Source organism: Arvicanthis niloticus, chromosome 6 (assembly GCF_011762505.2).
Source record: "Arvicanthis niloticus isolate mArvNil1 chromosome 6, mArvNil1.pat.X, whole genome shotgun sequence".
NCBI classification, from domain to species: Eukaryota; Metazoa; Chordata; class Mammalia; order Rodentia; family Muridae; genus Arvicanthis; species Arvicanthis niloticus.
The window spans coordinates 26,998,932-27,056,188 of record NC_047663.1 but is presented as its reverse complement, the minus strand read 5'-3'; the positions used below and the strand labels follow the sequence as shown (position 1 = coordinate 27,056,188).

The following is a 57,257-nucleotide window of genomic DNA, read 5'->3' as shown; positions in this document are numbered from 1 at the left end:
ATTAGATAACACAATGATGTGTAAGCTGTAAAGCACTAGATAGGTATCGGCACACCAGTCAGATACATATCATATCATTGCAGAAAAAAGTTCATGAAAAGTTTTTTTTTTTTTGCTTTTTACTTTTTTAGTCTTTTTTTTTTTTTTTTTTTTTTTTTTTTGAGACAGGGTTTCTCTGTGTAGCCCTGGCTATCCTGGAACTCACTCTGTAGACCAGGCTGGCCTCGAACTCAGAAATCTGCCTGCCTCTGTCTCCCAAGTGCTGGGATGAAAAGTTTTATAAGTATAGAGATCAAGCAAGGCTCAGCTCTGGAGTCCACCTCCAGGGTAACCCTGAGTGTGATGCTTCTTCCCAAAGACTCAGTAAAGAGGATACAGTAGCAACCTCTCAGTTTCAGTCATAATGAATAAATGAAATAGTATGCAAAGTACTTGATACATATCTGGCATGCAGAAAGGGAATCATTGAATATTAGGTGCTATTGCTGTTGATTTTCTCAGCGAGGGTGTGAGACCCAGGGGCAGAGTCAGTCTTGATAAAGGGCAAAGATCTGAAGTGTATGAGGCCGTTGTGCTCATTGAAATTGAGAACACAATCTGCTTCCCTCACCTCCCTCCATCCCCAGCCATCACATGTACCTAGAGCTCTGAGCATGCCAGGCAAGTGTCATTCCCCTAACCTCCATCCCCAACCATCAGATGTACTTTTTAAAGCTGAGCTAACCAGAGAATGGCTGACTTTTATTCATCCCTATAAGGCATTTATTTAGTAAGATTGTCCTCCTCCTGGAAAAGGAGTACTGTTTCCTTCCATCACAGAGAATCTGTATGTCAGATCTCAAAGCAAATCCTTCAAACATAAAAGTAGTGTTTTTGCAAAGATAATCTTTTCACAGAATGTCCTGTTGTCTCTGTTTGTTCTGTGCTCCTGGACTGATTTTAATATCCAACCAACTCTTGAATTCTCACTTTGAGCATTATATGCTTTCAGGATTTGATCCCACAGTACCCTTGTAGCACACGTCCAGTTTACTTCCTTTCCTCTGATTAGTAAGTGTGGCTTCAAGGGAATACCTTTTTTTTTTTTTTTTTTTTTTTTTTTTAACACTAAACTCAGCAAAGACTGAAATAGAAAGACAAATCGGTAGCAAGGTCAAAATTAGAATTCATAACTAAATATAAATCTAGAGGGAATTATCCAATTACTTGGATTGTCCCTTCGCACAGACAGACCAGCATAGATTGACTCTGTTTTTTTTTCTTCCCATATATAGAACAAAATAGCAAGGGTAATCAATTTTTTTTGGGAAGCACTAAGTTTTAATAGTATCTTAAATACTGCCCTTTCTTTTCTCTGAAAATGCCTTCATATATATATAGCATATAATTTTCACAACTTGCCAGTATTGTCTTTGGAGACCATCTGGTCTTTGACTTGTAGGTCAGAGAGCAACTGAGCTGGAAAGACAAAGATTTCCTAACGGAGTCACTATCAAACTTGATCAGATTTATCAGTCACTTTGTTTTGCTAGGTACACTTACAATGGATGGCTCTGAAGGGAAATTCCCAGCTCCCTTTTAAAGTCTCAAGTTAATTTACAGACTAACAGCTGTTTTTTATTGAGATTGGACTAGCTTCAGGAAAGGACTTGGAAACGTAGAAGACAAATGAGTGTCATGTGAGGCAAGGTAGCCATTAAATGTACGAATTTAATGCGAAGTTCATGCAAATGATAGGCAAACCTTGTATAAATTATCAAATCTCAGTTTGGAGTTTGCCAGTTGTAGTGAAATCTCATAAGAATTGAAAACTAATGTTTTTTCGGTTAAACTAAATGTAATGGCTTTTGAAGTTAGGCTTTCTCAGTCCCACTGAAACTGCTTAGAGTTTGATATTACCCTGTTTAAAGATTTCATTAGTGTTTGATTCCAATCTACATCCAGCCCCGCCCCTTGCACAGCCTGACATCACATGGCATATATTTGCATACTACCTGGGCCTGGGTGGGACGATCCTCCTCTTTGAACCTTCTCATTGGCAGTGCTGAAGAACCAGCCCTCTACTGGAAGGACCAATCGGGAGCCTTAAGAACATTAAAAAAAAAAAAAAAAAAGAAAAGGAAAAAAAAGAACAGCAGGAGGGTGGGGTTTTGTGTTGATGGCTAAGCACATAGACCAATCATCCTCGGAAAGAGAAGAGTCCCGCGGTGGATTGGTTAAGGGGGAGGTCCTGGGACTCTGAAGACCAATTGGAAGTCTGGGCCGAGGGGGCCGGTCCGCTCCCGTAGGGCAGATAAGTAGCGGCCGCGGGGGTTGGGGGCAGTGTGGGGCTCGCCGTGGGGTTGAGGCGGCAGGTAGCCTGGTGGGCCATGTCCGGGGCCGCAGCGGGCGGCCGAGGCGGAGGTTCCTGGGGGCCCGGGCGCGGAGGGGCGGGGAGTCTCCGGCGGGGCTGCTCTCCACCGGCGCCCGCTGGCTCCGCCCGGGTCGGTCTGCAGCCACTCCGGGCTACAGTTCCCTTCCAGCTGCAGCAGCCGCACCAGCGCCGGGACGCGGGTGGCCGCGCAGGTGAGCCGGGTCCGGAGCGGGTGCTGGGGCAACGGGCTGGAGAGTACTAGAAGTGTGAGGGGGAAGTGGATGGGAGGTGAGAGAAGAGAAAAGGGGGCGCTCAGAGTTCGCGAGGGCGGAGGGAGCGAAGGCGAGCAGCTGCGAACCTGAGGTGCAATTCCGAGACGGGGTGCCGGGTGTCTGGGCCGGGACCTGAGGGGAGGGACCTGGCAGATGGAAACTAGCTTTGGGGGGCGTAACCGAAAAGTGGTCCTATGTGTCCGCCTGGGCGGTGTGCGAAGTGCTAGAGCGCGTGCAAGGAGTGTTGTGGGAGCCCTGAGTCGAGGGCTTTACTGGGAGCCAGAACCGGTGGGCGCTGGACGCCTGCTCGGTGAGGGGGAGGGGCATGGAAGAGAGCCGGGTGGAGCCATGTGTTACTTCTCCAGCTTGAGTTTGGCCCCAGCGTCCCCCTCCATGGCTCTCGAGTTCCTTTCTCTACCACTTCACGTGCGCTTTCCATTATGCTTCTTCCAGGAGATGATTTGAATCCAGCCCGTTGGAATAAGTTAGTTTAACGGCTTTTACTTCGGTGCAAACGTACCTCTGTTACCGATTTTCTACATTCCTCTCGGTGTAGCCCAGAAGTTGTATGCTCCCCTATCTCTGACCTGCTTAATATGGCTGTCCCTTTCCAATCATTCTGTGCGTGTGTGCTTATGTACAGGAGTTGGGCAGTTTGCACCCTACTTTCTCACCTCCTCTGGAGGTGTTTTGTCCTGAGCATTCCCAGCCAACGTGGCAGTGGAGTGCTTACAATCAAGTATGTTGTGGCAAATACCCCACTTTCTGAACAGCGCCGAGGCAGTTTCTTAATAGCAGCTTGATGTGGTGGGTGTGGGGAAACTAGGGTGGAGCAAATTTAACCTTGCTTTCACACTCAAGACTGTGATGGGACCCACAAATGCAGGCCCTTTGGAACGGAAAGGGAACCTACTTGCATGAGGACGTTGGCTGTAAGTTAAAAGTGAAGTTTGCGTTTGATTTACACCAGATGTGAAAGGATCATTGCACACTTCCTAAGCCTGAGTTTGTACCAAATGTACAGAAGTTATGGTCCCTGCCATCCTACTGTGACATTCTCTACACTGGTCTCTTGCACTTTTTGCAGATTACTAAGCTTGGATGTTGCATATCCTGAAGGTATTCTGTTACAAGAGTCCTGCTAGATGGGATTCATCAGGTCTTGGAGGCAGAAAGTCAAGTCTATTTGGACCTCACTGTATGTGTTAGTATCACATTCGGGAATGCAGAACTTGGTGAAATCTGGTAGCAAGATGGTGACCAAGTAGTCAAAGTATGTGTAGTAGAATCTGGTGGTGTAGAAGAAGGCAATGCCCAGACAAACTCATGCCTATCATCAACTATAAAGCAAACCACAAGACTACAAACCTGTTGGTTTTGTTTGGGCTTCCTTGAAACCCAGGGAAGCTAGAGCAGCAAACACCAGAACCTTCGTCACTTTCGGTAGAAATCGACAGAAGCCTTGACCGTGCAGTAGTTAGAAATCATGTAGCAATCATTTTAAGAGCAGTTGTTCTGTGATCCCTACAGAGCTAGCATTAAAAGGGAAAGCAGTGGTGGGGGCTGTGCAAAGGGAGGAATGTAGGCTTGCATGCTTGGGTTTCATTACATGGTCTTCTTTTGCTGGACCAGGGTCTCTAAAGATACTGATGAAAACAGGAAACCAGAGGTCTGTGTAACTTGTCAGGTGACTTAGGGCAGATTGAATGGATTCCTGCATTATGTATTTGTTTGGTCCATTGTTTCTCCACCTGTTAGTATCTCAGAGGTATTAAAAAGACATTTGCTTATGGAGTGGGATTATCATTATGTTTTCAGTAGGCATAGAGAGAGAGGGACGAAATAGTAGCCTGAGCCTCTTGGTCTTCTTTGTGGCTAAGCACTAAAGAGAGATGGGAGGGGGTTGTGTGCCTGGTCTTTGACTTGGGACCTATTAGCCTTGGGCAGGTTAACCTCAGTCATATTCCTGTATCTTCTGGTTGTTTCTATTCCTTCTATGCCTTGGGAAGTGTGCAGGAGTGTTTTCCCCTAGGCCATTAGGGCATGTAACAGGGACATTTTTTGCTCTCACAGATCCTAAAAAGAATGAGATTTGTAGTCTGGGTTTTAAATACAGGCTCTTCCACTTACTAGCTGGTATATACTCTTGAGGAAATTTCTGGACTTCCTTTCTTCTGTGGATAAGAATATCTATATCATAAGAATTAAATGAGTTTGTGAAGAGCTTAGAAGAGTGCCTGGCACAGTAAAGGTGCTGTAAAAAGTGTGTCCTCTCACTGCTGTTCTCTGCACTGAGCTACTGTGTGAGCACTGTTCGGGAGAGTCCACTGCCTTTTCAAGCTTCAAAGAGCAAACCCAGACTGCTCTGAAACCAGTGCTGCAGGTTTCAGAATTTCAGGGCCTCTCAAATTTTGAGTCTGTCATCTTTTAGAGCAAGCTCTCTAAATGGGGCTCAGGAACACAACTGTTTAAAAAAGCCTGCGAGCTGGACTGGGTTTCAGGAACAATTAAGTGTCGTCATCGTTTCTGTTTCCCATCCCCAAAGATGTAATACTCTGCCTGTGCAGTTATCTTGCACCACACTCCCCGCTGTGTTCTTGACAAGATAGATTAGGCCTCGTTTAAAGGGTTATGGTGCAAAGAGCGGGTTTACCTTCTGTGACCGTTCATCCAGAAGGGATGTCTTCATAAAGCGAGGAGGAACGGCTTCTTTTTTTTATGAGCTGGAGCTGGGAAAGCTGAGAGACAAATGAGGGCCAACTCTAAGAAAACCATGAGCCACTGGTGAGTAATTGAAACCAAGGTATATTTCTTACTGCAATTGCCCCTTGAATTAAATTAACTCACTTTCTCTCTCTGTCTCTCTCTCTTTCTGTCTCTCTCTGTCTCTCTGTCTCTCTCTGTCTCTCTGTCTCTCTCTCTCTCTCTCTCTCTCTCTCTCTGTGTGTGTGTGTGTGTGTGTGTGTGTGTGTGTAGCCAGTTTGAGGCTGCTAACTTTTGTGTTCTTCCAGAACCAGAGATGATAGATAAAAGAGAAGTAGGAATTGAATTTTTCTGGGTTCCAGTCTTACCTATCTTTAGAGTTCCCTTCTCCATATCCCTAGAATGGAAGCAACAGTTTTGTTGTTCATTTTGTGGTGCTTAGGATCAAACCCAGGACTTTGTGCATGCTATACAAACACTACCACAGAGCCACATGTCCTGCCCCATGAAGATAACACTTAATTAAACTATGCTAATTATTTCTCCAAACCTGGGAAACCAGATGCTGCCTGGGAACTACCGTACTCCACCAGAACCTTCTTAAACCAGGAGCTGGTAATTATAGCCTGTAGGTTGGTTATATCTGGCCCTGAGCCTGTTTTTGTAAATAAAGTTTTATTGGAATACAGCCACACTCTTTAGATATTGTCTGTGTCTGTTTTCATGCTGTCAGTGGCAGAGTTGAGTCATTGTATAAAAGTTCATCCCTCCTTGTCCTGAAAAATACACCTGACTCTTACTTCAGTATAAAAATCAGTTTCAAGTGTATGTAATGTACACTTCCTCAGAAAACCCTAAGGTAGGGTAAGGTAACAATCCTGGGTCCCTACTCATATTTTAGGGGAAATGGAAGCATCTGTTTCTAGTCAGTTCCCAGTCTTTGTGGCAGATCAGCATGTGTGAGTACAGATCCCCCACCACCATGGTTGTCAGGTGACATGTGTTCAGTAGACATAGCTCATTTGAATTTACATAAAAGCTTAACAGTTAAGCAAATTTGTCCCCCCTCTTTTCTTATGGCCCCCTACCCTCAACCTAACAACTCAGACTACAGAGAACATATTTTAAAAATTAAATGGAAATCATGTGAGGCATAGCTCCTGTTTTGATTTTTTCTTTTAGTTTTCTCAACAAATCAGTGAGAGTTGAAAGTAGTCATGGCTGCCCTAAAATACTAGATTCCCCAGAGGGACATAGAGAGTTGCTCTCCTGAGTGGCTATTTCCTGTATTTCTGTAACCTATGATTGAGATGGCTTCTATTTGGGAAGCACTGAACTCTTGGGCTCTCCCTAGCCTGATACTGTTAACTGCTGTCTTCCATAGTTTTTCCAGGCCCAGGTGTGGTCATAAAGTGTATTTTTGAAGCATCTGAGCCTTAAATATTTTATCAATAGTGATGACTTTCTTGAATTCAGGGGCCTCCAGTTTCTAGTAGCGATGAGTGCCAACCTTTTAGGTACCCAAAGCAGTATGGGTCTGTGTATTCTTCAGGATAGCACAGTATTAGATAGTATGAGAAATCCTTATATAACTCAGAGTTAAGACCTTGGTAGAAAGGAGGTGAGAACATTGTGGGGTGTGGCGGTAAGAGGATATTGTTCTCTCTGGTTCAGATATGGATCTCTAGGAAATATGAGGCAGCGTTACAAAATTTTCATGGTGATGATGTGAATTCGAGTGTTGCCCAAGGAGTTTGGTGGGCTCAGTAGCCAAAAGAACTCTGCCTGCATTTACTGCTGAGGTCAGTGTGTTCTGAGTCATATGGGAGGCCCCAGGTCCATGCTATTCCTCAATCATAGCTGTAGTTGGGAATTAAACAGCTGCTTCTAGGTTCTTACCAATCTCACACTGAGTCTTTGTGCTAAAGGATTCAGACTTTATGATGTGACATTGTCTGACAGGTCTGGTTTTGGGGTTTTATGTACACTGTCATGTGTATCAAGCACTACTTGACACTAGCTCACGTTTCTGCCTGGTTTTACCTGGTCTTAATCTTGTTCTATGGGCAGCCTGGAGCCCTTCTAAGGCTGGGAAGGTAAACCTAGTGTTTCTGTCCTACTTCATAGAACAAGTGGATACTATATGTGTTACTTGTCTTGTTGCTGAGACAAAATACCTGACTGAAAAGGAAGGAAGAGTTTATTTTGGCTCATAGTTGAAGGGTATAGTCCTGCCCGACAGGGAAGGAGGGAGCAGGAGCTTGGTGCCTGTATTATATCTGCACTCAGGAAACAGAGAGAGAATCCTGGTGCTCAGCTCTCTTTCTAGGCGGTCCTAGGAATCCTGTCACCTACATATAGGGTAGGTCTTCCATCTTTCATTAACTTAATAGAGACATACCCAGAGGCTTGTTCCTTCCAGGATTCTAGGCTCCAACAAGGTGGCAATCACAATTAACCACCACAGATGCCCAACAGCAAGTTTGTTTTAAAGAGTGTGGACAATCTCTTGATGACTTAATAATTTTTGCCCTCCTGGTATAGAATTTCTGCCCTTCTAATACAGAAGTTGTTCTTCTCTATCTTAGAAGAGGGAGTTGAAGCCAAGGGAAGCTGAGTAGGAACTGCTCTCAGCTTTCTCCTCTGCCTGAGTTGCAGCCTCACAGAGATTCCATTATTTGGTTTGCAGAGTATGAATTAACCAAACACTAGCCAAATCTATTCACATAGTTAGGTCAGAAACAAATCCTGGTCTCAGAGAGGGAAGAGTTGAGGATGCTATTTGAAGTTCATAAATTATCTGTGCTCCAGTTCCTGCTGCTGTGCGGAGCTCCAGATGGGTTGTCGTTCCTGGGCACAGCTGGCTGTGAACATGAAGCCTTGCAGCTCACAGTGCCCACTGGACATCCTAGCTTTCTGGCATGTTGCTCTCTCCCTAGAGTCACAACAAAGCTGCATGTCTCGCTTTAGAGTCATTTAAATGGTTGTCCTCAGGCTGAGTAAGCTTCAGTTGCTTTTCCCGTGTGGGAGTACCACAGCCAATCTTAAAAGAACGCTATCAGAGTATTTCATAATGGGAAAACTGCAAGTCCAGCCCTGGGGAACCTGGAACTGAAGTCTTGGCCATGTACAGACATTTACCCTGCCCTGTTCAGGCACACAGGTCTGTGGGTTTGCTCACGAGCCCTAGATAGCTGACACTGGGGGAGGATGGAGTGCCTTAGGCTTCACCCGCCTGCACATTAGCAGTTTGTGCTTCCAGCTTCCTATTAAAAGGGGTGTGTGGAAGCCTGGGAAGATTCTTCTAAAGGATTTGATTGCTCTCATGCAGTTGGGCCATGGTTAAGAATTGGGGTGCATTCTGTTGGAGGCTGTAAGAATGTGTCATCTTAAATGGTGGACATGGTAGTGTAAATTTAGGGCCCCCCTCCCCACCATAGCTCCCTATCTGCTCATGGCAGGCAACTTTTTCCAGAGAACCACCTTGTTAGGGAACAGGTTAGTGTACCAGCAGTTCTGCTTTCTGAGTCCCCTGTCCTGGGATCTGAAATGACAACCTTCAGGAGAACATTGAAGTGTTAAGACCAAAGGTGGGATTTGACACACAGCTGTAAGACATAAGCTGTAGCATATCCACAAGTGAATGCATTCTAAATTCAAGCTGGAGAGGGTGAAGAATGAGCGGCTAGTTAGTGTGTGCTGGGTTAATTATAGAACTACAGGGTTTTGAATAGTCCTCTCTCTCTCTCTTTCTTTCTAAATTGGCCAATGTATTTTCCAATTAGGTTTCTATTGTCTTCTCTCCTTTCTCTTTTAAAAGTGACCTTGTTTTTGGACCCTGGGATGTATTATAGGGTTTAAAGCATGTGCCTAGCATGTGCAAAGCTTTGGGTTCTATTGCACACACACACACACACACACACACACACACACACAGTGCCATTGCTGTAGTCTTGTCTGGGCAGCAGTGTTCTCAAATCTCTGGAGTGCCTTCTGCCCATCCTGGAAATTGTGTGTGTGCCTTTTTTTTTTAAGTCGGTACCTAGTATTTAAAGTGCAGTAGAACAAACCCCACAGCTTGAACAGATTGGAGTGCCTTTGCTGAGGGAGGGCCTGGGCGAAGTGGGGAGTGTCATGCTCAATAAATACTTGTTGGATTGAGTTGCTGGAAAGGCAGTGGAGTGCAGAAGGAAGCCACACCTCCCCCAGGCTCACTTGTAATGGCCTTTCCCCTTCTGGTCCCCATGCACTGTTCCCCCTCTAGAATCCCTCTCCAGCTACTTGCAGAACAACCTTCCCATTCCCCAAAGAGTCAGTGTTCTCTCCTTAAATCATTGGGCTTCTTTTCAGCCTGGCTTTTGGGCTTCAAGCCCAGCTGGTGACAAAGATGTTGCATTTCCATGGAAGTCTTTGCTAGGCCTGTAGGTTCTCTTCCCAACACAGGGACAAACATGGGCAGTCACCAGGTTGATCCATGGAAAGAAACAATCTGTAGGATTTTGTTATAGTTTTGTTTAAAGTCTGAGCTACCAGGCTTTGGCCTAGAAATAGGTGTGGTTGGTGGATCGAGGAGACTGAGACGAGTGCCCAGTGTCCTTTTACACCAGATAGACCAGTGCCAATTTTTTTCATAGTGTTATACTGTACAGCAAGGAGAAGCAGGAATTGCAAAGTTAGTGGCTTTTTAGGCCAGGCAGCAGAGTTATAGTGTGCCCTGGGGTGGCTTTCCCAGGTGATCAGGTTGAAAGCCCCCTCCCCCATGCCAGGCACCATCCCAGGTGCTGCTGTTCCTTCTCTTCCCCTGCTAAAGTGCGGAAATGCAGGGGAGAGGTGTTTGTGATCGTTGTCCTAACCCTAGACATTTAGGCCGTTCTTCAGTCTCTTTCCCTAATTCTAACCCTGGGTCAAGTGACTTAGACAAGATGGTTTAATAAAGCTGCTCAGCTGGCTGTGACTTTGAGCAGAGCGAACATGTGATTAGGAGAGGAGGCAGCTTCTTTCCCTTCTTCCCTCCTCCCTCCCCTTCCTCCCTCGCTCCTCCTTTACACTCCGTCCACTATGAGTTTTCTGAGCCTGTCTGATCAACTTCATAGTTTTGAGAGAACCACTGTTGACAACATGTGCTTTCCTTGCCCCACAGCTGTAGGCTGGCAGAAACCTGTCCTACTGTCCTGGGATGGGGGAATCATCCGCTTAACTCATGCTCATCAGACATTATTCAGGATGGGGAGGGAGGTGGGGAGGTGGGGAGGTGGATGTGGGTAGTGTAGAAGATTGAGGGGATGCAGCCATACATCCCCTCTATACAGCATATAGAGTAAATACAGCATAGTCTGAATGGAGAGGGGAGAAGAGTGCTGTGGGAGCTGCATCCTTGGGGACAAGCACCACTTAACCTGAGGGAAGCACTAGATGCTTCTCCAGTGGAACCATCACATCAATCAGTCCATGTTCACAACAGAAAAGTAATAATACAGCTGTTTCTGTAGTAAGAGGCTGAGAATTCCAAATCTGAAAGGCCTGAGATTCACCTGCATTGCTCAGACAACTCCAGACAATTGGTACTCAGATGTTGTTTATCCATCTTCACCATGCCCTACTGGTAAGGATGGCATTTTTGTTGTTGTTGTTGTTTTTCTTGCAGATAGGGAAACTGAGACCCAGAAAAAAACCCTGCCCACAACCATGTGACTGACAAAGCCCTTTTGCATGGCTAAGCAAAGGTATCTTCTCACACGTGGAAGTCTTTTGTTAACTTGCTGCAGCATGGCATCCCTACCACCTGCCTCACACATCTCCAGCTCTGGTTGTCCTTTTGATGTGTATCTATATTCCAGGCTGAAAGTGCACCTGAATAAACTGATTAAAAGAGAACTAGAAATGAGCTACAGAGATAAATCTGTTCCTTCAGCATCCCAAGGCGATCACACAATGGATTTTCCACACCTTGGACTTGTCCTGTGAGCTGTAGATGGTGGATAATGGGAAGCCCTGAGTATGTGGTATGGTGGTGGCTTTTCAGTGTTTCTGGCTGTTCTGAGGTATCCAGTTGCCATCTGGAATGAATAGCTCACCAAGGACAGGCAGGGAACTGGGGGCAGACTGATGTTCCTACCTCTGGAGTCATGGTTATGGGTACTGTGTTTGGAATGGTATGGGGAAGATGTGCCTATGTAGATGGTGCTTGTAAGAGGATATTTTTCTTATGTGTGACTGAGTGAAACCATAAAAAGCACCTGGGAAGAAATGTGGAGGGTGCATTCCTACGGCAGGGGGTGGGCACAAGTGGCATCGTGCCACATAAACAACTTAGCCCTCCATGTGGGGTAACTCCTGGTACCACTACTCTCACATTCCTGATGAGAAAGAAGCCTGGGGCACATGATCTGCCAAAGCACAGCCCTCTTCTTGCTTTTGGTTAACCAGGAGTGGGGTTCTTGTGGTATTTAATAGCACCCAGTAGGGGGAACAACAGAGGCTTGGTCTCTGGGAGGAAGCTCCATCTAGGAAGCCTTGCCTGGCATCTTTCTTGGAGGTAACTGACCCCTCTACAAGATCACTTTCCTCTCTATAGATTTATGTCCGTCACGTCCTAATGTTTGTATGTTTGTGTATACGCTTTCTTTTCCAGTAACTTTCAACCTTGTAAGGCAAAATCTTATTTAACAAATATTATAAAAAATTTTCTATATAATAAAGTTCCCATGTATATAATGTTTTGTTGTTTGTTTTGTACGTTTTGTGTTTTTAAGTAAGAGACAAAAAATGAAGGAAGGGCTTGGAGAGATGGCTCAGTTGCCACAGTGCCTGCTGTGTGAGCATGAGCTGATTCAGAGTCGCAGCACCCACGTTAAAGCAGGGTGCACTTTCCCTGTTTCCCCAGCACTGTGGGGAGTGGGCATAGGGACATCTCTGAGCTCATAAGCTGGCCAGCCTAGCTGAATATGTGAACTCCAGGTTTAGTGAGAGACCATGTCTCAAAAGTGAGATGGAGCTGGTAGGATGGTTCAGTGTGTAGAAGCACTTGCTTCACAAGCTTGACCTGACTTCAGGCCCTGGATCCCATTTTTGAAGGAGAGAACTGACTCCTGAAGGTTGTCCTCTGACCTCCACATGCACTGTGGCATGCACTTCCCTGTATTCCCACACATATCATACAGAGAGAATAATTGGAAAAAAAAATAAGTTTCAGTATGATAGAACACAATTTTAATCCCAGCACTCAAGAGGCAGAGGAAGGCAAATCTTTGAGTTGCAGGCCAGCCTGGTCTACATAGTTAAGACCCTGTCCCCCCAAACCAAACAAAACAATTTAAAATTTAGTAGAAAAGCAATTGATGAAGACTTTGGTCTCCATGTGTACATACACTTGCACACAAATGCACACACAAACAAATACACATACACCAGCACACAGAAAGAGATGGAAATTGGCTTGTTGTAACTTGTCTGAGCTGTGTGGTCACTGTCCATGTAGAACAGAACGTTTGAATGCTTGTTGTGTTCAGGGAAAGGAGCGGAGCCCATAAGCCCGACAGTTAACAAGATCTCCTTTTGTTTTCTCTTCGTCCCCAACCTCCCATTTTGTCATAGTTGCTTTTTTCTTTCAAGGTGTCCCTCCATCCACCCTCACCGTGTGTGTGTGTGTGTGTGTGTGTGTGTGTGTGTTGAGTGAACATGTGGGTGTCAAGTATGAGTGTAGGAAAGTACGTGAGTGTGTATAAAATGCATGTGACAGCCAGCCATCAGTAGAGCAAATGGCATGTGTGCTCGTAGGAGAATTTGAGTAATGGTCATGTATGTGTCCTGTGTACTCATTCTTGAACAGTCAGTTTCACATCATTTCCAAATAAAAACATTTAAGCACTACTAGACCAATGTGACTATCAGGATGCTTCTACATGCTTGTAACATCTCTTATTCTCCCCACTTAACAAATGGAATAGTTGATAAGCAAGAAGTTATGGGACCTGTTTTGAGTTCACATAACATGCTGGGTGGAGCCCGGGTTTTGACTCTTACATTAGATTGCCTTTCAGGAGTTTGCAGCTTACCCTTCTCCTCCTGGACAAAATTGGTACCCAGTCAATTCCCAGTTTGTATGTTTGCCAAGTGCAGCCCTTGCTCCATCTTGACCCAGCATGCTGTCACTCTGCACATGACCCACGCTGAGCATGCTCTGTATGCCCAGTGTCTTCTGAAGGAACATGCCTCCTCTCTTGGAGATGAAACACTAGTACTGTGTTTTCCTGCTCTGCACTTAGCTCTTCAAATTCTTAGAGTACACGGAACCGGAAGGCTCATCTGTGCCGTAGCCATACAGAAACTCTACTGCGTATTTACATGGAATCGGACAAGGGCGAATCAGTGAGTTTGGCTTAGAAAGTGATGCCAGGTTATAGGCCTAGTCCAGATGGCTCTTCTGGGTCTATATACTAGGCAGTTGTACCCTCTGCCTTGTGAATATGGTAGGCCTCAGGGGAGTTTGTGTGGTTTAGTGCACAATGTTGCACCAAGTGGGGCAGGAGTTAGAACTTAAACTCAGGGAAGTGCCCTTTGGTCCATCTTTCTCTTGACCCCAGGCCCAAGGAGGCTGGGTCTGGGATTACTAAGCAAAGTCAGAGGAACAGACTGACCCGGTTGTATTCCCACCCTTCCCTCTTACACACCACCTCAGCCATCTGGCTGTGCTCCTTAAAGGCATCCAGTCATTTTTGCTTATGCTGCAGGGAATGAATGAACCCTAGTCTACTTAGTCTGGTCAGTTGAACCAGATTCTTACTATTTAGCCCAGGCTATTATAGAGTCTGCAGTCCTCCTGCCCCTGTTCTCTGCTGTGACTGCAGGTTATAGATCACCACACTGGGCCCTACTATCTAACAAAGCCCCCTCTTTGTTAAAAGTTTTCTGTGACTAGAGAGACGGCTCAGGGCTTAAGAGCACTTGCTGTTCTTACAAAGGTTCCAAGTTCAGTTACCAGTAGTTGAGTAGCTCTCAACCACTTGGGGTTCTGGTCTCAGGGGATCCAACACCTCCTTCTGGCCTTTATAGGCATCTATATACACATACATAAGCTCACACACAGACACATAAGTATACACATAATTGAAAATAAATCTTTTCTTGAAAAGGCAGTTTTCTAAACAATTTTCAGCTGTGGTGTGCATCTTTTACCCCAGGTGCTTATAGCTGCTGCCATAGACTTGATTAACCTGGCTGTAATTAAGCTGTTCTTAAGAGATTTTTTTTTTTTCATGGCCCAGCCAGCTATGTGAAGTAGAGCCCTGGGCCGTTTACTATGTAAGTGTCCCCGATTGTACTCAGATTGCTTGTCCTTAGGAAGTGACCAAGTTACATAGACTCCCTCCATGATCCTCTTTATACATCGGTGTCTTCGTGGCTGTGTCCTAACTCAAAGTAACTGATGGATGGTGGACAATCAGAGTCAGAGCAAGAAGGAGGAGAGTGAAAAGAGACTGTTCCCAATGCCTAGGGGGCTGTCTGAAGCCTAGATGTCTGTGTGGGAGCCACTGTAAGTAACAGTGCTGTCTGCTTCCAAAGGACTAAACTGAGCTTGCCTTCTGGGCCTCAGAAGATGGGATAGGACATATAGCTGAATAATATCCCATATTGTCTTCCTGGATCCAATTATTCTTTTGTATCAGTAAAATAAGCCTTTTCTTTACTTACAGAAGGTAGCATTACCATGAAGCAGCTTGGGGGAGGAGGTCTGGTCTGTCACTTACCTTCCAAATAGTATGTGTTGCCACACCCTCTGCCTCAGGAAGCTGCTTGTAGAGAGGTAACCAGGGAACAGTCTTCTGTTAGGAGGCCCTTGGCAGCTTTCTTCTCTTCCCGGCAGTTGTCAAGGCTCTAAACACAGGGGCCACCTAGCCTTGCTTCTCAGGCTGATTTACCCTGGAGGCACTGCATAACCTTTGTGCTTCTCTTAGGAAATCCGAATAACTGGCAAGACCAGGACTTCAGAGCAGGGGCTGCCCTGGAGTGTTGCCCAGCACACTTTGGGGTTTTTCCATAGCCAGGGCACAGCATAGTAATTTGCCACTGATTTCCAGTTCAGTTCTAGAAGGTCAGGACCCAGGTATATGGATTCACTGGGTGGGGTGTAGGAGTCTTTTTGAGATCTCCCTTGTGTTGCTGGGACATGAAATAGAGCATAAGTGAGCATGACCCAGGCTTTCCGCAAGTGGAACAAGAGTTCACACAGGTTTTTGGTTTTGTTTAGCAACATTGGGGATTGAACCCAGGGCCTCAGACATGCTGGGCAAATGCTCTACTATTGAGCTGCAACCCCAAAAACCCTCCTCACAAGTTTTCATGAATGACGCAGAGCAGATTGGGTGACTGATGTTCTTGGTTCTGAGGAACCTAACTGAGCCCTTGTCCCTAGCCCAGCCCAGAGCAGAATGAATTAAAAACCAAGGTTAAGTGCAGCGGATCCTGACAGAGTCCAAGCTAGCGAAGTGTAGCAAGCCAGCACCCTGTGTGCCCTCTGCTCCTGAGTAAGCTTGGTGGTTACTGCAACTCGCCCAGTCATGTGACCAGGCCTTCTGCTGTGGCCAGCCACAGGTAAATTGGGCACTATTTATATTTTCCTGCTTGGGAGGAGGTAGGCAGGGACATCTGGGAGCCTACAACACAGCTGTCTTAGCTGCTTGGAAGGCTTATTTACCTTGACTTTGTCCTGTTTTCTTTTTCTTTCCCTTGTGCCCCAGATGATAACATGAGTTCTGAGATTCCATGTGAGCTGCATTGGTGAGCAGCCTTCTCTTCTTTACCCTCTAGGAGTTGGAACCTTCTGCCCTCAAGGGTAAATACATTGAGTCAGGATCCTGTAATAGTCTTTTCCTGGTGCTGTTTTCAGGGACAGACTACCTTAAAATCTCCCTCATTCGATGGTGATAAGTAAGTGAAGTTCCTTCCATTGTCAAGATAGACTCTCCAGCATTTTAATCCCAGCAAGTGGGGGACAGAGGGAGGTGGATCCCTGAGTTGAGGCCAGCCTGGTCTACAGAGTGAGTTCCAGGGCAGCCAGGGCCACATGGAGAAACCCTCAAAAAAAGAAAAAAAAAAAAGAAAAAGAAAAAAAATTCAGAGTCTCACTGTGTATCCCTGGCTAGCCTGGAACTAGCACTAGATATATAGGCCAAGTTGTCCGAATGCTGTCCTGCGTTCACCAATATATGTGTGTCTAGACAGACCTCCATTTGTGTTCATTCACGTGCAGTCTTTTCAGTTAATTTGAAACTATCATGACACTTCCCCCCCCTTCACCTCATCAGCTTCTCCTGGCAATAACGACAGTTTGCTTCACAATATTGTCATGCCTAAGAAAATTAACTATGCCCGTGTATCATTTAATATCCTGTCTGTTTTCACACTTCCCATTTGGTGGCTTGCTTTGTCACCTTGGTGTAGGGGTTGGAGCTCAGGCTTTACACATGCGGCACCACTGCTCTTCCCATGTCCTCAGCATAAAGGATCTTACTCACTTAAATCTTTCTTAAAAAGCCGCTCAATCCAGAGTTATTCCGTACTCCAAGTGTGTATGTTTAGAGATGATTTGCATTTGGACATGTGTGTACACTTTTGGATGCTGGAGACTGATGTCATAATTGTTCTCCATTGTTGTCATCTACTCTTTCCTCCCCCTCTTCCTCCTCTTCCTCCTCCTCCTCCTTTTAACAGAGTCTATTAGTGAGCCTGGAGCTTGCTGTTTGGTCAAATCTAAGTAGCCAGCAAGCGCCTAAAGTATCTTCAGCTCTGGGTGCTGGGGTTACAGGCACAGGCTTGCTACTGTACTTAGTTTTTACATGGATGCTGGGATCTGTGGAAGAGGCTCATGCCTGCTCAGTAAACACTTTACCCACTGAGCTATCTCCCAGCCCGTCCCTTTATTTCGTTGTTGTTGTATCTCTATTCTGTGTTTGTGTGGTATGTACATGTCACATAGTGCCCCTGTGAAGGTCCGAGGACATTTTGGGGCCCACTCTCTCCTCCCACCTTTACAGCGAGTTCTAGGGATGGAATTCAAGTTGCGCTTTACCCACTGAGCTGTCTGGCCAGCTCATGTTTGTCTTACCTAACATTTCCTTGTCAAATTTAATGTTTTATTCTTTGAGAATTTTATACATATAAACAATGTATTTTTATCTCTCACAACTCTTTCCCCATAATACATTTTCAAAAGTCATTTTAGGCCAGGTGGTGGCAGTGCAGAGAAATGAAGATCCTCTGAGTTCGAGGCCAGCCTGGTCTACAGAGTGAGTTTCAGGATAGCCAGGCTACACAGAGAAACCCTGTCTAGGAAAAAAAAAAAAAAAAAAAAAAAGTCATTTTGGAGCTCTTCTAGACTCTGTTCTATTCATGTTTCCTCAGAAGACAGGGCAGGTGAGTGAGTCTGTGAGTTCAAGACTAGCCAGGGCAACATAGTGAGATGTTATCTCAAAACAAAAATAAGCTTTTCATGGGTAAAGGTGTGTCTTTATACTGGTTACTTTAGGAAGTATGTGGTACCAGGTTGTTCCTAAGTGGTAATACTGTCATTGATGATGGGACAGGGATTGAGCGTAAGGGCTTCATACACAAACACTGTCACTAACTGGGCTTCCATCCTCACCATGCTAAATGTGATCACTTTAGGTGGTCACCACCAGATCTCTCCATGTAAAAGCACATTATTCTCCTCTTAAGTGGTTTATGTGGTGACACTTTGCTGTTGTTTAAATATTCCTTTCCCCATAACCTTTGGCCCAGTAGTCTTGGCATCTGTTGGCTCTTCATGACTGAGGTATTTCATTGAGAGTTTGATAAAGACAGTTCTGAATTAATGTAACTTGACAGAAGCAGTTTCCTTTGGGCTGGGAAGGTGACAAAACAGGGCTGTCATATTTTGTCAACATTCATAAGCATTGTGTGTAACTTGGCTGGTACTGAATTGCATACCCGTTGCTTAAACATATGTTGCCTAGGAGTTTTCTGGAAGCCAGGAAGAAAGCAGACTGGATAGAGTTAAAATTACTAATGGTTTATTCATAAAGTGGAATTTATTTTGATTGAGGAAATTACTTGATTGATAGTAATCTGTAATCTTATTTCCCTTTTACCTGGTTTTACCTTCCTCACTAGAACTTGTCTTACTTTTAAATTATTTTCATCTTTTCTTGGCTGATCCAACATGTCCAGAGACTAAAAGCATTGTTCCTGAGTCCCAAGTAGGATCGTCTAGTTCCTAGCAAGGGAAGGGACTACATGGTTTCCTGAACCAAGGCAGCCAGGAAGCCATGAAGTAGTTGAGTCTTACTAAAATACAAGTGTGGGAAATGTTCCTTGAAAATCTTCTATTCAGGGAATAAAGGTTTCACTTTGCACTTTGACCTTGGAGAGATGAGTTCACCTTCACCATGAGGTGATAAAGCCTTGGAGATTCTGCCCCACAGTGCAATGTGTGAGCATGTGGGGTGCACAGAATCAGAACAGAAACCAGGGTACAGTTACACAGTTGTCCTCTTGCAAAACTCATTCTAGATGAACCTCCCTAATCTGGTTCTCCCTTTGCCCCACTTACCTTAAAAGCTAATTTAAGAGCTGACTGGATGTCATGATTTATTCTCTGTTTGATAGAAATCAGATTACTGTTAAGAAGGGAAGCAAGGAAAAAGATGTTTTTCGTCCTTTGAGTTTGCATGTCCCCAAGGAACCTATTACTTTCAAACAAGCACGAGGTGAGGACTGTGTTGTGGGAGGAGGTCAGGCTCATGTGTAGGCTCTTCTTACAAAGGCTCCATCAGATCCTGAAGGAAAACTTGCTTCCATCAGTAACTGCTGGCGATTGTTTTGTCTTGAGAATGCTCCGATCCTACAGAAACTCCTCTTCAGAGAATCAAGATAAAGGGTGAAAAGTTCACACTACTTCCTTTTCTTCTAACTGTAGTTTGGTGAGAGCTGAACAAATGTCAGAGCCCCGCAGCCTGCTGCTTTGATGCCTGCGCATACACTCTGGGGTTACCCTTTGCCTCCTGGAAGATACAGAGTTAGTAGATTCCTTATATCTTTTTCCCACAGTGACATCTCCAAAAAGGCTTCTCTTAGCCCATTCTTCCAGCTGCCTGCAGACGTGATCTACATTTTAGGAAGTCAGACATGAAGCCAGAAATGGTTTCGATGGTTTTCTTTTGAGTTGTACGTTTAAATATGGAGTCAAAGTGATTGATGGAGGGTTTGGCTGAGCAGTTCTTGGAGTGAGTGTACACAAATACCATTGCTCTTTTCTGGGTAAAGTCTCCTTAGTAGGGGAAGCATGATGGAACTTTTTCTCCCCCCTCCAGTCTAGTTCTTTTGAGTTTCTTCTCCCTGGGAAGGTTGAAGTTAGCTGTGGCTTAGTGTTGAAAGAAATGTTAGTCAGGATTGGGGTTATAGTTCAGCGATAGAGTGTTTCCTTGAGTTTCAGTGCTAGACAACAGAACAAAGAAAACCCTCTCACTCCAGATCTAACGTAGCAGCTGGGATAGATGAGGTCTCCGTGGGCTCTCCATGGGGGTCTTCTAACTCCTGATAGTCATCTTGAGGGTTTCAGTTTCGTGGCAGCTTCTCCTCCAAAACCCACATGTCCTGAGTTAAGCAGTGAAGTGGCCCCAAACCACAGGGAGCTCATGAGGCCATCTACCCTGTTCAATCCCAGCGTGTGTCCAGAAGAGAAAGACAATCCCTGTGAGGCTGTTTGGAGGAACTTCCCCTTCGTCCTGCAAATCAGTTATTGGGGAACTGTTGTATTTTGTTCTCCAGATTTCTCAAGTGCTGCACCCCAAGTGGACAAGGTAGGGCAGAAGCCCTCAGGGTCCCGCCATACTGCCCTGACTTTGCCCGACTCTCATCCCTAAGTGAAGATCATTGGTTGAAAAACAAAAGGAAACATGAGCATGCAAATGAGCATGGCGCTGCTCTCGGGGTGGGGCGCGAGTAGCTTTTGGCTTTGTGTTTTCACTCATCTTCGTGTTCTTATTTCCTATAGCGTATCTGTAGCTTTTGTCATGAGGGCTATTTTCTCTTTAAAAAGAGGGCAGGGGAGAAGGCTAGTGCTGAGAAGGCTTCAGCACCCGACTGCATGAGAAAGTGACTCATGCCTTGTCTGTTGGACCAGCTAGTTGTTGAGTTTTTGCTGGGTGTAAAATTATATCTCTGTTTTGGAGGTATAGTAGGAAGGCTAGGCACACGCTGGTGGTGGGATTAAGAGCATCTTCCCATCCTAGGTTTCTCCTTCCTACATGGCCTGAAAGACAGCAAAAATGATGGACTTGTCCCTCCAGGTGCCCAGCCAAAAGTCTTGAGTCAGAGTTGATTTCTCTCCACCCCTGGCCAGGCTGAGAAGAACCAGAAATGTCTCATGCCCTACATTATCTGTAGTCTTCATCCTGAGAACTCTTACCTCTCCTTTGAGTTCCTCTGCTGGGGTTAGGCTTGAGTTGATTTTGAGGGAGAGATCTTGAGGGAGGCAGAGATGAATTGGTGGCCCTTCTGAAAGCACCTTTGCAGGGGGGTGTGTGTGCCCCCTACCCGTGTGCCTGGTGTCAGATAGCTGGCATTGTTGGGGCAGTGGCATCAGCTCTTCCCTCCACTCACCTGCCAGTATCTTCTTGTTTTACTCCTCTCTCATCACAGAGACTATCCTCGAGTTGATGCTTAGTGGGCACTCATACTTACTAAGGTGTTATCTGCCTTGTGTGCTGTTGGCTCTGTTGACACCACCTGACTGCTGGGCCTCTCCTCTCTTAGCCCCTCTCCCTGGAGCCATACAAGTGTAGCAGTTGGGAGACAGGGCCAAGTGGCTCTGGAAGATAGCACCTAAGGCTTCTTATCTAGTATGTGCTGTTTTGTTTTGTTTTCTCCATTTGCTGTTGCCCAAGAACCAAAGCATCCGCCACTGCTCAGCTGTGTGGTGAAATGGTCTGGCCTGGTGCCAGGGTGCCTGCCAGGTGGCTGAGCTGTGGAGGTTGCTGCATGCGATGGGCCGATAATACCCCAATGGTGCTGTAAACAGGACACCCCACCCTCCTGCAGACACCCAGCCCATGCCCCAGTGCTGGCTGCTTTGTCATTGCCTGTCATGATACTGGCTTGTCTTCTCTGATACAGGAGCATGATTGTTCTGTTTCTCTCCCAGGTTCCCAAATCTGAGAGGAACGCTTTCCAGAAATAAAACCAGTTCATCTTTCAGCCACAAGCAACCGTTTTGACTTCTCAACACTTCCTATCTTTTAGCTGTAATCACACGAGTGCAGGACAGAGCCCCCTCCCCAGATCTTTCCTGTATGCCCATAAGCGCCCACTTCCCTTTCAACTGTGGGACTGCTAGGGGACGCTCGTGAGCAGTGAACCCGAGTGCTCATCCATGCTGCCACGTCCAAGTCTCTGAGAAGCTTTAGTGATTTTTGTTTGTTTGAGACAAGGGATCATCCTGTAGCCAAGGCTGGCCTGAAACCCATGTTCCTAATGCCTCTGCGATCCACATGCTGGGATGACTTATAGCTAAAAGCTGTTTGGTCTCCTTTCCACACACTTCTCTCAGACTATATCCAGGACAGCAATGGACTGTCCCTAGTAAAGAAAAGGACTTTAAGCCGGGCAGTGGTGGCTCACACCTTTAATCCCAGCACCTGGGAGGCAGAGGCAGTTGGATTTCTGAGTTCGAGTCCAGCCTGGTCTACAGAGTGAGTTCCAGGACAGCCAGGGCTACACAGAGAAACCTGTCTCAAAAACCAAAAACCAAAAACCAAAACAAACAAACAAAACAACAACAACAACAACAACAAAAAAAAAAAAAAAAAAAAAAAAAAAAAAGAAAGAAAGAAAGAAAAGAAAAGAAAAGAAAAGAAAAGGACTTTGACAGTAAATACAAGTACCTTGCCAGGCCTGGTGGGACAGGCCTGTAATCACAACCACTGAAGAGGCTAGGGCAGAAGTAAAGTCAAGGCTTTCCTAGGCTAAAGATTGAATTCAAGGATACCCTGGGCAAGTTAGTGAGACCCTGTCCCAAAATAAAAAGTAAAGAGAGGGCTGGGGCCATAGCTCATGGGTAGAGTGTTTGCCTGGTATGTGTGAGGCCCTAGGTTCAATCCCCAGGCCTATGATGTACCTTCTCAGTTAGGAGAGCACAGGCCTCAAGATACTGTGGCTAGAACCTCAGAACAGACTTCTCAGTAGTCTTTTCTTTCTCCACCTCCTTCCCCTCCATATCTTTCTAGGGAATAAAAGCATATTTGCATTTCTTTTCTCTTCAGAATCCCTAGGAGGTAAGGTGGGCCAGTGGACCCTGATGGCAGAGGGAAGGCAGGTCCCTGAAGATGGCAGTGTTGGCTGTAGTCACACTGCAGTGAGGATATAGGTGTCAGTCCCTCCTAGGTATCAGGGGACCGCACTGTGCCCGGTAGTCTGTAGTCTCTAAGGATGGCACAGGGTCATATCACTATGTAGCTTTGGCTTTGTCCTTGGGGGAAATTGATGCTTTGGGTTAGCAGCTCTTACTCAGTTTTGGTGCCTAAAACAACAGGTGCTTGCCAGACTATTTGGGGGGATGTTTACAAAATAAGCAGTAGGGGGTTTTTTGTCTTTTTTTTTTTCCCTAGTCAAAAACCTAATCTTTTAAAAGTGCCCTCTCCTTAATTTCCTGGGCATGAAAGAAACATGGCATTTTAGTTTCCTCAGAGGGGTTGGGACATGCCAAGAATTTGGGGATTTGGGAGGGGCCATGGAACCTTGCTAAGGGCTCTGAGACAGGAGGTAATTCTACCTTGTGGCTAGCTAGGAGCTGAGCCAGCACCCTGTGCTGGGATGTGGCCTCTGTGGAGATAAGGCTGGAGCCCAGCTGTGACCTCATCTGAGGGGGTGGGGAAGCAGGTGGGCCCTGCAGGTGGGCTGAGCAAGGTCTTTGAAGGTCTGACTGCCAGCAAGGGAGGCAGGGCAGCCTTCCATGTGGACACTTGCTTTTCCTCATTCCATTCTCTCCTTCCTCCCCCCCCCCCCCCTAGCCTTCTTCGTTTAAATTTCTGTTATTTACCATTTCTGTTATTTTTATGTGTATATGGAGGAACAGGTCACACAGCTTTTTGAGATTAGTTTTGATCAGAGGCAGTTGAGAAGAACGTGGTATCAAGTGGAATAATGGTTGGGTCTCAAACCGATTCCAGGATTTTGAGTATTTCCTGGACCCTGTCTGTCAGTACTGTGAGTGAAATACCATTCAGTTCCCTGTTGTTGAAATCGGACCCCGGCTAAATGGGTGACTAGGGTGGTTCCAAGGGTGGTGAGAACTGATATCAAATCAGTGTGGTGGCAGTTGTTGCTAGGTGATAGATTCCTCTGTTACAGCTTTCAAAGGCCTGACAAGAAACAAACAAAAACATATACACTTTACAGCAGACCCCAAAATTAGGCCTGCCGTAACACACACACACACACACACACACACACACACTTAGGGATATATACACATGCACATGCACACACATATACACACACTTAGGGATAGATATATCCACACACACACATCCCTAAGAGAAGCTGGCAGGGCAGTCTCCCTGCAGGTATCCAGCAGCCTCAGAACAGGTGGAAAGGGGGCTTGGTGTAGGTATAGGATGTAGCCACCTTCTTGAGATGTGGGGTGTCATTAGGTACTGCCTCTTTGTGTTTGACATTCCTTTCCAGGGCCGACAGGGGAGGAAAGGGTGACTACAGACCAACGTAATTTGTAGTAAAGGGGCATAACTGAAAGGTAATCTTCTAAGTCCGAGGTATTTCAGAATCTCCGCAGGGTCTTCCTGCTGAGCGGATGGGGCAGGTGACTCTGTCTGACCTTTCTCCCCCATCACTGTTCCTCAGCCCTGGAGGCAGTCTCTGTCCTTCAAAACTAGGAAGAAGCAGCTGCTAGGATTGTGACATCCCAGCCGACATGCCAGTCATTTTCTTACCCGCCTCTTTGATTATCTGTCATGTAATACTGCAAAGGTGCTTTCTAGAGGCTGTGCCTTCTAACTGGGTTCTCAGGGACAGCCTTAAAGGAGGCCTAGAGGACAGGATTTCAGTGTCTAAGCTGGTTTCCATAGTAGACCAGAAGCCTCCAGAAATATTTGAATTACCACCTTTCTACCTAAGCCCAACTCAGAATAATGATTGATTGAATTGTCTGTGTAGAAGGTAAACTTGAGGCTTGAGCCAGTGGGCCTGTCAGTCAACTGCAGTAACAAGGTCACAAGAAAGAGAAGGAAGAGGTGGTCCCCAGAGCCTCAGACAGGGACAGATAAGTGGCTATGGGGTCTTTATTGAAGGTGAACGACTGCTGTGGATCCCCACAGGTGCAGCGGTGTAATTACAGAAGCTTTATCTTTCCACTATAGATTTTTCAATTTTATTCAAGTGCTTGGGTTCTTGCCAACTTGGGCTCTGTGCTGTAGACACTGTAGACACTGGGGGCTACGAAGCTAAATCAGCCCGACCTCACAGGCTGTTGTTCATTATCTAGGAGTCACAAATGCCTGCAACCCTAGAGAGAGGCAGTAAGTACTAAGAGAGGACAAAGTATCCTGAGCAAACCCAGAACATTCCGAAACACTCCTTGAAGGGGATTCCCAGGATCTGCAGTCTGGGGAGGAGGTGGAGGCAGTGAGCCTGGCCTGGCGGATGGCTCAGACATCAACAACAGAGAGAGGAAAGGCAGGGTTAGTGGTGGGAAATGGCAGTGTGTCTGCAATGTAGAAGAAGGAATGAGTGCACAGGACAGGTAAGTAGGCCAGAGCATGGGGTCTGTGACACCTGGCTTTTGTGTGTGTGCACATGTATGTGTGCATGTGCTCGTGTGTGTGTGTGTGTGTGTGTGTGTGTGTGTTATACACATGTACAACCAAGGCATGAAAATGGAGGTCCGAGAACAACTGGAAAACTTTGAGGAGTTGATATTTCTTTTCATCAGTGAGTCCAGGGCATCAAACTTGGGCCTTTGGGCTTAGCATCAAGGTGTTTTTTCCTTCTGGGTCAGTTTGCTAGCTCCTGACTTCCAACTTGGAAAGGGCCTTGGGAGAATTTTAGAGTAGAGAATTTATGAACATTTAAAATAATGTATTGCCAGGCATGGTGGTGCATACCTCTAGTCCTAACCTTGGGAGGTAGAGGAGGAGTGCAAGTTTAAGGCCTGATTGGGCTATATAAGAGACCAGCTGAAAGCCAAAAACACGGGTAGTGATGGTGCGTCCCTTAACCCCAGTGCTTGGGAGGCAGAGGCAGACAGATGGATCTCTGAGTTGAGGGCAGCCCAGTCTACAAATTCCAGGACAGCCAGGGCTACACAGAGAAACCCTGCCTTAGTACAAAACAAACAAACAAACAAAAAAAATCAAAGGTCTGCCTGGATGCTATAGTGAGACACTGTCTCAAAAACAAAAACAACTTCCTGGTAAAATTATTTGTAGTCAGCATATATTGATTTAGAAAGGAAGTAGAGACACAGACAAACAACATTATGATGTGCTTCCATTTATCATCATCATCATCATCACCTTTGGCAGGGTTTCTCTGTGTAGCTCTAACTGTCTGGAACTCTCTCTGTAGACCAGGTTGGTCTCCAACTCAGAGTTCTGCCTGCCTCTGCCTCCTGAGTGCATGCCCAGCCTTTTTTGTTTGTTTTGTTTTTTATCCCAGCCCATTTTTAAATTTTAAAATGTGTATGCGTCCACATTCAGAAAGTAAGATTACATGATGGAACTTGTTTTCTTTCCAGACAAGGTCTCTCTGTGAAGCTCTGGCTAGTCTAGAACTCACTGTGTAAGGCTGGCCTGACCTTAGAGATCTGCCTCCTGAGTGCTGAGACTAAAGGTGTGAGCCACCCTACCCACCAGTGTTTCATGATAAACAGTGATTATCTGTGGGTGAGGAGGTGATTCGTGTGTGTGTGTGTGTGTGTGTGTGTGTGTGTGTTCTTTGGTTCATATATTTCTTGAGTTTCTTGACAATTCATACTTACAACTTTTTGTCATTGAAAGTCTTTTTTTAGTCTCTCCTAAGTGAGTACTTATTTGCTGGCTGAGGGAGAAGATTTACAGTATGACAGAGGTTACATTAAAAATTAACAATAAAGCTCATCAAACCACCATCGATGACCTCCACATTAGAGAGCAGTCCACATGTCCAACAAAGTAGGAATGCATAAACAGATCACTGTTTGATATCATAAAATCTTTTAAAATGGCAAATACATAGATTATTGATATTTTTAATTGGGATTTTTGTAATGTATGGAGCAATGTGAAATATATTTTATATTGATTACAAGCTTGTCAAAACACATGCAAATATCTAAATTAATTTGAAAATTTTCATATTGTTGCTATCTTTTTCTTTTTTTAAACTGGTTAGCATAAATAATGTAAAATTCACTGCCAGGCAGTGGTAGCACACACCTTTAGTCCCAGTACTCGAGAGGCAGAGGGCAGGTAGATTTTTGTGAGTTCCAGGCCAGTCTGGTCTACAGAGTGAGTTCCAGAACAGCCAGGGCTACACAGAGAAAACCCCATCTTGAAAAGCAAAACAACAACAAAATTAACATTTTAAGCATCTTAAGTTTACAATTCAGTGACATAAGTACATTTACAGTATAGCCATTGGCGTATCATTTTTGGAATGTTTTACCATCCTAGAGAGTAGGTATCTATTAACAGGACCTCCCCCCCCCCCCATCTCCCTTCCTCCTGTGCCCATGGTCACCTTACTCTTTCTTGTCCCCATGGATTCGCCTATTTCAGATGTCTCATGAAGGTGGACTCATAGGACATCTGCCATCTGTCGTATCTGGCTTATTTTACCCTGTGCCACCAGGCTGCTCTGATTTAGGAATATTATAATTGATGCTGCTGTGATCATAAGTTACAAATAACTTTTCAAATCTCTGCTTTCAGGGTTTTGTGTTTTGTTTTGTTTTGAGGGGAGTCTCTACCTAGAGTTGGAATTTCTTAACCCTAAGGGAATTCTCTGTTTAACTTTTTGGGGAACTGCCAATCTTTCTGTGACTTTAATGTAAACCTCTTCAAGTCTATTTATACCTACAGTTCCCAGTTCTTTGTGCTGTGCTGAATATACACATAAATCACCAAGGGATTACTACAGATGTGAAAGCAGCTTCTTCTGTTTAAAGGAGAGTCTTTATAGATCTTTATAGTAGAGTGTTTGAACGTGGACATAGAAAACAGAGTCAACCCAGACCCCTGAGACGTACAGAGGATCCCAGAAGTCTTATGTTTTAAAAAGTTTCAACTTTTAATTTCTCCCAGAAATCTTACGCCAACATAAAATAAAATGAATGCATTTACAATTGCCCCCCCCCCCTTGTATTTTTGTTTTTGCCATTCAGATAAAAGGCAGAGAAGGGTTGGAAAAGACCCGCAGACGTGGAGACTGTCCTCTACTCTGGGCCAGTTCTGTAGCTCTCCTGGAGCTGCCTGGGCTGGAAGAAGTAGTAAGAGTCCTTCATGCTGGGCATGGTGGTACACACCTGTAATCCTAGCTGTTTGGGAGACAGAGAATTGTAAATTCAGGGTGGGCCTGGGCTACAAAGCCTCAAGGCCATCCTGGGCAATATAGCAAGATCCCATCTCAAAAAAAAAAAAAAAAAAAAAAAAGAGGGCTGTGGAATACAGTTCTTTTTTAGCCTATGTAAGGCTCAAACTCCAGTCTCCAGATCCACAAAAAGAAGAAAAGAAATTTTTTTTAAATTAATTGAGCCAAGTTTGTATAGCAACGAAGATTCATAATGAATGCAGGAGGAGGGAAAGAAGGCAGAAAATGTATAAAGGGAAGAAGGCTTGTGTTTTATGAACATGGAGTTCCCTCTAAGGCTGGGAATCAGCTTCTCCAAGGAGTCTCTCGGGGTGGATACTTGAGAGTGTCGGACTCAGTCTCCTAGAGCAGGAATAAAGGGCATCGTAGAGGGACATCGGCGTCCACTGTGAAATGGTGGGAAGGGAAGTCAGGGTCACTGATCAGACAGGATGTGCTTTTGCTGCTGTGAATTCTTTAGGAAGGAGGAAAGGCATGGCAGGCAGGTGAGGCATCCTGGGAGAGAGGAAGCTAATTGCCATGACTCCTTCCTCCATGCTGATGCCAAGGCCTTGTGGGCTGTGCTCTCTTTCAGCTAGCGTCCCGTGTTCGGTGGCCCCAGAAAAGTCAGTGTGTAGGCCTCAGCCGCCCCAGGTCCGGCGCACGTTCTCCCTGGACACCATCCTCAGTTCCTACCTTCTGGGCCAGTGGCCACGAGATGCTGATGGGGCCTTCGCCTGCTGTACCAATGACAAGGCCACCCAGGTAATGGGATCAGGAGGGGTGGGAGGGCCGGCTGAGGAGGCCACTGGTGACTTGTGTCACACACAGAAGTGACTTCTCCTGGGCTTTGGGTGTACAAAGCTTTTCTTCTTCTACTGTTCACCAGGTTTTTTCCGTCTTTGCTTTCTTTTGTAAACATAGGTGAAAATGAGTTTGGGTTCCACCTGCCTGGTGGGAAAGAGACGTCAAGCTGGGACTGACAATTTGGATTTCAGGGTTTACCTGTGGAGAATCTGCAGCTGACTTTGGAGTTTGGGACTTTTAAAATGAAATTTGCCCCCCTGAAGTTAAACTCAGGCCAACATTTGATCCAGTTAGCATTCCCCAAGCATCCATCCGAGGAAGTGGCCAAAGAGGTGCTGAGCCAGGGTCGACCCCATTGGATCTGTAGGAGTAGGGCATTCCCATGAAGAGCTACATGACACCTTGCCAGCAGCCAGGCTAGGGATGCTCCAGGGCACCAATCTGAGTCCTGCACAGCCTAGCTTTCTCTCCTATGTTTTCATGAAGAGTCTTGTCCTTGGAAGGGCTCTCCACAGACCATTCAGTCCATGTGTCCATCTTTTGGATAAGATTTGTTAACTTGAGCAAGAAGTCATGTTATGTGGAAATTACCCAAAAAAATGTTTCTTAGTCTGACCTAGGACTTCAGTCTTCTTAGCACTTAAGTTGGTAGGAGTAAGGCTCCCTTTGGGGGCAGCTTGAGCTCAGTCCTGTTCAACCTGCAGGGAAGAACACCTAGCTTGACCCAGCCTTCCACTCTGGGTAACAGAATAAGACGGGGTGAAGCAGCTCTTCCTTTGCTGAGTAGAGTGTACCCACTGCCCACATCCGTGCTGCATGACGGCCAGGGGGATATGGACCCCATGCTCCATGCAACTCACTGCCTCCTCAGCACATCCTCATCAGTCCCTTTCTTTTTATGAGAACCATTTTCAAATGTTTTTAATGAACGTTTGAATGCCCACTCTTTTCCAATGGGAATAAGATTTGGTTTCTTTGAGTTTCTTTGGTTTCTTTCAGTTCCCTGAAGGCCTGAGAACAGACAGCCAAGGCATGTCATGGGACTGATGCCTGGCAAAGTTTAGAGGAGCAAGATACTTCCAGGAATGGCCCTTGTTGCACCAAAAAGAATTGAAACAAGTTTAAAGCAGTAAGGTGCTATCAATGGCCAGTCTTCTGTAGATGTGCAGGAAGGAGGTGAAGGAGAGCAGGCGCCCTCCTGGGAGCCCACACTGGTACCCACCTCTTTATCCTTAGGCAAGGAGAAAGGGGTATGCTTTATCCCTCCTGTGCCTGGTAGTACATACTCTATGGCTCAGGCCAGATAATATAGTTAATCAAGGAGGGCTTCCTGCAGGGGCGGGGCTTGGTGTTGCTTCAAGTAGGTGGAGTCATGAGCATCTCACTTTGTTAGACATCAGGCAGTGTATCCCCTCCTCAGTCATTTCCCGTTTGCCAGCCTCTGTCCAGTGACCACCCCACTCCTCATGTAGCTTTCTCTTTGTCACCCCAGGCAGGGCTGGCCTCAGACGTCCTCTGGCCAAGTGGAGTGGCCTAGGTTCTGAGCTGCATGTTTTTGCTTTGCCTCCAGCTGCAGGCCAGATCTTTTATATAACAAGTCTGGGCTTCATGCCACAGCAAGACAGAGGTCAGCGATGTGCCTCCATGGGTCTGGCAAGGCCCAGCCCTCCAGCTTCCCTCTTCCCCGGGATGGGCTCCAGCCCTCGAGGAACTCTTAGCAACCTGTCAATATTGTGGCTGCAGGCAGGAGGTGGGAGACTTCTGATCAGTGTAAGCATCCAACCCCAAGTATGTGCTCTGCCCACCTCCCAGGCCTGCTCTTGAGGGAATTTTCTGCTCCTAGGTTTGGGTTCCACTCAAATTCCTGCTTGAGGCCCCTGTGCCTGGCACAAGCTGCCGTTTTTTAGCACTGGCATTACACTGTGAAAGCTTTAGGCTCAACTGCCATTTCCCCAGAAGGCCTTGCTTCCCTTCTAAACAGCAAGGCATCACTAGAAGGATGGCTAAAGAAGAACTTTCCAGGGAATATGGAGAAGGGAAAAGGGAGCAGGGACTCTAGATCTATGAAGGTCTTTGAAAGCATACCTCTGTGTGTGTGTGTGCGTGCGCACATGTATGTATGTATGTATGTATGTATGTGTATGTCTATGTCTGTCTGGTTGCCTTGCTTGTTAGGTTGTGATGCTGGAGAGAGAGCCTAAGACTTCAGGCAGGCAAGGCAAGTGCTCATGTTCTACCACTGAGCTACATCCTGAGTTCATTAAAAGCTTTTCAGCTGTTAGGAGTGGATGGATGCCAGACCTTTCCCAGTTGCTTTGAGCAAGCCAGCTATTCCTACCCTGTCCCTCACTTGCGCCCTTTCTCTCCTAGCCATAGCAATGACACATTTCATGGTCTGCTTCATCCAGCCTAATGGCAGGTACTTGTTACTGTTCTCCTGGGTGCCTAACCTCCTTGTGTTGGAGGCTGTGTCAGTCCTGTCCTCCCAGGGATCTGCTTCTCAGTGATGGCTGAGGCTAAGCAGCTCTTTCCCAGAACCTCCCCTAGAGGGCCTTGCTCATTCCAAGCCAGTGTCAGAGCTAGGCCCCAGACAAAGAACACCTGCCGTTAGAGAGCTAGGCGTGTTCTGTACTCCAGGCCTGGCGATGCATAGGCCAGAAGAGAATGAAAAGCGCTCAGCCCTTGGGTCTATAGCAATGCCACCAGTAATCCCAAGATCCCCTTCCTGGCCATGTTCCATGCTTTCAGTCAAGTACAAAGTCAATCCTCAGGCAGCCATACATTGAATTGGAGCTAGTCTCCTCGTATACCAGGCAAGAGGAACAAAAACAACTAGTCTGGAAAGGAGGAAGGGGTGTGGCCATGACACCTGGGGAGGGGCCACTGCTTCATTGCTTTTTTTCTTTTTCAGTATTGGGGATGGAACCCAGGCCTGCACATGCTAGCCAGATGCTGTACTCTTGAGCTAGACCTTCAGCCTGGCTTGTTCTCAGCCAAGCGGACCAATGTGAAAGGTGTGAATGGGTGTTCCCAGCATTGGCTTCATGAGAACAGGGCCAGTGAGGACTAGGGAGTCACTCTCCCAACCCCACCTCCTGTGGCATCTCCATCTTCTGCAGGAAGTCCTGTGACTGAGAGGAGTTTTTCAGAATTGTCTCAGTTTATTTGAGTGTGTTTTCTCTTCTGTGGCCCACCCTTCCCCCAGGCCATCTGGTAACCCAGAGCTGGTTACCATAGTGCTTTGAGTTGGCCTCTCCTCCTAGTGGCTGGGCCCTGGCCAGGGCTAGTGATGGCAGCACATGCCAGTGGCTGTGGTTACCTCTCTCCCTTCTTACTGGGCAAAGTATATGAGCCTTGTACTCTTCTGGAGGGAGGAAGTGGTCTTCCCACCGCTGGGATGACTGTTTGAGCAAAGTTCCCCAGCTGGTGGCATCCTGCCCACAGAAGGGACTTTGGGGACCTCCCCTGCCTGGCTCCACTCACTCTGGCTTCTTTGCATCCCCATTTCTGCTTCATTAGTTGGTAAGATGGGAAACCTTTGTGATCCCGGCCGCGCTCCCCATCTACCTCTAACTTATCTTCAGTCTTAAGTTCTTAACAGATGTCATCATGGAACATCCCAAAGGCCAGAGGCTGAGGCAGCCTACTGGTTAGAGAGCACTTCCTTTCTGTCTTTTTGTGCCTCAGGGGGAGGGGTCCTCCCTTTCCCTGAGCTACTGCCTCAGTGTTCACGATGGCACACAACCCAGTGTGATCGTCACAGATATTTTAAAAAATGTTTTGTTTTTTGTTTGTTTGTTTGTTTTGTTTTGTTTTTTTGTGGGCATAAGGCCTTGGGCACAGAGCCTGTTTTCCAAACTAGTGACCAAGACCAGTAGTTCAGTGCATGGTTTGACAATACAGCAAATACTTGAAAATGGGGCCATGATGGAAAAATCTGAGGGTTGTCTAGTCACTGCTAAGCTAGAAATGGTGGCTTTGGCCACCTGTAGCCATAGTTCTGGTGTTGGCCAGTAGACCACCCTCAAAGCCTCAAAGTCCTAAAGGACTGGCTTCCTTCTGGACTGAGCTCAGCATGTGCCCTCTGACCAACCATCTATCCCCAGTCAGGTCCTACGCTGCTCTATACTTCTAACAGGTAATGTTCCCAGGACTCAGCCTGGCTCGGCACAAGGAGCATGCTCAGGAGCCCGAGGTCACTGGAGACATTGAAGGCCTGGACTCTTCCCCTCCTGATCATGACCTCTAGGTGGAAACTTAGCTGGGCTGGAGGCCAAGAAAGACATCCCAGTGTGGAGGGTCCCATCCTCCTTGCTTTTGTTGCTCTGTTAGCTCTGTGGGAAGCTGTCTTCCTCTTCCATGCCCATCTATCCCTCCACACGCTGCCCTGGAATCTTACAATCCCTGGCAAGAAATTGTCCTCTACCCATGCATGTCTGGTTTTGTATAGCAGCTGCAGACCTGGCCGCTTACTTGTGGTTAGTAATCTTACCCTTCCCTCAGTGACTCCCTTAGCCAGGGTGTGAGGAAAGTCCATTCTAGCGCATGAGCCCCCTGGCAAGCATGGGTTTTTGGTCCCCTATGCCCAGACTCTCCTCCACACAAAGGGGCATCTGTCTAGTATGACTACACTGCTGCCCCACAGCATGGACTGACCCTATCCTGGTGACCTCCTTGAAATGGGTCTTAGCTGTGACTTTATTGTTCCCCAAGGAGACCATGATCGAGGCCTTTGTAGTGAGGCTCAGAAAGGAGGATCCTGAGCAATCTGGGGTACACTTCCCCACTTGACATACACACTGCAGCTAGAGAGGCAGAAAGCTAGACCTTTGTACCTGCCCAGCTTAATAGTACTCACACTAGCCTGTAAGCAGCTTGGAGTCCTGGTGTGTCAAGTTCTTGGGCTGCTTTAACAGCTACCCCAGGCTTTGTGGCTTATGGCAGCAGATACGTATTCTCTCAGAGTTTTAGATTCCAGAAGTCTCCAAGTTCAGTTGCAGTGACTTGATACAAATATATCTCAGAGCTGTTTTTGTTTTCTTACTGTGGTAGAGTCCTTGCTATGGAACTCAAGTTAGCCTTGAAGATTGCAACCCTGCAGCCCCAGCTTCCCAAGTGCTGGAACTGTATACAGGTGCATGGCACCCAGCTCAGGATACAGTGCTCTTGGGGGAGTTTTCGTACCACTGGCTTCTTTTGGCTTTCAGTGGCTGTTGACTTCTCTTAGTTCATAGCACCTTGCACTGGCCCCTGCATTGCTTTATCCTCTGCATGTATTAGCTCCTTCAGCCTCTCTCTTACAAGAACACTCTGGAGGCAGGGATTGGCAGTAAGGCTTGCCCATCATAGATGGGGAGAAGCTTAGAGAGCAGTGGGTGAGGTAGAGAGAAAGATGAGTTTGTCTGGGTTGAGGGACCTTGGTGATGATTCCCATGGGCAGGCGGAGGATACGGAGATACAGTGATACTGTCAACATCACATGTACACAGAGTGCCCAGTAGTTGGTAGGAAGGTGTTGATGAAGAGAGAAAGGTTGGAAATGGATTAGGAGAGGAGATGATGCCAACTACTATGGTTTCCACATCTTTTGTCCACTCCTGTACCAGTCCACGCCTCCCTTGTGCCCCTTCACATCTCCTAGGATAAGGTGAAACATTTGAAGAGGTGTTAGTAGCCAGTTGCAACCTGACCCAGCATGCTTCTTCTCTTTCACCACCCACTTGTGAGCACAGTATCTTCAGTGGTGAGGAGGGAGCATCATCCTCTTAGGTTTTGCCATCTCTCCTCTGTGGTCTTTGCTCCTTTTCCAGTGGTGACAGAGCTGTGCAGGACTCAACTGTCCTGGCAGCACTGGTGACCTGCGAGCTTGGCTTGGGCCCCAGCAGAGGAGGACATGTGTGTTACTGCAGAGTCCTAGTAGCTGAAGGGGAGATGGGCTGTGTTTTCCCTGTCAGTTGGTGTAGCTCTTCTGAGGTCTGATACCCTGGGTTAAAGAGACACGGGCATTTGGAAGGAGATCAGCTACTTGGTTTCCAGAGACTGTGAAAGCCAGTGTCACCTGAGGGCTTTGGGGTACACGCCTGCATTCCTGGCTGCACTTTTCATAAAGGAAGAATGATGGGAATGAACCTGAGGATGTGCTCCCTGGTGATGCCAGTTGTCTCACCCTGGCTGTATTCCACAACCTGGGAAAGGTCCTGTTCATGGGCAGCTGCAGACAGGAAGGGCCAGAAGCTCTGTCTGCAGTGGCTTCTCCACATGCAGCTGTCACACCAGGCAGTCTGCTCTTACAATCCTGGCTCAGACTTGCCCTTTGAGCTCCTCTTAGCAGCTGTTGGGTGGTGAGGAGTCTTGTTTTCCCCTGATCCTCCCCCTCTCTGTGTACAGCAGCCTCTGGGGGAGGTCAGCAGATCTCTTAGAGGAGCTGGTTCCCAGGCCCTGTGTTTTTGGCAGCTTGTGCACAGTAGTCAAAGAGGAGCTGGTCCCACTAGAGCACTCCACTCAGCCGCTCCCTTGGAATGGAAATAGGATGCTGGTGATGGGGAGGGATCTGGGCCTCTTGAGCTTCATGCTTGGAGCCAGTAACTTCCTCTTTTAATGGAGGCTCCTCCACCACCATCTTGGGTCCCCTGTCTTTCTACAGCAGAGGGAAGGCAGCAAATGGAACGTTCTTTCCCACAGGGAACAAAGAGGGACCATGGGGAGGAGGAGGCATGAACAGACCAAGAATCAGTGCTGGATTGAGAATTCTGGCTCCATTTTTCTGAAACTGTCTTTCCCTGCCTATGCTGGAGAACTTTGGCATCCCTGACACTCCCTCTATGTGATGAAATAAGCTTGAGGCATGGCGCTAAACAGTTGCTACCCGCTTCATCCTGAGTACCCACGGAGACCTTTCTCCTGCTTCGTCTTTGGGATCCTGTCTGATCCTGAACTTGTTTTCCATGGATTCCCAGGCACCTGACCTTAACTGGGCTCATGGGGAGAGAATAAAAGATGCAGGGCTCTTTGGAAGTGGCCTGGGAGAGGGACCATTGGCATGCACCCAGACTGACTATAACACAAATAAGGAAGGGCTGGTGTAGCTCAGTGGTAGAACACTTGCCTAGCATTTGCAAGGCCCCGGGTTCCATCTTCAGTACCAAACACACAACAACAAAATAAAAGAGAGAGGAGGTCAGCACTGTTGGGCCTTGGGGAAGGTTTCCTGGAGAGTAAAAATTGGGATGAGGCCACACACATGGTTTTCCTGCCTGAAAGGATAAAACGTGCTGGGTGCATCCATGAGGTTGATGAACAGATGTGAGGAGGCTATACAGGCCACCACCTCTATCCAGGAAACCGCCCGGCTGCTTCCTGCCTGCGGAGCCACCTGTCTTACTGTATGTCTTTCTACAGACACCCCTGTCCTGGCAAGAGCCAGAAGGTGAGCGGGCCAGCTTCTGCATGCACAAGCGATCGGCATCGTGGGGCAGCACAGACCACCGAAAAGAGGTAACTGCCCTCTCCCTACAATCTCCATCTTCTGGCACTATGTGACAGCTTTATCCCGAGGATAGCTACGCCTCCATCCTCTCTTCTTCCTGCCAGCCTCCTGAGGGAGCAGCTCTTCAACTGGCTCCCAGGCTTCCAGTGGCTTAGGTGTGGGGCCTCACAACCTCTTGCTAGAGAAACTCCAGCCAGTGGCTGCTGAGGAGTCCAGCATGCAGGTTGGAAGAGTCGTTTGCTTAGTTCCTTTGAGGCTGGACTCTGGTGAGTGAGTCAGAGACTGAAGGAGGACAGGGAACAAGGTCCTGGCAATCAGGAGCCCCCATTTACTACTTAATCATCCACCGAGTTTCCTTTTAAAAGAAGAGAAAAATAATCTTAGGTTCCTGATATTTTCTCTTGGCTCTCATCCCTCTGCCCCAGGAGGGCTGGAGGCATTGATACTGAGGACAGAAAGCCACAGGTTGAAATTCCAGGGCTTCTAAACCAGCTCCTCCTTATATGTCCTATGGCAGCTCCAAAGGAAAGGTCAACTTAGCAGGACTCATCCCTGACCCATTCACAGAGGGAAGTTGTTTCTGCCCTCTGTGATGCTCAGAGTGCTGAGAAAATGCACAGCAACTGGAGTGTAAGCTTCAAGCCAAGTAGAAATGTAGAACATTCTCAAAGCCTTGAATGGCAGAGTAAACAAATTGTGCACATGAAGGGTGGAGAGTCATGGTCTTCATGGTCTGATTGGTCCCCAGCGGCAAGTCTAAAAGCACATCCTTGGGCTGGAAGATGCAGCCCAGAAGTAGAGCCGTCCTCAGCATGGTGAGGCCCTGGGTTCAGTCCCAGCAGTATGATTAGAAACCATTTTCTAGAGGCTGGAGAGATGGCTCAGAGATTAAGAATGCTCATTGCTGTTTCTGAGGTTCTGTATCCAGCACCTACGTGGTGGCACACAACCATCAGGAACTCCAGTTCTGAGGGACTCAATGCCCTCTTTTGACCTCCACGGACACCAGGCACACATGCATGTAGGCAAAACACTCATACATATACACTAAGTATATCTAAAACAATAATTTTAAAAAGCAGTTTCTTAGCCAAGCAGTGGTGGCACACACCTTTAGTCCCAGCACTTGGGAGGCAGAGGCAGACAGGTCTATGGAATGAGTTCTAGGACAGCCAAGGCTACACAGAGAAACCCTGTCTCGAAAAACCAAAGCCAATAAAACAAACAAACAAATAAATGTTTCTTCTTGACTGTCATCACAACTTTTATGGCAATGGGTAGCAAATCTACTTTCTGAATTCCATTAGGCTCTCTCCTGTTCATAAAGTTCTGCATCCTGCTCAGGCTGTGAAGGCCCAGAGTTATAAGTGTGATGGGAATCATATTCAAAAGTATTTGTCTGCTCATTTGTTTGGTTTAGGGATTGTTGGTGGGGGACATGGCAGGATATTGTTGTATAATTTCATCTGGCCTCAAACTAAGACTTCTGACTCAGCCTCCTGAGCTTGAGGTTACAGTAGGCTTGTTCCTTCACCCTGCAGAAATGCTGTGATACCCTTTATTGTTACAGGGCCTGGGTGTCTCTGTCTTTCCTCGGTATAATTTACTTCTTTAAGAAAAGTATTTTGTGGCCGGGTGGTGGTAGTGCACGCCTTAGATCCCAGCACTTGGGAGGCAGAGGCAGGCAGATTTCTGAGTTTGAGGCCAGCCTGGTCTACAGAGTGAGTTCCAGGACAGCCAGGGCTCCACAGAGAAACCCTGTCTCGAAAAACAAAACAACAACAACAACAAAAAGTATTTTATGTGAGTACACTGCCGCTGTCTTCAGACACACCAGAAGAGGATTACCATTACAGATGGTTGTGAGCCACCATGTGGTTGTTGGGAATTGAACTCAGGACCTCTGGAAGAGCAGTCAGTGCTCTTAACCAATGAGCCATCTCTCTAGCCGGATACTTTACTTTTAAGCGAGGGGAAGGATTGGATGTCCATACTCCCCGGTCTCAAGGTCTGTGGGATACTTGAGAAAATCATCTGAGAAATGAAAGGTTATTGACCCTCGGAAATGCCACTTTCAGCCCGCTATGGAGGCAAATGCCTTTAATTTCAACACTCAGGAGGCCAAGGCAGGAAGTTGTGTTCAATACAGCCTGGGCTACACAGAATGAGACCTAGTCTCAAGATAAGAAAAAAGAAAAAACCAGCCAAGTTAGAGAAATGGCTCAGCAGTTAAGATCATTCATTGTTCTTGGAAAGGACTGGAGTTGAGTTCCCAGCACCTAGGTCAGACAACTCACAGCCACCTATGTGTAACTCCAGCCCTAAGGGACCTGGTGCCTTGGTCTCTATGATCACTTGCACACATCCGCACATACACATGCACGCAATTAAAAATAAGCCTTTGAAAAATTTTTTAATTTTTTTATATTTATTTTAGATGTATGAATGTTTTGCCTATATGTATGTCTATTACTGTATGCATGATTAGTGTTCACAGAATTCAGAAGAGAGCATTAGATCTCCTGGAATCTGAGTTACAGATGGTTGTAAGCTAATGTGTGAGTGCTGGGAATCGAACTCAGATCCACAGCAAGAGCAGTAAGCTGCAAGTGCTCTGAATCACTAAGCCGTCTCTCCAGCCTCCGAAAAAACAGTCTTAAAAAAGAAAAGAAAAGGCTTCTCATTGCCCCTGCCCCCTTTGAGACATTGCCTTTTTTTCTCCCAAGTATCCTCAAATGACCTGGAGCTTGTTATGTAGACCAGGCTGGCCTGCAACTTACAAGTTGCCTCTGCCTCCCAAGTGCTGGGATTAACCTGTATGCTGCCATGCCTGACTCATACACTTAGTGTGAAGGTGTCCCTTACAATCCATAACCATGATGTTGTATGTTTTCTGTTTGGAGTCTGGCTCATCCAGGGCAACAGCTTTCAACCTTCCTAAAGCTGCGACCTTTGATACAGTTCCTCATGTTGTGGTGACCCCAACCATAAAACTATCTTTGTCGCTATGTCATAACTGTAATTTTGCTACTGTTAGGAATCATACTGTAAATGTCTGATATGTCACCCCCAAGAGGTCATGACCCACAGGTTGAGAACTGCTGATTTAGGGGATGCATAACACTTTAAAAATCCAGTCTAGCAGAAGAGTATCTAGCTTAGTTGAGCCTCTGACTGTTGTGAATTAGCCATGGACAGGGGCTTCACCTAGGGGAAGGAATCAGTATACTTTGGCTTTGCCTCACCGTCCTTTCTCCTCCATCTTTTCTGCTAGATCACCAAGTTGAAGCAACAGCTGCAGAGGACAAAGCTGAGCCGCAGTGGGAAGGAGAAGGAGCGGAGCTCCCCTGTCCAAGGGGACCATGCTGTACTGGGAGCAGTGAGGGTATGCTGTCCCCCTGACCACCAGCTCGCCCTCTGTCTTCCTTCACAGCAGGCTTCTTTAGTGTATAGGGTTCTGTCCAGCTGTGCAGCACTGAGCCACATGGATGGTCAGGAGAAGTTTTAGTCCAAAGCTGGGCTCCACTGAGTGGCCTTAGTGTCTTTCTCCTCTGCCTCAATAAAGGCAGTGACACTAGTAGCATCTTCCTGGTGTCTCAAAGCTCCAGTTCCTGGAGAAATCCCCTCTGAATGGGCTTGTTAACAATCTGTAGTTGGCAATATCCTCTCATCCTTTCATCTCTTTTTTTTTTCCAACTTGGAAAAAAGGTGATGAAAAAAGGTATGTGAATGTGATCATTCCCTGTAGTCATAGCTGGTAACGGTCTGGAGCCCGAGTGGGAACATCGTCTGATTGCTTCATTTGCCTCTCCTTAGGCGTCCCTTCCCAGCCTCCCACCAGGATCCCCTGTCCTTCGACTCAGCCCTTGTCTACACAGAAGCCTAGAAGGGCTCAACCAGGAGCTGGAAGAGGTGTTTGTGAAGGAGCAGGGTGAAGAGGAGCTGCTGAGGGTGAGTGGTGGCTGCCCCATGGTGGCTGCCCCGACAGTCCTGACCTGCTGCTCCTGCATGAGGGCAGACAGCAGTGCCACTCTTTGGGAACTCTTGGGCTGTAGCTCTGGAAGCAACAACATGTAAACACCACCTTCCAGAAGTACACAGATGGAGTTCATTTAAGCACAGGAGCAGCAGGGGGAGGGGGAGGGACAGGCATGTTAATTCTTTGTCTTTGCTGTGACAAATACCCAACAAAAGCAACTGAAGGAAGGAAGCACATTCTGGCTCTCAGTTCCAGGGTGTGAGCTATCATGGTGGGCAGTCATGGTAACGAGGGTGAGGCATTGGGGCGCATGGCATCTATGGTCATGAAGCAGAAAGCAATGAGCACGTGGGCTCAGTTTGACTTTTACTTTTTATTCAGTCTGGGACCCCTGCCTGGGAATGGTGCCATGTCCACTTATGGTGGCTTTTCCCACCTCAGTTAGCCTAATTCAGGGACTGCTTCACAAACATGCTCAGAGATTGTTTCTGCTGTAATTTTAATGTCGGTAAAGTTGGGTTAACCTCACAAATGAGTACAGAGAGGGCCCTGCTATGAGGAGACCGTCAGCTGACTGCCACCCTTACCTACACGTGCCTCAGCTCACGCTACCTTACTTTCAGTCCCTATTTCCCTCTCCCTCTACTACTGACGGGCACCCATCAGCCCTTCATGCACAGTTGCCACATGCAGCCTTCTCCTGCCCCTCTCCCAGGCAGAATTACCAGCTCCCTCCTTTGCCATCTCGGGTCCATTTTTATATTGACACAGTTCCGCTAGGGAGCGCCAGGTGAGCTATATGAACATAATTCTGATGAACTAGTTTTTGTTTGTTTGTTTTTATCTGTGTTTGTTTATTTTGAGACAGGCTCTCACTATGTAGCTCTGGCTGTCCTAGAACTCCATATGTAGACTAGTCTGATTTTGGCAGGAAGGTTTATGTGAGTTCAAGAACACAGAGATGAACTCACAGAGTCTGGGTGCTGGGGTTAAAGGCATGTGCTACTACACCAGCTTTTGGCTGATTTTAAGAGGATATATGTGCGATTCCTTATGCCTCTAAACACATAAACACAACTACTTCACTGGGGGTCCAAATACCGTCAAATGTTTAAAAAGGAGGGTGCGAGGTATTTAATGTATGATAACCATCTGCATGTTTGTCCTGCATGTGCGGTGTTCTGGTACCTTGACCCTATTATGTCACCATGTGTATCAATTGCCTTTATGTCCAAGAACCTCGTACACAGAGGGGCACTGATCACATCACACAAATGTACACGGGATTAACAAGTCTCGAGGAAAATGAACTCTGGGAGAAACAGTTTCTCCTAGACTGCAGGTAGGTCAGAGAATAAATGGCTTGAGGAAGTGACATTCTTCTCTCCTCGAGGCTAAGAGAAAAGGTGCAGGGAGTCCCCTGAGGGCCTTGGACTGAGTCTCTTCTCCTTCCTCATCAGATACTTGAGGTCCCTGATGGGCACCGTGCTCCAGCCCCTCCACAGAATAGCAGTTGTGACCAACCCCTCCTCCTGGAACCAGGCAACCTGACCAGCTCTCCCTCCATGCCACTGGCATCCCCCCAGCCTCCTGGCCAGGCCAGCCGTGAGGAGCACCAGAGTGCCACCGAGGAGCTGGCATCTATCCATAGTAACAAAGGTAAGTCATGGAACCAGAGCACTAGAGCTGGCTCTGGGCTACAGCAGGGGCTCCACTGACCTTTGCTGTAAAGCATTCCAGGCCTAGCATTATGAGCCAACCAGCATCTGTGTGAGTCGTCATTCTGCACACCATACCTGTGATAATAACGGTCCTTACAGCACTCTGACTCCAAGTTTATATTATAAAGTCTCTTACCCAAAAGAGCAGCCTTTCCCATCCCTGTTATTTGGCTGAGGTTCAGGCTGCCAAGGTAGAAAGCTTGTCCATCTCTGTTCCAGGGTCCCCTTGACTCGTATCCAGCAAGAGCTTCAAGGCAGTTACAAATTAGATAAGAGAATGTAGTCTCTTATTCAGGGTCCTGCATGTTTGACCCAGACTGATTCTATAAATTTCTGATTCTAAATACATAGTTTCTTCCATTCAGGCTTTGGCTTTCCACTTAGAATAAGGCAGGAATCCCAACAGCCTATGTTAGAAAGCACTGTTGCCCACACCACCTGACTCATTCATAGTAACCTTATAAGCTAGGCTAGTCAAGGGCACGACCTACCAATATACACAGGAAATAAACAGAGCACAGAATGAGAAGGAATAAGTGTAAGAGAAACACAGATGAAGTCAATATACACACCTAGGCAAAGTGCAGTCACGGGATGGAAAGTGAGAAAAACGTTATCCTCTGAGTGGGACAGAGTCAAGGTTACTTCTTGGAGTTAATACAGGAGTCCTCTCTGCAAGAAGGGGCTAGCTTTCCAAAATACAGATGGGATGAAGCTATGGTGTTCCTTGGGCAGGTCACTGACCCCAGGAGAAGGCAGAGGACAGCAGGAATTTCCTTTGTGTCAGAGATCCAGGCATTCTTTTGGCTCCTGGGAATACAGGATTGAAAGAAATCTTTTCCATCAATTCAACAAGTTTTGTTCCCTTTGGTGGTGCTAATAGGAATAGGACCCATGGCCTCACACTGCTTAACAAGTGCTCTACGGCTAAGCTACAACCCCCATCTCCAGTGGTATATAGCATGAAACACACAAGCCCAAATAGCAGAGCTCCCTGGCCCCTTTATACAGAAGTCTTGAGCTGAGGAAAGTAGTTTTCCTTTGTCTCCACTAACTCAGCCCTGCTCTCCTTGTAGCCTCCTCTCCAGGCCGCCCAGCCTTCCTAGAAGATGGCAGTCCATCTCCAGTCCTTGCCTTTGCTGCTTCCCCTCGGCCCAATCACAGCTACGTCTTCAAACGGGAGCCCCCTGAAGGCTGTGAGAGAGTGCGTGTGTTTGAGGAGGCCACGTGAGTACATCCCATGGATGAAGTATGGGAGGGAGGGAGGGAGGGAGGGAGGGACAATATGGAAGGGGAGCCAGTGTTGTCCCACCTGACAGGTCCTTCTTCAGTCTCCAGTGTCTAGAGGTTGTCAACATCAGACGATCGGTCTCACAGATTTTCCATGATCAAACTTGTTGACACTACCTACTCTGAGCACTTAAATCTTTGCTTATCATTGTCTCCATAGAAACCTGCCTTCTGCCCACATGCCAGCCACAGGCACAGCGGGAGCTGGAAGGAAAGAGATCTGAAACCCAAGCCTTTTGTTCCTTCCATTTTTTTTTTTTTTTTTTTAAACTATCCCTGGGGAAAGTGTGAGGACTTGCTAGACCATAATCAGAGAGTAATAGGGGGGCGGGGGAGAGGGGAGTGTAGAGACAGACAGAGACAGAGAGACAGACAGACAATGAATATGAATGAGTGAGAGAGAATGAACATGTCGGTATTTCTTTACCCCCTGGCTGTTCAGTTCCAGTGTTATAAACTTCCAGAGAGAAATTTCTAATTTGTGCAAGAAAGAACTTTGGAATATTCTCAAATCATATTGGATGGTTCAGAAGCCAAACACTGATCTCTTTACCATCTGTGTGGGTTTGACTATGGCCTTTCCAGAGGCCACCCCAGTCCCCTTTGCAGGCCCGGGAGAGCTTGCTCTGTTTTCTCCTGTAGCTTTATATTCGTTTAGGCAGATTCACACTGGAAGTTGTGGTTTTGATAGCAGCCAGGAAGTTTAGTCATGGTGTGGGAGTTAAGATTTGGCTAGGTCTGGGTTTGGGGCATTGAGGGCACCATTTGTATCTCAACTGAGGGAGAGAACAACCCATGGGGGTAGGCGTTCTGGAAAAAAAAAAAAAAAAAAAAAAAAAACCAACCACTGTCAGCAGGTCTTCATTACTGTTCCCACTGCTGCCTGGTGTTCTTCCGGCTTCTGGTCCTCGTGAGGCACTGTGGAGGAAGAGGTTCTGTGCTGCAGCTTGTGCAGGCTGGGCTCTTTCTTCTAGCTTCCCCCACCCCACAGAGGCAGGTGGAAGTGAGGCTGTGACTGGTCCTCATTCTGTCACAGACTCATGAAGCTAGAGCAGCTTCCTGGTCATCTCTGCTAGCTTCCCACTCTGCATTAGACCTTTAAAGAAGGTGGTGTTGATCAGTTATTTCCTAAGAACTCTGGGTTTTCTTCATGTCAGCAACTTTCTTTCGTACTGGGAAGCCCCTTATGTGTATATATATTTCTATACTGGGGAGTAGAACCCAGTGCCTTGTACAGTAGAACCCCTTGCCCAAGAGACTCTTAGTTGCCATAACTAGAGAGAAAGGGGCATGATCCTGTTGCTGTGTAGCTGGTACAGTCCAAGGATACTGTTAAGTGTCCTGGACTTGTAGGGAAGTGTTCTCTACCATGACCCCACAGTACAGACTCATCAACCTCAGATGTGAGCAGGGCTGAGAACCTGCTTCAGGCAAAACCCACCACAGCAGAGTGAGACCTGAGGGGCCTCAAAAGTGGCGGAGCTTTCCGGGTTTTGACCAGGTTACTGTCCTGTCTGAGCAGGGACCCAGCTCCCAGGCACCCTGCTGAGGCAGCCACCCTTCCGGCTCCCCAGATGCCCTGCTGAGGCCACCCTTGTTTCACTGGCTATTTTTCTTGTACTTATGTGTCTGTGTCTCTCCCCGTCCCTCAGGTCCCCAGGTCCTGACTTGGCCTTCTTGACTTCCTGTCCTGACAAGAACAAAGTCCATTTCAACCCGACTGGCTCTGCCTTCTGCCCTGTCAGCTTGATCAAGCCGCTCTTCCCCAGTATGGGCTTCATCTTCCGCAACTGCCCCTCCAGCCCTGGCTCTCCTCTTCCCCCTGCCAGCCCCAGGGCACCACCTCGGAAGGATCCAGAAGCTTCCAAGGCCTCCTCACTGCCATTTGAGCCATGGCAGCGCACCCCACCATCAGAAGAGTCTGTGCTTTTCCAGAGTTCCTTGGTAGTCTGAGTCCCCCCAGACCCCTACCACACTTTACCACGGAGACTAGTGCCTTGGTGGCAAGCTCTTCATTAGCTTCCCAAGCTGGGGGATGGAGGAGCCCTCCCCTCTTGGCCTTTGAGCACTTTCATTTATTGTGTCAAAGCCCCAGGTCCTTTGGTGGACATCAGCCCCTCCAAAAAGGGAGGAGTCTTAGCTCCTCCACTAGCAGCTCAGCAGCTCACAACTTACACTTGTGTCCCTGCGGCTTCCTTACCCACTAGAAGGTCTTGAGTCTTCTGGCCCAGGGTGTGAGTTCAAATGACTTGTAAGAGGCTCTTGTCATGGAACAAGTTGGCTGTGACTGAGAGAGGGGAGATGCCACAGGCTTCCTGACAGCTCCACTTCTAGAGACACAGAAAGGCAGACCAGATGCCTCCCTCCTAGAGGAGCTGACCAGAGTGGTCCTCAGGGCCAGAATACTTGACCAGTCAGTCAGCTATTGGCAGGGGACCACGAGATTTCCCAAGTGGCATTTTCATCTCAATTTTTCCCTGACTAAAGATTGTCTTAAGCAGCATCCCAGCCCAAAATGAATATTGGGAAGAGGGATCTGTCATTCCACCAGGGGCATGTAGTGGCCTCATACCCCCACCCACCCACCCCACCCCCTGCTCCAGGGGGCATATAGCAGCTCTGTACCCTCTACCCATTCCAGGGTTGGGCTGAATTAGAAAAATGCCTATTTTTCTTGTATCGATGTAGAAACTCTATTTTCTCCCAAAGACACTATTTTTGCAGCTATTTGAAGTTTGTATATTTTCTGTACTGCAGAGCTTACACGAAATTGAAGAATGTTAATGTTCAAGGTTTCTTATCTTGTGTTTAGAGGTTACTGTGGTTTTTTGTTTGTTTTTTTGCAGATCTTGATTTTAATAGACCAAATAAATAAGTATTCCAGCAGTTTGAGTTTTCTGAATGCCTGGGATGGGAGGAGTGAGGTAGAATGGAGGGTACTGTATCCATCACTCTAGCCTGTCTTCAGGAGAAGGGACCTCCATTTAACATACAGTGGTCTCAGCCGGGCAGTGGTGGCACACGCCTTTAATCCCAGCACTTGGGAGGCAGAGGCAGGCGGATTTCTGAGTTCGAGGACAGCCAGGGCTACACAGAGTCTCCTTGCTGGATGGATGGGGCCTTGCTAGAGGCTCTTCTCAAAGACACACTAACAGTGTACTCATGAAGTCTTGTTTAGAATGGAGAACATGATGTGTCCTGCAAGTAGACATGGAAGTCACTAGGGAAGGGGCCCATCTTAATACGAGTCCCCAAAGGCTCCTGAGGGACAGTGGACTTGAGAGAGAACATGAATACAACTGAAGGAGACAGTCTGGCATTGCAGATACTCCTTGTACTTGCAGGGAATTGAGACCAGGGAATAACTTGAGCTGGGACAGCATTAAGGCTGTAGCTACCATGCCTATCTGTGTTTCAGTGAGTACCCATGGCAAGAATGTGCCTTCCTGGAGGGGATACAGAAACCATCCTTGTCCTTTCATAGCTTCTCAAGATGTAAGAGCTATGTGGGAATTGCCATCCCAACATTCTGCTAGTGTGTTAGTGCATGGAATTTATGAAGCATTTCAGCAAAAGACATTTCCATTCTATTGGGTGGAAAGTTTACCCTAATGGTACAATCATATCTGTCTCAGAACCCCCCATCCCCCAGCTATCCCAAGAACTATCAATCTGTTTGGTAATCACCAGCAAACCAGATTAGAGGATTTAAAAGAATGTCATTGAAAATATGACAACTGTTGGATGAGAGAAGAACCACTCTGAGTGAAGGAATGTCCAAAAGATTAAACAGCTTTGTGCAAAAGACTGTACCAAGTCAAGGAGGGAGGAATGGCACCCAGATGGCTTCACAGCTGGTACTTTCTTACCAAAGAGCTCCCCTGCTGGTTATCACCATTGATCTCACCAGGGAAACTCAGCCAGGTGGTGGTGGAGGCAACAACACACACCTTTAATCCCAACACTTAGGAGGCAGAGACAGGTGAATCTCTGAGTTCAAGGCCACCCAGCTCTACAGAGAGTGCCAGGACATCCAGTGAAACGCTGTCTTGGAAAAAATAAAAAACACGGGAGGAGAGGAGAAAGAGAGGCGAACATGGAGGCGGATGTTCACATGTCTCTGTCAGTCAAAGGTACTTGATATATCTGGGTTGGGTATTGGGTCACAATTCTGATTGTATGGGCATCTTGTTATTGATCATTACCAAATATATAAGCCTTTGGATAAGAAAAGTAAAAAATAAAAAACACATGGGAAACTCAACCCATGTCAAGTGAACTGTCCGAGGTCCCAAAGGCAGAAATAGAAGCCAGACTCACCCAGTTACTGTTTGGTTCCCTGGAAGTGTCTGTTGATTCAGTAGAGTAAACCAAAGGGTAAGAGAGTTAAAAAAAGGTGACACTAGGCAAGGGACAGACCCTATTCCCTCTTAGTCCTCCTAGCCCTGAAAGATGCCTGGCTTGTCCCCAAAGCCTTAGTGAGTCAGGTCCCCAGTGATGGGTGTGGTGCTGCCTGCCTTTCCTTCCTTTGCCTGAGGCTGTGCCAGAGGAGCAAGCCTGCTAGAAGAGAAAAGCAACCCCAAGACCCACAACTGCCTGAAAATTGGGACTGTTATTAGGTAGGGGACTTGGTGATCTGGTGTTAGTCTTGCTTTTGCAATTCTAGCAAAGCAGGTGGAGACCCAACTGTTGAATCAGGGAGAAGTCCATGGATGAGACCAATAATAGGAAGGGGTGTGTTGTAGGGGGTTGCTTCATTGGAGAGTTGGGAGGTCTTGAAGAAAATTTACTTAAGTCCTTGGAAGGGAGGTGGAGAGAAGAGGATTGTGAGTTCAACGTTATTCTTCTACATAGCAGATTCAAGGACAGCCCGAGCTACATGAGATCATGTCTTTTTTGCTGTTGTTTTAAAAAGGCATTTCAGTAAACTTGAATTTTTCACCTCGAAGAGGTGAGGAAATACGATTAGAGTTGAGAAAATGTGATGACTAATAATACTTCAAACTTGCACAGCACACTTTACAGTTTATAAAACACTTTGGCAAACCTTAGCTCATTTAATCCTCAGAACATTCAATGATTGACGGGGTGGTTATTACTAATTACCCATCGTTTACAGAGTGACAAAACTGTAGCTCGGAATTTAAGCAATACGTGCTGTGCTGCTCCTAAGTGATAAGAGCCCTGATCTATCACGGAGCCTGCCTAGTGGCTCCCTGCCATGAAAACTTAGTTGAAGTGCCCAATGAAAAGGACCTGTACTTCTCAGCCAGGTCTTGAACGCGGGGTAGACAGGGTTGGAGTCGCTGACGCTGGGCAGCAGCTAGAGGGCGCTAAGGCTCTATGAAGCGTTCTTGGCGTTAGGACCCAGCCAATGCCTGACAGCCAACTGCAAAAAAAAAAAAAAATAATAATAAATAAATAAAATTGACTGGCTCTCCTGGCCTCACCGCCTCTTTCTCCGCCCATCTGTCTATTTTCGCTCCTCGTAGCCAATTGATAACATCCACATACTTGTACGTCATCACTATACGCCGCATAATCTCCTAGGCCTCCCCATCGAGCTCCGGCTTGTAGGTGTCCTTGGCGTTGCCTGATCGGAAAAATCTAAAAGATGAGACAATAACCTCTATATGGCTGGCTTTCCTGGACACCAGGAATGGAGCCAAGGTCTTAAAGCCTGCCTTCTTTCCTAAAACGCTCCTGCCTGGGCGGGAGGCATTTCCCTCTCGGAAGCTCTGAGCGGGCATATCTGGAGGTGGCTGCTCCGGCCTACGAGCTGGCGGTCGCACGCAGCTCCTATGAGGTCCCTGCCGCCGGCCGGCGATGTCCGCCTGGAGCTTTCGCCTTCGCCGCCGGTACCGCTACCTGCTCTGAACGGATCTTCGGCCGACTCGTCCGTGCGTCTCATGGCCGCTAGCAAATCCCTGGTGCCTGATCGGCTGCGCCTGCCGCTCTGCTTCTTGGGTGTCTTTGTCTGCTATTTCTACTATGGGATACTGCAGGAGAAGATGTGAGCAGACCCTTGAGGGGGCAGGACTGCTAGCATCCCCCAACCAGGGCAGAGATCCAGTCCCCACCGTCCATTTTACGGTCTAGTCCTCAGGCTTCCTGTGTTTCGTACAGGTTTTTCTCTTCTCCGGCTCGGCCCTCTGACCTTTTTTTGCACCCTGTTATTATGCATTGCTAGCTGAGCATCCTAGTAATTCTAAAATAGCAGGGCCGGCCTCAGAAGTTTTGGGACGCGATTCTTCTTCTTCCATTAAATATTTTTACTTTTGTTGATTCCAAGAGCGTTCCCTGACCTGAGCCAGATCCTTTTTTTTTTTTAAAAAAAAAAAAAAAAAAAAAAAAGCGCGATGTGTTTGCAGACCGGTAATCATAGTGCTCTCGGTCTTGCTTTTGTTGCTTTATTTTTCTACTGGGGATACTTTTGTTCCGCTGTCTGATTTTCTTTGTTGCCCCTACCCGTGTCCTTTACGGATATTCTTTCCTTAGGCTATGGTATCAGTAGGCTGGCATGTAGTTTTTAGGCTTAAATCAAATCGTCCCCTGTGGGTAAATAAGCACAGTAATCCTTACTAACTCTAACTACAACCACAAAAGCATGATACTGCCGAAGCTCTCAGTGGCGCTGAACATACTTGATGACACCAAGTGACACAAACTAATTTCTCCCCTCTTTTTTTTTTTTTTTTAAATGTGTTTCATCTCAGAACAAGAGGAAAGTATGGAGAAGGACCCAAACAGGAGACGTTCACCTTTGCCTTAACTTTGGTTTTCATCCAGTGTGTGATCAATGCTATGTTTGCCAAGATCTGTGAGTACCTCATAGTAATTTGTTGGGTGCTCTCTCCTTTCTCCCATATTCTGGGCATAGATATGGATTCTTCTTTAAAAATCAAAGTTTTCCCCACCTCTATACCCTTGAGTATTTAAACAGCTTCTCTGCAGTCTGTAAAACCAATGGCTGTGAAATGAGATTAAAATATTAGGCCTTTAAATGATACCAACTTTTGAGTTGGAAATGACTGGGCCTTCAGCATTCCAAATCCCCATTGAAAATACTTAGAACATTTTCCCCTTTATCCCTTTGACTTTGCTTTGTATGTCAGCTTCAAACATGTCTTTGTTCCTATCAGCAGAGTTAAGCCTTTTTTTTCTTGAATTCAATGACTCCCTACCTCCACTCTGCATGTGGTTGTGTTAGGCTTAAGGGGAACTGGGGAGATGAATAATTTTCAGAGATTTCCCAGCTTAAGAGGATAGAAATAGCGGTCTTTCTTGACAGGCCAGTTCCTTTCCTATGGCTTCAACTTTTTGCTTAGTGGTCCATCCTTGCCCCACCCGGTTTCTCTTGTATGTTTTGTTTGTTTTTGTTTTATTTTTTGTCTTCTCCCAGTGATCCAGTTTTTTGACACTGCCAGGGTGGATCGCACTAGGACCTGGCTCTATGCTGCCTGCTCTGTCTCCTATGTGGGCGCCATGGTCTCCAGCAACTCAGCACTGCAGTTTGTCAACTATCCAACTCAGGTGAAACCTCAGGGTGAGATGAGAGTTGGCTCAGAAATTGTGTGGACAGGACTAAGGGGATCTTCCCTTATCTTCCCCTCAGGTCTGTGATTTAAATAAGAGGAAACAATCCTAGAAGGCTAGGGATCTAGCTCACATGGTCGTTTAGCATGTGTGAAGACCTGGGTTCCATTTTCAACACTGCGTGAGCCAGGCATGATGTCGCACTCCTGCAATCCTTGCACCCGGGAGGTAGAAGCTGAAGGATCAGAATCAGAGGCTCAAGATCATGTTCAGCCTTAGCAGTGTATCAGGTTCAAAGCCATCCTGGGCTACTTGAAACTATGTTCAAAGCAAAGCTTGAAATTATGTTCAAAATAAAAAATTTTTTAAAAAAAGGAAGGAAGGAACATTCAAAGCAGAGTATGCTTAAGAAAGAGTGTAGAGTTTAGCACGTAGAATTGGGGTACGGGTTTGGGTTTGGCCATGAGAGGGCTGCCTCCTGGGGCCAAGCTGTTGGGTTCAGGTCCAATGCTAGCACCTCTTAATGTAGCACCTGACATACTTCCTGGCACACCACAGACTCTCAGAAGTTATTTGCTCACTTTTATTTCAGGTCCTCGGTAAATCCTGCAAGCCAATTCCAGGTAAGCAGAGACTCTGAGCTCTAGCTTCCTCTGTGGCTCTGGGTATCATCATCCCATCCCAGGTCTCTAGTGTCTTTCCTGTCACTGGCATTGCTTCCTATGGTGTGCAAAGGCCAAGTGGGAGCCAGAGGCTGACTTTGCCTACTTTGTGTCCTCAGTTTCTGTAGCATCTCCGTGTTTACATTGTCACCACACACCTGGGATCCCATTGGGGCCAGTAGCCTCTTTTCAGTGTCTGGTCTTCCCCTCCTTATTCTTCACCCTTGCCCGGGTTCTTCCTGGACCTTTGACTTTTGTCCTCTCCTTTCCCCACCTGTGCACTACTCAAGCCCTGTTGCTCAATCATCTTTATCTAGGTGCCGGCCTGACACCCCTCCCACCTCACCCTCTGTAGGGCTTCTTTCTCAGACGTTTCTCCCTCAGTCTTGACATGGCTTCAGGAGGAGGGTGTTGGGGTGGGACTTGAATTTCACTGTCTTTTGTTTGTTTTTCTGTAGTTATGCTCCTCGGAGTGACCCTCTTGAAGAAGAAGTACCCACTGGCCAAGTACCTGTGTGTATTGCTAATTGTGGCTGGCGTGGCTCTTTTCATGTATAAGCCCAAGAAAGTGGTTGGGATAGAGGAGCACACTGTCGGCTTTGGCGAGATTCTTCTGGTATGCAGCCCTCTTGTGAAGGCAGCCTTTTCTAGCAGATTCCACCAAGGACAGCCCCAACAAAGCAGGCAGAAAGCCAAGGGAGGGTGTTGTCCCCTGACTCCTGTTGCTATCTTTGCTGCAAGGTCCCTGGCTCTGCCATGGCCACAACAAGAAGCCTGAAATATTTAGCCATAGCTAAGAAAGCTTTTCCTGGAGAAGAGTGCTCGGAAGTCTGCCTAGATCCTCGTGTGAGCTCAGAGATACCTAAGAGCTGAGGAGGAAAGAATGGAGTGTGCATCCCCGGGTTTCCGGGCCACACAGAAGCCAGACTTGAATGAATGAGAACTATCATTAAGTATTAGGCCCTGACCCAAGTGCTTCACATCGTCGTTGATTAACTCTTACAACAGTCTCCTAACACAAGCAGTGTTAGCTCCATTTTACAAGTAAAGAAACTGAGGAGAAGCTAACTCACTTGACCACTGTCACACATTTAAGTGGCAGTCAGGGTTCCAGGCCAAGCAGTCTGATCATAGAGCCTAGACTCTGGAGCATAGTTCTCTCCCTCTTCCCCTGCCCCTCCCTCTTTGAGACAGGGTTTCTCTGCATAGCCCTGGCTATTCTGGAACTTGCTTTGTAGATCTTGCTGGCCTCCAGTTTACAGAGATCTGCCTGCCTCTACTTCCTGAGTGCTGGGATTAAAGGCGCGTGCCACCACTGCCAGGCTGGAACACAGTTCTTACCAAGCCAGAGAGCCAGCCTGCAGGACGAAGCTGCCCTTGCCCAGCTCCCTGGCTCAGGCCCTGTGTACCAGCTTGTAGGCTTTAACATTGAGAACCAGTGGGCTTCCTGCTCTACTCTGATTACAGCCCCATTATGATCAGTCCAGTGCCTGCCAGGAAAAAGGCTGACATGGCCTCTCTACCCCCCTACACCTTGACCATAGGTAGCTCTAGTTCTGAGGACTCTGCCTTAAGGTAGCACCTTTTTGTGTCCTGGGTTAGGGAGGCACCCTGCTGGCCAGCTCACTGTCAGCTGCTCTTTTTCCTTTCCCAGCTCTTATCTCTGACCCTGGATGGACTGACAGGTGTTTCCCAGGACCATATGCGGGCTCATTACCAAACAGGTTCCAACCACATGATGTTGAACATCAACCTTTGGTCCACCGTCTTGCTCGGTGCTGGTAAGGAGCCATTCTGCTGTTCTGTGCACAGATCACCAGAGGGCAGACTGCTCTCATCCAGTTATCCCCTAGCTTGGCTTCCATTTGTTAACTTCTTGCAGGCCAAGGGCCTGACTTAATTCCAACATGCCCTACTACCCAACGCCTGAGAGACCTTCCTGGAAAGACCAGTGCTGGCACTATCTCTCCTCCCCCTGTTACTAACACTATAAGGGTAGACATGTTCCAGATGTCAAGAAGACACACAGTGAAACACACAGAGATACCTAGGAACATCTCTCTCATGAGGCAAATGAGACATGAGTGTAGTGCTTGCCAACTTCGACTGCACTGAATGGAGTTCACAGATGAAGGTCTTTGCTTTGGAGTCAGTAATTCCTAACTTTCTCAAGTCTGAAAAAGTATTTTTCATGTAGCACACTGGGGTTAATGGAGAAGACAATAGCCTTCAGTAGATGGCTAGAGGTGACCAATTCCAGGAGCTTCCTTGCACTGCAGATTTATGTATGGGTCACAGTGTCTGCAACATCTAAGGATGTCTGCATTCGATCACTTTTTAAGTTGCTGGTTTTGTTTTGTTTTTAAAGATTTATTTCTTTTATATACACTGTCTTCAGACACACCAGAAGAGGGCATTGGATCCCATGACAGATGGTTATGAGCTACCATGTGGTTGCTGGGAATTGAACTCAGGACCTCTGGAAGAGCAGTCAATTCTCTTAACCACTGATCCGTCTCTCCAACCCACTGGATTTGGTTTTTACTTTTGTTTTCTGAGGCATTTTCTCACTCTAGTTGAGGCTAACCTAGAACTCCCAATCCTTCCAGTCTCAGCTTCCCAAACTCTGAGATTATAGATACAAGCCAGACATACCCAACATCAATCACTTTGGCAGAAGAAAACCATTAACTTCGAAGTCTTTCTTGGAAAATGAAGTTGGTTTCTGTAACTAGGTAAGAGTTTGAGGAAGATGCATTTCAGGCTAGAATAAACTCCACATCCGGTTCCTCACCCAGCCACCCGAATGGTATTTAAGCAGGCTGCATGCAGTGTGTGGGTAAGCATAAGACATGCTGGTCACCTCTTGATCTTTTTAGGGATCCTATTTACTGGGGAGCTCTGGGAGTTCTTGAGCTTTGCAGAGAGGTACCCGACCATCACCTACAACATCCTGCTCTTCGGCCTGACTAGTGCCTTGGGTCAGGTGAGTTTGTTGGGGGAGGCAGGTTGGCTTCCCTCCTGGGTCTTTGAGAAAGAATGGCTGGGAGCAGAGGGTATTCCAGTTAGCCCTGGTATCTCTGGTGACCTCAGGGCTGTGCTCAGTCTCACACATCTTCTCTTCCTAGAGCTTTATCTTCATGACAGTCGTGTACTTTGGTCCCCTGACCTGCTCCATCATCACCACAACACGGAAGTTCTTCACCATCTTGGCTTCTGTGATCCTCTTCGCAAACCCCATCAGCTCCATGCAGTGGGTGGGCACCGTGCTGGTTTTCCTGGGTGAGTTCTACCCAGAGCAAGTGCCTGCAGGGGCCACAGAGGGAAAGTGGCAGAGACTTATCTTGTTATTTTAGAGAAAACATCCCTAAAGGAGGAAAGGAAGCACTCTTTGTAATGCAGTCTTCCTCCTGTGCATTCCATCTTAGTGATGTCCTTTAATGATATGGGCTTTCAGGATCCTGAGTGGGACAAAGTCTGTTATTTACTCCCCTGCTAACCTGTGGTGTTATATGAGAGCTGAAAGAAATAGCTGTCTGTCTGTCTGTCTGTGTTTATAGGCAAGCTGTAAACAGCTGGGGAATTTTGATTCTGGTGTTGGTGTGTGTGTGTGTGTGTGTGTGTGTGTGTGTGTGTGTGTTAGCAGTGTCTTGGTGACTTTTCATTTGTTGGCATTCTCTGTCTTTGAGGAAGCTATATACAACTAGTCATCCAAAGTGTGTCATGCCCAAAGCTGGGCAAAGTGATACATACCTTTAATCCCAGTGCTTGGGAAACAGAGGCAGACAGACAGGTCTCTAATTACAGAGTGAGTTCCAGGAAAGCTATATCTATGTAGCGAGACCTTGTCTCGAAACAAACAAAAACAAAACAAAGTTTGTGGCATCTAAAGCCCACCTTAGGGGCTCTAGGCTGGCTTCCTTAGGTCATTGGTGGCTTCACGGCCTCCTGTGAAACTTAAGCTGCTTTTCTCCTTTCCATAGGTCTCGGTCTTGATGCCAAGTTTGGAAAAGGAACAAAGAAGACCTCCCACTAGGAAGAGAGAGGCTTCCTCCACTCCAGAAACACTTAAATTATTATCTCCAACAGAGACATCTTAGAAAAATGGACTCAGTCATGATAAGGGACTGGGTTCTGATCTTTTTATAAAAAAAAAAAAAAAAAATCAAAGGAAGCAAGATGGAATATTCTAAACAAAGCACTTAGGCTTTAACAAGACATGTTGCTAATTTCTGGTTTTGCACAGACCAGCACAAATAAAGAGAAGGAAGGCAAGCTAGAAATGTGATACCCTGCTGCTGCTCTCTGGGCTGAGCTGGGGAGACTGGGTGGTGAGGCTCCCCCATGAAGTGCACAGAAGTGTGTGTGATCAGGGGGAGCTCTGGGAGTTGGCAGGATTGAGCCAGCAGCCTCTGTTCCCACTGGCGAGCTCTAAATATGCTGAAACAGGTGGCTGGCCCTGAGAGCCAGAGGATGTAAAATCACTTCAAAGCACGGTAGCAAAGCACAGTGGCAAGTGAGATGCCAAAAAATGAAAGGTGTGTTCTCAAGGAACACCTTGAGGTTGAAATGGGCCCAGGGCCTCAGAATTTGCTGGCTTTTGTCTTGTCCCTCAGTGCCACCCCTCAGCCAGAACTTAACCCAGAACCTGTGCATGAATCATGAACGTGTTTTCCCCGATTCCCCCACCCCCTCCTCCTGTCCACCAGGTCCCTCTGGGGAGCCTGGATTCATTCCTTCTATTCCTCTACCCCCTTCGGCAGAAGCATCTCAGTCCTCTGCCGTTGTAGCATGCCAAGGTGTCACCATGCCAGCTTCTGCCTGTTGAAAGGGACGCTGGCGGAAGGCAGGGTGGCTGAGTCCTGGCTCAGAGCAGCTGTCAAGTGCTCTGGGTGTTAATGTGGGGGAGAAGGAGGAGCATGGAGCAGAGCCACCTGCCCACTGCTGCCTTCAGAGCTGGATCACAATCCTCTGAGGACCAAACTTTACACATGAAAGTGCATTGCCACCAGCTGCAACTTTCCTTCCATCTGTTGCAGCCCCACCCCCACCCCCTGCTCTCCAGATGGGAGCCTGGCCTCCTTCCTGTGTGCTGCCCAGCCTCCTAAACCCTTCTCAAGCTTCCTAGGGGCTGGAGATCACGAAACTCCATCTCTTAAACCCCCATCTTCTCTTGAACTCCTTCGTTTTAGGGAGAGTTTTAAATCCATTTGGTGGAATTGACTTTCCCCACCCCCTCCCTGGTTTTTTCATCATGCTGAAGGTTGTTGGTTCCTCTGCTGCACTCGAAGTCCTTCCTGAGTGTTTTTTTTCCCGTGGGTCAGATGGCGGTTAGATCCTGTTGGCAAGGCTAGAGCCCCACAGGTGGCCAACATCTGTGCCTCCTGTTCTAACAAGAAACATCAGTTTCCACCGCTTTCCCCATGCCCTCTAGCTGTCTTGAAAGTGTCCTGCACTGGCCACCAAAACTAAATTGCTTTCAGAAGTTTAAGATCAGAAGGCTCCTAGGATCAGCTTGTCCTACCAGCTGCTTGCTTGGGAGTCCAGTTCCTGGGTATTCCTGTCTGCTCATCTGACACTGCTGGTGCCACCTTCTGTAAGCACGCAGGAGCTTCAGTGGTAGCTAAGACTGGTGCTTGCCTCTGGGAGGTTCATGGTCTAATAGCAAGGCTGGGAAACAAACCACTACGTCTCAGACACAGGAAGGTATCAGGCAAGGTGAGGCTTGACTGTTGTGTAGGAAGATGAAAGCCTGGAGAGATGAGCACTGGCTTCACCTGCCAAGCAGGAAAAGTGCCTTTCAGCAGCCTGGAACTCTTGCCTGCTTTGCTGTGTCCAGTTAATTTCCGTGA

At 47.1% G+C, this 57,257-nt stretch overlaps 2 protein-coding genes across 5 annotated transcripts; both read left to right on the top strand.

Annotated features, from left to right (window-relative positions):
* The first annotated feature begins 2,316 nt into the window (after positions 1-2,316).
* On the top strand, positions 2,317-46,093 carry Fam117a (family with sequence similarity 117 member A). Its single transcript, XM_034504370.2, has 8 exons — positions 2,317-2,565; positions 28,520-28,689; positions 36,130-36,225; positions 39,492-39,602; positions 40,034-40,168; positions 41,657-41,855; positions 42,994-43,144; positions 44,860-46,093. Exons 1-8 carry the CDS (start codon positions 2,370-2,372, stop codon positions 45,158-45,160), a joined length of 1,359 nt encoding a protein of 452 aa, XP_034360261.1. The 5' UTR covers positions 2,317-2,369; the 3' UTR covers positions 45,161-46,093.
* Positions 46,094-48,942: 2,849 nt separating this feature from the next.
* Slc35b1 (solute carrier family 35 member B1) lies at positions 48,943-55,693 on the top strand. 4 transcript variants are annotated; one of them, XM_034507468.2, is made up of 9 exons: positions 48,943-49,220; positions 49,924-50,027; positions 50,610-50,740; positions 51,336-51,366; positions 51,864-52,021; positions 53,060-53,186; positions 54,285-54,391; positions 54,534-54,687; positions 55,389-55,693. In XM_034507468.2, the coding sequence occupies exons 1-9, from the start codon at positions 49,009-49,011 to the stop codon at positions 55,439-55,441; spliced, it is 1,077 nt and encodes a 358-aa protein (XP_034363359.1). In that variant the 5' UTR covers positions 48,943-49,008; the 3' UTR covers positions 55,442-55,693. The 4 variants fall into 4 exon arrangements, with proteins under 4 accessions (XP_034363359.1, XP_034363360.1, XP_076792044.1 ...); XM_034507469.2 differs by having other exon boundaries at positions 48,961-49,107; positions 50,635-50,740; XM_076935929.1 differs by having other exon boundaries at positions 48,987-49,107.
* The last annotated feature ends 1,564 nt before the right edge of the window (positions 55,694-57,257 follow it).

Bases quoted from the DNA above. Each gene is read 5' to 3' on its own strand.
- Fam117a (XM_034504370.2), top strand. From the start codon at position 2,370: ATGTCCGGGGCCGCAGCGGGCGGCCGAGGCGGAGGTTCCTGGGGGCCC. The intron at 39,603-40,033 runs GTATGCTGTCCC...GCCTCTCCTTAG, and splicing joins CTGTACTGGGAGCAGTGAGG to GCGTCCCTTCCCAGCCTCCC. The intron at 43,145-44,859 runs GTGAGTACATCC...CCCGTCCCTCAG, and splicing joins CGTGTGTTTGAGGAGGCCAC to GTCCCCAGGTCCTGACTTGG.
- Slc35b1 (XM_034507468.2), top strand. From the start codon at position 49,009: ATGAGGTCCCTGCCGCCGGCCGGCGATGTCCGCCTGGAGCTTTCGCCT. The intron at 54,392-54,533 runs GTGAGTTTGTTG...TTCTCTTCCTAG, and splicing joins TGACTAGTGCCTTGGGTCAG to AGCTTTATCTTCATGACAGT. The intron at 54,688-55,388 runs GTGAGTTCTACC...TCCTTTCCATAG, and splicing joins CACCGTGCTGGTTTTCCTGG to GTCTCGGTCTTGATGCCAAG.